Raw genomic sequence first — 55,073 nt, 5'->3', positions numbered from 1 at the left:
AGATATTCCAGAGGCACCCATTCAAATAGTATCTTATGCCAATCTTTAATAGAAGGAACCTTATCACTAATTCACTGTAAAAGGATGTTTTTCCTCGCTGCGAAGGTAAGGATGTTGTAAAGCCTCCTTTTACCCACAGAAGTAACATGCCTACTAGGGAGACCTAACAGTAAAGAAACTGGGTCCAATTCTAGATCAACCCCTAGGATCTTTTCAATTTCTTGCAGAACACCAGACCAGTATCTTTGTATTTTGGTACAGGACCATAAACAATGTGTTAGGGTGCCTGTATCAGTTTTGCATTTAAGACACTGAGGGGAAGAGGAAGTGGGGCTAAAAGCATGTCTGCGATTTGGGGATATATGCAATCTGTGTATTATTCTTAATTGGATTGCTCTAGTACGGTTACATATAGATATTGTTTTTGCATATCTCCAAATGTCCTCCCACATCTCTTCGTCAATAGTAACAGACAATTCTTTCTCCCACACTTGTTTCACCCTCTGTGTGTTGACAGCAGAAAAGGACCTTAAAGTATCATAAAACAGACTTACAGACATTTTCCTTTGTGGGAAAAAAGCATTCTTTCAATGACAGACACATCTAGGTTACCAATTAAGGTGGTGCTCTTCAGAATATAATGTCTTACTTGTAGGAAGCGGAAAAAGTCCTGCTTTGGGAGTCAATATTTCTCGACCATCTGCTCAAATGAAAACAAAATCTTATCAGCAAATAAGTCATTTAGCCTGCGTATGCCCTTATTAAGCCATAAGTTAAAGCCAGCATCCAGCAATCCTGGACTGAAATCTGGGTTGTTAAGAATTGGGGTAAGAGCAGAGGTTAGTTTGGACCTTCCCAGGAAGCGTTGAACTGACCTCCATACTTTGAGTGTGTTAAGTGTAACGGGATTATTGCAGTGATCTTCTACAGACTTGAAACTTCTGAAAAATAAAAGATCCTGTAAGGGGTATTTTGAAAGAGAAGTCTCAATGTCTAACCAAATAGAGGAGTCATCATTTGTGATCCAGTCAGAAATATAACAAAGGTGGGCACACCATTGATAGAACCTGATATTGGGCAGGTCCAAGCGGCCCATAGAACTTGGCAGCTGCAATATTTCCATCTTAAGTCTTGGCTTGCGTTTACTCCATATAAAGGAACTTAGCCATCCATTTACATCCTTTATTACCTTATTGGAGAGTAATACTGGGATCATTTGGATTGGGTAAAGTAGTCTAGGTAAAATGTTCATTTTCAAGAGGGATATTCTACCCAACCAAGAAATTGGGAGTTCCAGCGCTCCAGATCCTGTCTTATTGTATCAAACAAGGGAACAAAATTGGCTTTGTACATTAGCTGGAATTTAGGAGTTACAAATATACCCAGATACATGAAACCTGAGGGAGACCATTTAAAAGGGAAGGGGGGAGAAGTATTAGGTACAGAGTGTAGGCTACCAAGCATAGCCTCTGACTTAGTAAGGTTAATCTTGTAGCCTGAGAATTCGCTGAATAATTCAATAATATTAATAAGAGATGTAATTGAAGTCTCGGGACTAGAGATGAATATCAGGACATCATCAGCATACAAGCTTATTTTATGGTGAACATCACCAATGAGCAGCCCCTGTATAGCAGGCGTTATAACCCCTGATGGCCTCAGCCAGTAGTTCCATAACGAGTGCAAAGAGGAGGGGGGATAAAGGACAGCCCTGTCTGGTACCTCTGTGTATAGAGAAGCTATTTGACCTTAGCCCATTAGTAAGGACAGCAGCCTGAGGATCATCATATAAAACTTTCACCCATTTTATAAAGTTGTCCCCCAAACCAAACTGATTTAGAGCAAATAATAGGTAAGACCACTCCACACGATCAAATGCTTTCTCAGCATCTAGAGAGAGCACAACACCATCCACAGCACTTTGTTGGTAGGCTTGAATTACATTAAGAAGCCGCCTGACATTGTTGCATGACTTACGGCCCCTAATGAAGCCAGTTTGGTCTCCTTTCACAATTAGTGGCAGTGAGTCCTCTAATCTTGTGGCTAGAATTTTAGAAAGCAATTTTCTATCCACATTCAGAAGGGAAATTGGTCTGTACGAGGAACAAGACTCTGGACATTTTCCCTTTTTGAGAATAAGTGAAATGTTGGCTTCTCTCAGCGTTTGAGGGAGTTGGTCATTTGAAAATGAGTGGTTAAACATATCACGCAATGGCTCAAGGATCAGGCCATGGAACTCTTTATAGAACTCACTACAAAACCCGTCTGGTCCTGGGGCCTTACCATTTTGCAGATTCTTAATTGTGAACATTATCTCTTCCTTGGTAATAGGGGCATTAAGGAGGGACCTCTGCTCTTCGGAGATAGTAGGGAGCTCAATCTTACAAAAGAAGTTCTCCATTAATTTGGGTGCATCCTTTGGCAGTTCTGAGGCATAAAGGTTTGTATAAAATTTCTTAAATAAGTCACTTATCAATTTATTTTCATATAAATGATTACCATCAGAATCAGTAATAGTAGCAATTGACTGAGAGTCAGCCCTCTTTTTAGCTAGGTATGCCAAGTACTTTCCTGGCTTATCTCCATGTTCATATAGCTTTTGCCTGACAAATCTCATTTTCTTTTCAGCGTCCTGTGTTAGGAGAGAGTCTAACGTTGATCTAATGACTGATATTTCCTTTAATAGTGCAGGAGTGGGCGTTTTAATGTAGTCCTTCTCTTTAGTTCCTAATTCACCCTCTAACATTTTTTGCTTTTCCCGCTTTTTCCGTCTCTTAGTAGCTGTGTATGACATAATCAGACCCCTGGCATACGCTTTACAGGTCTCCCCAAGGAGCCAGGGGTTATCTGTTGATTGAGAGTTAATAGAGAAAAATGCTATAAACTCTGTAATAAAATATGATGTGAATGTATGGTCTTTAAGAATGGTTGTGTTCAACCTCCAATGTCTTGACTGATTGAATGCCCCGTTGAGTTTTATGTCCAGGATCACCTCAGCATGATCAGATATGACTATGCTTCCTATCCTAGTGGATAAAACAGACTGTAAAGACGTCCTGGGCATAAAAAAAAGAATCTATTCTAGTCTGACATCCATGAGGTGCAGAGAAAAAAGTGAACTCTCTGTTGGAGGGATGAAAAGCTCTCCAGACATCTGCATACCCCAGATCATCACAAATAGCTTTAAGTGACTTAGCTTGAGGAGAGAGTGAAGCTATACCGCTGGGAAACTTATCAATAAGGGGGTTCAACAAGCAGTTAAAATCTCCTCCAACCACTGCAGTGTCCGAGTTTAATTCTAAAAAGTCTAGAAATACCTTAGTGAGGAAATCAGGGGGGTGAGCAGGGGGGGAAGTAAATATTCATTATGGAAATGTTCTGCCCTTGTAAAGTACCATTAATTATAACAAAGCGACCAAATTTATCTTTCACACAATTCAAGACCTTAAGTGGTAAGTTCTTTTTCACCAGAATAGCTACACCTCTACTTCTGGATGTAAATGATGAGAAAAATACTTGACCAAACCCCCCTTGTTGTAATTTCAGGTGCTCCTTATCATCCAAATGAGTTTCTTGCAACAGGGCAATATCAATATTTTTTTACATTTTTTTTTTCATAGCCCTTTTAATGGGGTTATGGCTCCCTCTAATGTTCCATGTACATACACGCAGTCTGTTACCTGCCATTGTATCTTGACCATTCAATATCCAGACTGGATCCTACTGTAAAAGTGGGGTGGTACCTTTTTCCATGTGTTGAACTCTCCTCTATCTCACTGAGCATAAACAAACGATATGAACCCTGAACTCGAACTATACTAAACCCAAAAATTAAACATGTAAAGATCCAAAAGGGGGTTTTCCCACTAGCTAACATGCAGGGGAGTTCAACTCTCCAATGTAGACTCTTAAGTCCGCATTGCCGCTCAATAGCCTCATCCTTTATATGTATGGAAAATAAAATCAATAGAAGAAGATTGAGGCTCTTCCACCTAAAACCAAGCCTGGGCACCAATATGGATTCACACATATCTCAGCCTGAGCTATAGCGGCTATTACTTTAGCAAGAAAAATAATAAAGATACAAATATTACTAAGCCGGAGTACGTGAGGACTCACACCACTGTTTCATGATCAGATTCAACCAAAAATAAACAAAGTTATCCAATGCTGTGGAGGTGCAGCTTAAAGTTATTTACCCGAGAGAGTCAATAAACGCAGCAGCCTCTTCAGGTGTGTAGAGCTTTTTAGGTGATCCGTTGACCATAATCTTCAATGTGGCCAGGTACAACAGTGCGTAGTCCATCTTCATTCTCCTGAGTCGAGCCTTCGCCTCATCAAATGCTTTGCGTCTTCGTACAACCGCTGTGGAATAATCATTGAAGAATGAGACCTTTGGACCTTTATGTTGACTACCATCAGAGCCGATGTTTCTAGCCGCATCCATGACGCGGACGCGCTGCTTGTCAGTGAAGTTGTGGAACTTTATAACCACCGGCCGTAGGCACTGATTGGGACCGGGTATCGGTGCTTGAGAGCGATGGGCTCTGTCCAGCTTCACACGACCAGCCTTCGTGTCCATTTGTAGGTAGCCAGGGATCCATTCCTCAGAGAATTTTACTGAACGTGTCCCTTCAGAATTTTCCGGGAGTCCCACAACACGAATATTACATCTGCGTCCTCGATTATCCAAGTCGTCAATGTGCTCTGCCATTTCGCGCACCTGTTTCTCAAGTGCTTTTATCTTAGCGTCCATAGATGTAGTTGAAGTTTCCACTGCAGCAATTCTTCCTTCTGCCTCAACAACAAGTTTCACAACCCTCTGTATTTCAGCTGAATGGCCTGCTATTGCTTCCAAGACCGTTCTTATCTTAGCATCGATCACTTTAGTAATGTTATCAGTCATCTTTTGAATCATCAGGTCCATTGTGCCTGGATCCGCAATGGTGATAGCTTCGCTAACGTTAGCTAGCTCCTCATGCACATCCACAGGGGTGGTGGTTTTGGTCGACTTCTTAGTAGTTCTATTGGGCATGTTGTCAGAGATTTTTGCGAAATAGTCATCAAGACTCATTATATGGTAACTTATTTAGCCAATTCTACCACTTTTTCAAGCTAGGAGATTAATGTAAGAATATAAATTTACGAATGCCACGAGAGCTCGCTGAAACACCGTGTTCTCTCTACGGCGCCATTTTGTCCCTCCTCACCACTTCATTTTAAGAATGTGAAATGTAGAGAGAATGATTTATTTCATCTTTTATTTCTTTCATCACATTCCCAGTGGGTCAGAAGTTTACATACACTCAATAAGTATTTGGTACCATTGCCTTTAAATTGTTTAACTTGGGTCAAACGTTTCAGGTAGCCTTCCATGAGCTTCCCACAATAAGTTGGGTGAATTTTGGCCCATTCCTTCTGACAGAGCTGGTGTAACTGAGTCATGTGTGTAGGCCTTCTCGATCGCACACGCTTTTTCAGTTCTGTCAACAAATTGTCTATAGCATTGAGGTCAGGGCTTTTTCCTCCAAACATAACGGTGGTCATTATGGCCAAACAGTTATATTTTTGTTTTATCAGACCAGAGGACATTTCTCCAAAAAGTACAATCTTTGTCCCCATGTGCAGTTGCAAACCGTAGTCTGGCTGTTTTATGGCGGTTTTGGAGCAGTGGCTTCTTCCTTGCGGAGCGGACATTCAGGTTATTTCGATATAGGACTTGTTTTACTGTGGATATACACTGCTCAAAAAAATAAAGGGAACACTTAAACAACACAATGTAACTCCAGGTTAATCACACTTCTGTGAAATCAAACTGTCCACTTAGGAAGCAACACTGATTGACAATACATTTCACATGCTGTTGTGCAAATGGAATAGACAACAGGATGAAATTATAGGCATTTAGCAAGACACCCCCAATAAAGGAGTGGTTCTGCAGGTGGGGACCACAGACCACTTCTCAATTCCTATGCTTCCTGGCTGATGTTTTGGTCACTTTTGAATGCTGGCGGTGCTTTCACTCTAGTGGTAGCATGAGACGGAGTCTACAACCCACACAAGTGGCTCAGGTAGTGCAGCTCATCCAGGATGGAACATCAATGCGAGATGTGGCAAGAAGGTTTGCTGTGTCTGTCAGCGTAGTGTCCAGAGCATGGAGGCACTACCAGGAGACAGGCCAGTACATCAGGAGACGTGGAGGAGGCCGTAGGAGGGCAACAACCCAGCAGAAGGACCGCTACCTCCGCCTTTGTGCAAGGAGGAGCAGGAGGAGCACTGCCAGAGCCCTGCAAAATGACCTCCAGCAGGCCACAAATGTGCATGTGTCTGCTCAAACGGTCAGAAACAGACTCCATGAGGGTGGTATGAGGGCCCGACGTCCACAGGTGGGGGTTGTGCTTACAGCCCAACACCGTGCAGGACGTTTGGCATTTGCCAGAGAACACCAAGATTGGCAAATTCGCCATGGGCGCCCTGTGCTCTTCACAGATGAAAGCAGGTTAACACTGAGCACATGTGACAGACGTGACAGTCTGGAGACGCCGTGGAGAACGTTCTGCTGCCTGCAACATCCTCCAGCATGACCGGTTTGGCGGTGGGTCAGTCATGGTGTGGGGTGGCATTTCTTTGGGGGGCTGCACAGCCCTCCATGTGCTCGCCAGAGGTAGCCTGACTGCCATTAGGTACCGAGATGAGATCCTCAGACCCCTTGTGAGACCATATGTTGGTGTGGTTGGCCCTGGGTTCCTCCTAATGTAAGACAATGCTAGACCTCATGTGGCTGGAGTGTGTCAGCAGTTCCTGCAAGAGGAAGCCATTGATGCTATGGACTGGCCCGCCCGTTCCCCAGACCTGAATCCAATTGAGCACATCTGGGACATCATGTCTCGCTCCATCCACCAACGCCACGTTGCATCACAGACTTCCAGGAGTTGGCGGATTCTTTCGTCCAGGTCTGGGAGGAGATCCCTCAGGAGACCATCCGCCACCTCATCAGGAGCATGACCAGGCGTTGTAGGGAGGTCATACAGGCACGTGGAGACCACACACACTACTGAGTCTAATTTTGACTTGTTTTAAGGACATTACATCAAAGTTGGATCAGCGCCTGTAGTGTGGTTTTCCACTTTAATTTTGAGTGTGACTCCAAATCCAGACCTCCATGGGTTGATAAATTTGATTTCCATTGATAATTTTTGTGTGATTTTGTTGTCAGCACATTCAACTATGTAAAGAAAAAAGTATTTAATAAGAATATTTCATTCATTATTTTAGTGTTCCCTTTATTTTTTTGAGCAGTGTAGATACTTTTGTACCCGTTTCCTCCAGCATCTTCACAAGGTCCTTTGCTGTTGTTCTGGGACTGATTTGCACTTTTCGCACCAAAGTACGTTCATCTCTAGGAGACAGAATGCGTCACCTTCTTGAGCGGTATTGTAATGTCCTGACCGTAGTTCCTTTTTCATGTCACTATTTTGGTTTGGTCAGGGCGTGAGTTGGGGTGGGCATTCTATGTTTTGTTCTGTGTGTTGTATTTCTATGTGTTTAGCCTGGTATGGTTCCCAATCAGAGGCAGCTGTCAATCATAGTCTCTGATTGTGAACCATACTTAGGTAGCCTGTTCCCACCTGTGTTTGTGGGTAGTTGTTTTCTGTTTTTGTATTCTGTACCAGACAGAACCGTTTCATTCATTCTCTTTTGTTGTTTTTTCATTCAGTGTTCAATTCATAAATAAAGATGAACATGTACCACGCTGCACCTTGGTCCTCACCTTCTTCAACCCACGACAGCCATTACAGGTATGACAGCTGCGTGGTCCCATGGTGTTTATACTTGCGTACTGTTGTTTGTACAGATGAACGTGGTACCTTCAGGCGTTTGGAAATTGCTCCCAAGGATGAACCAGTCTTGTGGAGGTCTACAATTTTTTTTCTGAAGTCTTGGCTGATTTCTTTTGATTTTCCCATGATGTCAAGCAAAGACACAGTGAGTTTGAAGGTAGGCCTTGAAATACATCCACAGGTACACCAATGGACTCAAATGATGTCAATTAGCCTATCAGAAGCTTCTAAAGCCATGACTTAATTTTATGGGATTTTCCAAGCTGTTTAAAGGCACAGTCAATTTAGTGTATGTAAACTTCTGACCCACTGGAATTGTGATACAGTGAAATAATCTGTCTGTAAACAATTGTTGGAAAAATGACTTGTGTCATGCACATAGTAGATGTCCTAACCAACTTGCCTAAACTATAGTTTGTTAACAAGAAATCTGTGGAGTGGTTGAAGAACAGGTTTTAATGACTCTAACTGTCACGAATATTACCGAAGGTGACTCCCCTTCTTGTTCGGTTGGCGCTCGGCGGTCGTCGTCGCCGGTCTACTAGCTATCGCTGATCCGTTGTTCTGTGTTCGTTTAGTTCTGTCTAATTGGTATCACCTGTTTCTTGTTTGGTTGTTAGGATAGGGTTATATATAGTCTGTTCAGCCCGCTTCTGTTTCGTGCGGGCTTGTTCTCCTGTTTCTTTGTTTGAGTGTATTTTGTTTGCATTTGGGTTTCACGCTGTCCGTTTATATTTCTGTTCATTTGTGTTTCCACTTTTGTACATGTTATGTTTCCAGGACATTAAAGCGTGTTGTTTTTCCCACATCCTTTGCTCTCTGCGCCTGACTCCACACCTCTTCACTCATTTACACGTCACACTAACCTATGTGTATGTAAACTTCCGACTTCAACTGTACTGTAGCTACATGTAGTTGTTACCAAGCATGAGTTCCCCACATTGTAGCCTATACATGGGATATATTCACTGGTCATGTAGTCTATTCTCTGTGTTACAGAGAATAGACTACCACGTTCATCTGTACAAACAACAGTACGCAATGAGTTTCAGATATCACCTTGCATTTACATGTCATTCTTCGGTGAGAACATATGCTCAATCTATTACCATAATAAGAATCATTTAGATCATATAATACATCTGGTAAAATATTCAGTGCATTACATTTGATCATGTTATACTTTCATTTAATTTTGTTTTTCACCTGTTTTCATTAGAGGAACTTTGCAGGAGAAAGTGGAAGATCCTCAGGGACATGTTCGTCAAGGAAAGAAACAAGGAGAAGGAGTTGAGGATGAGTGGGGCAGGGGCAGTGCAAAACCAGCCATGGCGCTTCATGGCGGTCATGAGTTTCCTCAACTCCTTCCTTGAGTCTTGCCAATCCACTTCCAACATGGCTGAAGGGGGTAGGGGAGCAACGGACAGCCATGGAGTGTCAGGAGGAGGACAAGTATGAGCAGCAGTAGCAGCAGCAGGAGGAGGAGCGGTAGGAGCAGTAGCAGCAGCAGGAGGAGAAGTAAGAGCAGCAGTAGCATGGGCAGGGAGAGGTAGGAGCAGCAGCAGGAAGAGGAGGAGGAGCAGCAGCAGTAGAAAGAGGAGAGAAGATGAACGGAAAGGCTCTGGAGCAACGAACCGCCCTTGCTGTCTCTGCCTGGCCGGTTCCCCTCTTTCCACTGGGATTCTCTGCCTCTAACCCTATTACAGGGGCTGAGTCACTGGCTTACTGGTGTTCTTTCATGCCGTCCCTAGGAGGGGTGTATCACTTGAGTGGGTTGAGTCACTGAGGTGATCTTCCTGTCTGGGTTGGTGCCCCCCTTGGGTTGTGCCGTGGCGGAGATCTTTGTGGGCTATACTCTGCCTTGTCTCAGGATGGTAAGTTGGTGGTTTAAGATATCCCTCTAGTGGTGTGGGGGCTATGCTTTGGCAAAGTGGGTGGGGTTATATTCTTCCTGTTTGGCCCTGTCCGGGGGTATCATTGGATGGGGCCACAGTGTCTCCTGACCCCTCCTGTCTCAGCCGCCTCTTGGCCATGTTCTGTTATAATCTCCACCCGGCACAGCCAGAAGAGGACTGGCCACCCCTCATAACCTGGTGCCTCTCTAGGTTTCTTCCTAGATTTTGGACTTTCTAGGGAGTTTTTCCTAGCCAACGTGCTTCAACACCTGCATTGCTTGCTGTTTGGGGTTTTAGGCTGGGTTTCTGTACAGCACTTTGAGATATCAGCTGATGTACGAAGGGCTATATAAATAAATTTGATTTGAGAGGTAGGAGCATCAGTAGCAGGAGGAGGAGCATCAGTAGCAGGAGGAGGAGCATCAGTAGCAGCAAGAGGATGAGAGGTAGGAGTAGCAGCAGGAGGAGGAGAGGTAGGAGCAGTAGTAGCAGCAGGAGGAGAAGTAGGAGCAGCAGTAGCATGGGCAGGGAGAGATAGGAGCAGCAGTAGCATGGGCAGGGAGAGGTAGCAGTGGCAGGGAGAGGTAGGAGCAGCAGTAGCATGGGCAGGGAGAGTAGGAGCAGCAGTAGCATGGGCAGGGAGAGTAGGAGCAGCAGTAGCATGGGCAGGGAGAGTAGGAGCAGCAGTAGCATGGGCAGGGAGAGTAGGAGCAGCAGTAGCATGGGCAGGGAGAGTAGGAGCAGCAGTAGCATGGGCAGGGAGAGTAGGAGCAGCAGTAGCAGTGGCAGGGAGAGGAGGAGGAGCAGAAGTAGCATGGGCAGGGAGAGGAGGAGTAGCAGTAGCATGGGCAGGGAGAGTAGGAGCAGCAGTAGCATGGGCAGGGAGAGTAGGAGCAGCAGTAGCAGTGGCAGGGAGAGGAGGAGGAGCAGAAGTAGCATGGGCAGGGAGAGGAGGAGTAGCAGTAGCACCACCCGATGTTACAGGAAGGCCATAAAGATCATCAAGGACATCAACCACCCGAACCACTGCCTGTTCACCCCGCTATCATCCAGAAGGCGAGGTCAGTACAGGTGCATCAAAGCTGGGACCGAGAGACTGAAAAACAGCTTCTATCTCAAGGCCATCAGACTGTTAAACAGCCACCACTAACATTGAGTGGCTGCTGCCAACACACTGTCATTGACACTGACCCAACTCCAGCCACTTTAATAATGGGAATTGATGGGAAATTATGTAAATATATCACTAGCCACTTTAAACAATGCTACCTTATATAATGTTACTTACCCTACATTATTCATCTCATATGCATACGTATATACTGTACTCTACATCATCGACTGCATCCTTATGTAATACATGTATCACTAGCCACTTTAACTATGCCACTTTGTTTACTTTGTCTACATACTCATCTCATATGTATATACTGTACTCGATACCATCTACTGTATGCTGCTCTGTACCATCACTCATTCATATATCCTTATGTACATATTCCTTATCCCCTTACACTGTGTATAAGACAGTAGTTTTGGAATTGTTAGTTAGATTACTTGTTGGTTATCACTGCATTGTCAGAACTAGAAGCACAAGCATTTCGCTACACTCGCATTAACATCTGCTAACCATGTGTATGTGACAAATAAAATTTGATTTGATCTCTATCATTGAATCTCTTGATGCTCTCCCTGAGAATACCTTGTTAGTTACTTTTGATGTTGAGTCTTTATACACAAATATTCCACACGAGGGCGGTATTGAAGCTATGGAACATTTTCTTCTGCAACGTGACCCTAAATGAACTATTTCATGTTTCTAAATGAGTTCTTTATTCAGACGAAGGGTACTGCTATGGGATCCCCCATGGGTCCTAACTATGCTAAGTTGTATGTGGGTTACATTGAGAAACAGTCTATTTTCAATCCTCTCAAAAATGTTTTCTTGCCTAACATCATTATTTGGAAACGGTATATTGATGATATTTTTGTTCTATGGAGGGGTGATGCAAAACATCTCCAGGTATTCCATGCTTTTCTTAACTCCTGTTCTGAGCATCTGACATTTACCATGCAATCTTGATACACGTCTAATCAGTTTTCTTGATCTTCTGATCTTGTGTGAAGATAATGTTCTTTTCACTGATCTTTACAGGAAGCCTACTGATCGTAACAGTTTGTTGAGGTCTGATAGTTGTCACCCACTTCCCTTGAAAAATAGTTTGCCCTACAGCCAATTCTGTCGAATCAAAAGAATTTGCAAAAAACAATCAGATTTCGACAGAAATATGGCTGAGACCAAAAGAAAGTTCAAGGAGAGGGGCTACAAAAATGATCAGATTAATATTGCCATTGACAATTTTTTAAAAACGAAACATAACCCTTTTCAAGGTCAGTCTCGCAAAAAGACGCATTCTTGTGTTCTTACTACCCGCTATGCAAAGCGTTCTGAACAAATTAAGGGAATCGTTCACAAACATTGGTACATTCTAAAATCCGATGAAAGTCTCGGTAATGTGTTTTCGGACCTTCCCTTGGTCGTATTCTCGCGGGGCAGAAATCTCAGAGACCAATTGGTAAACTCTGATTTACCACCCCAAGATATTCCTGAACAACGTCTATTTGCGCCCCTACTGGATGGAAATTACAAATGTAATGGCTGTGCTCAATGCAATGGCACTTATAAACGTAGATCCTTCAAACACCCACAAACAGGGAAATCGATCCCAATTAAAGGTGTTATTACGTGCTCCACTAAGGCAGTTATTTATCTTATAACTTGTCCTTGTGGTAAAAAAATGATGTGGGTAAAACAAAGCGCGAATTAAAAGTACGTATCTCAGAGCATCGTAGCACCATTAGGTGTTAACTTTACTTACCCAGTTGCGGCCCACTTCTTGGAGGCAGGCCACTCGATTTCGTCTCTGCGTTATATTGGCATCGAACATGTCACCCTCCCTAAGAGAGGGGGTGACCTTGATCATTTATTGTTAAAACGAGAGGCTGCTTGGATCTAACTTAAAGACCCTTGCTCCTTTCGGTCTCAACGTAGACTTTGATCTGAAGCCATTCTTGTGATTATTGTGACTTTGCCATTGTAATTGTTTGTAAGCTTGTGTAGTCGCAAATTAATTTATGGTCGTATGCTCTCCATTTGTTGTTTGTATGACATTTTAATATACATTAACCAATGATATTAGGCCAGTCTTGGCCATGATTACAGACACCTGTCTTTTGACACTATATAAAACGAGTCATCCCGCAGTGTTTGATTATACCCTGATGAAGACAGCTTGGCTGTCGAAACGTTGGTAATTAAATTTTTGCACCTGAGCTCCTAGAGTGTGCGGCTCTCTTTTATTTTCACATACACATGGTTAGCAGATGTTATTGCGAGTGTAGCGAAATGCTTGTGCGTCTAGTTCTGACAGTGCAGCAATATCTAACATGTAATCTAACGATTCCACAACAACTACCCAATACACACAAATCTAAGTAAAGGAATGGAATAAGAATATATAAATATTTGGATGTGCAATGATAGCGCGGCATAGGCAAGATGCAATAAAATACAGTATATACAAATGAGATCAGTGGTGCAAGATATGTAAACATTAAAGTTACTAGTGATACATTTTATTAAAGTGACCAATGATTTCGAGTCTGTATGTAAGCTGCAGACTCTGTGTTAGTGGTGGCTGTTTAACAGTCTGATGGCCTTGAGATAGAAGCGGTTTTTCCAGTCTCATCAGTCCTAGCTTTGATGCACCTGTACTGACCTCTCCTTCTGGATGGTAACGGAGGGAACAGGGAGTGGCTCAGGTGGTTGTTGTCCTTCAGAACAATCAACTTTATTATTGACTTGGTTTTCAAAGTCAGTCAAATAACCACAATACAACAAACAGATTAAAGTAATCTTCAAGCATGAGAGGTCAATTCTTTAATGAGCAAAAGCAGAACATGTAGAAATGGTAATGAGACAGCTGCAAGTATTGCGTAATATTGTCCCTTTATTGAGCACTAGAATGTATATATTACATAGCAGTAGAGAATGTTTGACCAAAAATGTGTTGCCAGACAAAAAGGAAAACAGAAAACTGAACTACCTTTTAATATTTTTTTCATTTGGACTAATGGAGAGAAAGTAGATTTGTGCTTTTCCCGGTGTTGCTGCAAATGCTGCCATCTAGTGATGAATTTAATGAACATTCATGACTGAACGACAAATTAATGTTTGCAAACAATAACAATGGTCCTTTGAAATAAAATCTTGAGAGAGAGAGAGATGAATGCAGACTTGTTGGCTTTCCCTGATGCTTTATGAGTGCATGGTCAACTGAAGCCACTGCAAAGAAAGCAAAACACAATAAGAGGTGTGGTTATTTAAGTTTAATTTCAATGTCTATATCTATTCATTAATCATACAAATGGTCCCTAAAACACACTGTTTAATTGCAGAGGAAATAGTGAAAACTAATTTACCTCCTGGATGTTGACTTTGATCTTTCCATTATTATCTTTGTCCAGAGTCTTGAAGGCTCCTGCAAATGCACAAAACACTATTACTGAAGTGTAATGAAAAGTAAATTAGTCTGAAAACAAGAACATAATCGGACTGAGCAGGGGAATGTTGATGATTCACTTACGACACATGGCGTCCAGTCTGACCAGGCACCCAATGAAGTTGTCAAAGTCCATGTTGCCCTGTTCGTCACTGTACCTGCGAACGATCAACTGGAAGAGCTGGTCGTTGAGAGGGAAACCTGAACACGGACATAACAGAGAGAGAGAGAGAGACACCAATGAGACCAAACACGTATATGTAGGAAAAAAAGATAGCTTTCATCAGCATTTGTTGTCACTTATGACACTGTTCTAAAGGCCTTATGATGACAACGAAATATGCAATTCCATGTTCCGGTTGTCATGATTTCTAAGCCCACATGCAGATTTGAAGGCAGCGGACAGCTCTCGTGAGGAGATGACCCCTGAGCAGTCTGCGTCATTTGATATGTAGATGCCCTGCAACAGAGGCGGAAGTAAGGTCACACCGAGAGGTCAAAGTTGGCAGAACCTTTTATTAAGAGGGTTTTAACATGACATTATAAAAACAACATTCTTACAGTAGTGGAGTAAGAGGACTATTGGAAGTTGTATGGGGTGTTATATGAACGCCTTGCAAATACATGTAAATCAATTGTAGTTCAAGGTGCAGATTGTCAAAAATAGAACAAGAGAACTGAAACTCACCTGCCATTTCTTGATGTTGTTCCATAAAAACTTGAACTCGTGGAAACCTAGCTTCCCTGTGCTGTCACTCTGGGTGCTCAGGGTTAAGGTAAAAAAAAAAAAATATTCAACTACTCTGATAGTATAGTGTAGTATAGTCCTCCATCCTAATACAAACACAGATGTGGAAGGATACGTCCATGACAGCCACCATGCCCCTGCATGACTCGATGCTAAAGCCATCAGTCTTCAGGTCAGAACCTGATATTAACACAGACAGACCACTGCCTCAATACAACAAAGTAAACCATTCCATGGAACCAGTCTTGTACAAGAGGAATCTAGATATGAGTAAAATGTGTGTGTGTGTGTGTGTGTGTGTACAGAGAGCACATAGATACAAAAAGGCATGCATAGACATGCTGTCGAACAAAAGGTACATGCACACAGAGGTCTAAATACTATAAAGAATGCAATGACAAGTATACAGTAGACACACGCATGGTGTTTGTGTAAGAATAGGACTCACGTTTGCCAATGATCCTGTTGAGGATGTTCATCAGTTCAGTGGGGCTCACCTCCATGTCCTATAATACACAGAGAGATCCACAGGTTAATATGCCTCCATGTATTTGCGTCACAACTCGGCTCACAAAAGGACACTGAAACAAAATGTTTTTATGTAAACTTGATTGAACTAGGCAAGTCAGTTAAGAACAAATTCTTATTTACACTGACGGCCTAGGAACAGTGGGTTAACTGCCTTGTTCAGGGGCAGAAATACAGATTTTTATCATGAAGTAATAAATGATAAGTCATTTCCACAGGTGTTTTATGGGTACAATCATGGACCAAATACATAGTTCTCTGTATTTGTGTGTTTATGTGACATATCAGAACAACCAAAGTGATGGTAACAACTTCAAAACTTTGGCAGATACATTTGCAGCAGGTACAGCATATCTTTAGGTTTCATTCCATATGCAGCTTGTGTTCCCTCCCCTTATGAGTAAGGCCTCAATGAGGTCGGCTAGTCATCAATTTAAAAAGTCAATCGTTACCAGCTGACCGTACCAGTAGAACAGGTATCCACCACCCCACCCACACAAAACTAAACAAACAGGAGAGCCGCCATGTCAGACAATGGTAGGAGGCACATAGAGGAGGAACCAGTCCCACTTCCTGTCCGTGGAATAAACCAGGGTTGGGTTGTCATCAAAACTCCACCACTGCCTGATCCAACAGCAGTGAATCATCGTGAGTATAGCTGTAGAGAAGGGGATTGTCTGTGGAGCCCTGGGCTTAAATCACCATAACCAATGGGGTGGAATCAATGATTTAAGCCAACTGGAGCTCTTTACTGTACTCTTCCAAAAGGCTTCTATTGGTTGGCAGCAGTGCAATGACAGAGAGCACATTTGAATCCTTAAATTCACCATGTCTGAATAGATGGATGAATCACATTCTGAAGACCGGCTCCAGGTGAAGCAGGGTGAACGGGTGGAGGGAAGGGTTTGGAATGCAAACAAGACTTAACTGGGATACAGGGTTTCACTGATTGTGCCAGTGTACCATCAGCCAATAAATGAAATTACCATCCATGCCATGGCTATTTGGCTGCGCCTACTTCAAAAGACAATACACCACACACACACAATACGGTAACTTAATTTCCACTGGTTGTTGTTCTGCACTCCATTACACTAAACCACTAACGGTGGGTTAATAGACATTATTTTAACAACTGTGTGTCGTCCTTGTGGATATCCACATAATGAAATCAGCCTCTTTAAAACATTCAACAAGTTGCCCAATTATACAAATGACACACGTGTAGCACTGTATTTGATGGCCAAAAGCCTAAGATGAATATCTCTCAATGACTCATAGTTAGAATCAAGCATGAGAGGCATTGTTGACTTGACTTATCTGGGCTCGTCTCTGAACAGGATAGGAAAGGTCAGTAGGTTCAGAGGTGAATAGATATGAGAGTAGTAGGAGGGAGTATGTTGAAAAACAATGAGTACTTACATCCCCAGCGAGTTGCTGGAAGACCTTGCGAAACTGTCTCTCCTCGTCATTTTCATTCTGCTCCGCGTAGGCCAGAGGTCTGCGTGGTGGGGGCTAGGACACAAACACAGAACGGGTTCTGTTAGCACGAACACACATCCCTCTTCACTGCAGTCTGGCATGCAAGTCAACACACACACACACACACACACACCTAATTTGTTCAAAAGAGTAGTTTTACTTCTAAAATGTTCATAAGACTATGATGTTCTGAACTTGTGATGAAAGAAAATAGGCACTAAAAGGTTTTACTCACAGGATCTGATGGCACAAATTGACTGGGGTCGATGTTGCTGTTGGAGAATACAAGGACCTATTTCTATTTAATGAAAACTGTGTGCAAAGTCATGAATGAAGTCAGTATGCTGACTGTATGTGTGTGTGTGTGTGTGTGTGTGTCAAAAGGAGTTTTGTTAGTGCAAACAGAACCTGTAGTGCCTACCTCACAACATCCAGGATGCCACCAATGAGTTTTTTAGCCAGAAACATCTTGATGAGGGACAGCGGGGGGAAATCTACAAAAGTCAAGAGAGAAAAAAATCATCAAACATCTAATCGATTAAACAAAAAATGCGACAACAGAGAAAGCAAGCTATAATACGGTATGTCCGGCTGAAGAAAATGTGCTATTGGTTTTGGTGCTCCCTCTGAAAACTTTTCTCACTGGCCTGTATTGGCAAGCAGCACAAACAGACAAAACACAGACAAAACAAACCAACATGAAACAGTCAGATAAACGTATGAAGGAAATCAGATTGCCTTAATTTGAGAAGAACACTTACAGGGATCAAATGCTTCGCTGAAGTCGGCAGAGACTGACGTGATGGCACTCCTATTGGGTACAAAAAAAAAAACTGTTTTGCAAGGAGTTCTTTTTCAATGCATCAGAACTCCACACCCCTGCCCAGTAGAGAAGTGCGCACCATAGGGAGAGACAGGTCGGGAATGGCTCTGGGTCCTATAACCCGTAGGGCGATGTCAAGAATTACTGTCATTTCCCCATTGATGACATTACGGATGAGACTTATTCTGAACATTTTAAGGACACTTTTATTATGTTTGATTCACATAGATGTAACACAATGACGAAATGAGGGTTCATCGGCCTAATGTTCAGTGCATTAACTGATGCTGTTTTACACACATCTTTCATGTAGGATTTCATGCCATATTAAATTTTTAGCTAGAATGGAATTTTTCCATTCGATACATAGACCGATTTGTATAACCTACAAATTGCATGCAATGTAGATGTCTGAAACGAGGGGAAACGTTTGGGGGAAAAATAAGCTACACTGTGTTCTCCCGTTTGGTGTCCACGGAAGACCGCCTACATGGTTATGTCAGAACAAGGACCGATGCAGGAAGGAGGAAGCAGGGGCGAAGTTGTCGTGTGGCTGCTTCCTGGTACAAATGGCGAGCGCCATGAAAACAGGGTTATTGACATGGGACTTGACAAAAGTGCTATTCTTATTCATTTGTATTCACTTTACACGCCCGTTAAATGCAGTGTCAGAGCCGGGGAAATGGACCTTGACCGCCAACAGTGTAGGTTGTCTTGTGCGTATAGTATCATGCTATCAAAGCATTATCGGTAGCCTAGATACCCTATGATATCTTGTTAAGAACATTGTTTAGTTCAGCCAGATGAAACTATTACAACAGTTGATATGCTGTCGCAATCTTCGGAAGGCATTGCCTCAGTTTTACGTTTTATGCACGGTTCTGGCGATTACAACAATATAACATTGTAACCGCTTCCACTGTATTATAAACAATGTAACACTGTATCATTCTCACTTGATTAGGCCGGCCAAATGATCCGTATTATTTGACCTTATCGGTGTTCGTCAACATGGTGATGTTTAGAACTAGTCAATACAAGTATTAATAAGTGATCTGATCCATGGATTCATAGACTACCTGCCCCTGGGCAATGACATATTGGCTCACCATCACGCCTACCTACATATCTTAATAAACTATTCAGCTATTTTGTTCAGATCATTTAAAACCCAACAGCTTTTTAAATCAGAATATTGACTATCTAAATGTTGTCAAAATCTATTGCAGTACTCAGATGTTTGATCATTTTTGTCACCGCTTGTGTTACAGGAAACTACAAAGAAGCAGAGCTTTTTCCTCTTCACCAAGACTATGTTTAACAATACTAGCATTCAGCTGAAATGTAAGTAGGCTATAACCTCTTATGTTCTGCAAGTTAGGATAAAACTCTGATATTTACTGAACCTTTTAGAATATCATATTGCAGGAACATTATTGCCCTTCCTCTGACTAGTATTGTAGGATGGTATTCTGTCAATACAGGATATTTGTATGATAGCATTACTGTATACAAGATGCTACTTTATTGAGTAGACAGTAAGAGCGTGGGAAAACCTGTTGGAGGAGGACGTAGTAGTGGGAGGAAGTAGTAGCCTCTGGCCCTCAGACAGGAACAGATCTGGAGAGAACTCCAAGTTGTTTTCATAACATGCCTACTGTTCCAGGGTTGACGGAACACTGTGACCCTCCGGTTAAACTCAACATCTCCTGGTACCTAAGGAGCTCCCGCTGCTTCGACGAGGTGTTCGGTCTCGACGTGAGTTCCTCTCTCTCTCGTTTGGAAACTAACTGCACTCTGAATGGGCTCGTTCACGCTGGACTAAATGTACCTGTTGTATTCCATAAACTCGGCGGTGTCATTCGCTTTTTATGATTTGTTTTATGACTGCATAGACAGTGTGGTTTGTGCAAATACTTATTCACTTATTAAGTTTATCATACCTGTTTGATTTGCAGCCTCTGAAGGCAGGGAGCTACTTCAGGACGACAGATGTGAAACAGGAAGGAGGAAGTGGGTTCTATGTGTTCCACCAGTACCCTGTCATTGAGTGCAAACAGACCATGACCCACATTGAGGTACAGTATGTGGCAATGGAGGGTCTCATAAGAAAGCATGGTGGCACTTTATTTTACAGTACCTTACAGAAATATCCCGGCATTTACATGGTAAATATCCCGGCATTTACATTTATTTACACAGTAAAGCCAGCAATGCCACAAAATGCAATATTCAGAGCTACATGTCTACATTCTGCAAGATTAATAACACATTAATGACCTATGCATTACTTCTTTGTTTCTAAATAAGAGCACTTCGCTAGTAACTAACTTCCTATTAAATGGCAGGTAGAACCAGTGGAATCAGTACAGGGAAATAAAGTGTTGGAAAAAGCATACTGCAAATACCACAACCTCATTATGTGTTCCACCTCACTCTTTCATGTCGTCTTCCTGATTTTGTTTGTTCACTAAAGTGTGACCTGAATATAGCAGCTTGTAACTGATCATTAGGAAGTGTTTGTAATTCTGAGTAAGTGTGTTCGTATACAATACAGCTCATGGCGAGGCTATATTATGGAGGTGTTCATGGCGTATCACTGTCTAATGGTTGCTACTCTGCTTTGTTTTCTGTAACAGCTCTCTCTCAACAAATTTGACGAGCCGACTAGGCTTACTGAGCCAGTTCACGAACAGGTCAGTGGGCTAAAGCAAGACAGGTTTTGCATACAAGTAGAGCATGCAGGTGCATATAGTAACACAGTAATTCACCAAGGTGTCATTTGAATGACTGTCTCTGTATCCCCCTGTTTTAGCCTGTCACTGACAAGGACCAAGCGATGAGGAAAAGGAGCGATGAGGATCCAAAGGAGGTAAATCCACAATTCAAACACAATCTGATATCATAATCAAATACACTGCTTAAAAAAATAAAGGGAACACTTAAACAACACAATGTAACTCCAAGTCAATCACACTTCTGTGAAATCAAACTGTCCACTAAGGAAGCAACACTGATTGACAATACATTTCACATGCTGTTGTGCAAATGGAATAGACAACAGGTGGAAATTATAGGCAATTAGCAAGACACCCACAATAAAGGAGTGGTTCTGCAGGTGGGGACCACAGACCACTTCTCAGTTCCTATGCTTCCTGGCTGATGTTTTGGTCACTTTTGAATGCTGGCAGTGCTTTCACTCTAGTGGTAGCATGAGACGGAGTCTACAACCCACACAAGTGGCTCAGGTAGTGCAGCTCGTCCAGGATGGCACATCAATGCGAGCTGTGGCAAGAAGGTTTGCTGTGTCTGTCGGCGTAGTGTCCAGAGCATGAAGGCGCTACCAGGAGACAGGCCAGTACATCAGGAGATGTGGAGGAGGCCGTAGGAGGGCAACAACCCAGCAGCAGGACCTCTACCTCCGCCTTTGTGCAAGGAGGAGCAGGAGGAGCACTGCCAGAGCCCTGCAAAATGACCTCCAGCAGGCCACAAATGTGCATGTGTCTGCTCAAACGGTCAGAAACAGACTCCATGAGGGTGGTATGAGGGCCCGACGTCCACAGGTGGGGGTTGTGCTTACAGCCCAACACCGTGCAGGACGTTTGGCATTTGCTAGACAACACAAATATTGGCAAATTCGCCACTGGCGCCCTGTGCTCTTCACAGATGAAAGCAGGTTCACACTGAGCACATGTGACAGAGTCTGGAGATGCCGTGGAGAACGTTCTGCTGCCTGCAACATCCTCCAGCATGACCGGTTTGGCGGTGGGTCAGTCATGGTGTGGGGTGGCATTTCTCTGGGGGGCCGCACAGCCCTCCATGTGCTCGCCAGAGGTAGCCTGACTGCCATTAGGTACCGAGATGAGATTCTCAGACCCCTTGTGAGACCATATGCTGGTGCGGTTGGCCCTGGGTTCCTCCTAATGCAAGACAATGCTAAACCTCATGTGGCTGGAGTGTGTCAGCAGTTCCTGCAAGAGGAAGGCATTGATGCTATGGACTGGCCCGCCCGTTCCCCAGACCTGAATCCAATTGAGCACATCTGGGACATCATGTCTCGCTCCATCCACCAACTTGTTGCACTACAGACTGTCCAGGAGTTGGCGGATGCTTTAGTCCAGGTCTGGGAGGAGATCCCTCAGGATCCGCCACCTCATCAGGAGCATGCCCAGGCGTTGTAGGGAGGTCATACAGGCACATGGAGGCCACACACACTACCGAGCCTCATTTTTACTTGTTTTAATGACATTACATCAAAGTTGGATCAGCCTGTAGTGTGGTTTTCCACTTTAATTTTGAGTGTGACTCCAAATCCAGACCTCCATGGGTTGATAAATTTGATTTCCATTGATAATTTTTGTGTGATTTTGTTGTCAGCACATTCAACTATGTAAAGAAAAAAGTATTTCATAAGAATATTTCATTCATTCAGATCTAGGATGTGTTATTTTAGTGTTCCCTTTATTTTTTTGAGCAGTGTATATACAAAATGTATGAAAATGTAATGTAGATGCATTTGAGTAAGGCAATTGGGTGCTGTGATTTCTCAGCCTAGCAAAAGGCCTCCATATCTGGGAAATCAGGTGTACCACTATATTTGATCTCTTTTAGGCACTTGCTGAGATGAATGACCCCGTCAAAGCAGAGGCAACTGTGGCCACAGGGAAAGCCCCAGCCCCCGCTGCAAAGAAAGAAGTGGTGAGTGTTTCCATGCCAGAATGAAGATATGTATGGCTTACATACCTGTTGGCTAAACAAACAGCGTGCCTGGATATTGATACACTAACACACTTTCTTTCATTGTCTTTCTTCATTTCTTGTACCGCTGGGAAAACATTTGTTCAGCTAGCTATTTCCTAATGTTCTTTGACTCATCTGCCTGTTTCTCCAAGACATAGAGATCCTATAATGTAACTCTATGCTCCTAAACTCCCCAGCACCACTTTCAGGGATGCAAACTAGTCACCTTTCGGCGAAATCCGTAGTTTTAAATCCAAAATATTTGACTTACGTGGTTCGTGTAGATCCGATGAGAAAAGTTTTGTGGGAGTGTTTGATCACTACTAGCTGTAAGCGAACGAGTGATGCGCGTTTGGAGCAATACTGGCTGTATCCAAGGCTCAGCCAATCGTTCACATAACAACAGCATGTAGCACACGACTGAAGAGAGAAGAGACAGGGGTGAGAAGGTGATGAAGCTTACTTCATGAGCTGTAACCGAAAAACAACTGGCATTTGGAAAGTTTGAGGTGAGGGAGAAAGTGTGGTGGAACAAGTAAAGTCAACTCACCCCATTCCGTACAAATGTGCGCAACCGCAACATTCAAACGAGGCTGCAAAGAACTAATGGGACTGTAGCGACTGTGTTGACTTCAAAATCGGGGGTGTGAACAAGGTTTCTATTCAAGCGTTGATCGACATGGTAATGGCTCTATAGTATTGGAGAAAAGTTGAAAAAACGGACCCTCCGTTACATCTTGACGTGTCATGTCGTAACGTACAGCACGCATGAAGCAACTATTTCTGTCTTACAATCTCTCTCCACCAGGTGTATCACTTCTATCATCCTATAAAAACAAGAAATGGATGGGGGTACGGGGATACCTAGTCATTTTTTTCTTCATCATTGCATGCGATCATCATTCTCAAAGCCGCTGTTTACTTCTAAGATCACTTTGGCACCGACTTAAAAACCCGATTCAAATTCGACACAAACTTTCAAATAGGTATGTAATGACACATTATATAAACTCTTTATAGTGTTTTATTTACATTTTAGAGGCGATAAGGTGATAAGTTGGACAGATCGAGTGGAAAAAGCAATTTTCCCACACAACATCTCTCCTTCTCACTATCACGCATTAGTTTCGCTTCCCCACCCGCCTTTTTTTAAAGACCCGACGGGCTCATTGCCTGCTTGAATTATGCAGAAACGGGCAGCGTTTAGGTCATGTAATTGATTCTGTTGGAAAGGGATGAAATTTTGAAAGTGTACAATATGCAGTGTAGCCCAAATATATTGTTTTTGTTGTGTTGAACATGACAGTAACGTGTGTGTGGGGGGGGGGGGGGGGATTATACTTTTTTGTACTCAGTAAATGTTACTTTTGCACACGTGTAGCCTTGTGCACTTGATCGATGTCTATAGTGGCCACTATAATAGAGCAAAAATAGAATGCCTGTTTGTTTCATTCTATTTCTACTTTAAGATATTTTCTCCCCCAAGTGCAATATTTATGTGTGTGGTCACAAGCGTTCTATTATAAAGGCTGTCATGGCTAACTGCAATATTAGTGTATGGTTTTTTCTCAAGACTTGAGTATCATTTGCAGTAAAGTCTAGGCAGCAGATAACATTGGATTGCTTTCTTTACATTTTTTAGCTGTGAGTTAGGTTCACATTAACCATTTTTTTAAAATTTTACACACAGAGACTGATCGTGTAGATCATATTATTTTGTTATTTAATTAGTTAAAACCAGACCCCAGTGCAAAAAAAAAGTCACGTTTTTGGGCCCTCAGCAGTTTGCATCCCAGCACTTTGATGCAGTGGCCCAGACCTGGGATGATGGCCCTTATATGTTCATCGTCCACATCCAAGAGATCAAGAAGAGCAGCGCTGCCACTGACTCTGTCCCAACACAGAACTGCAACATCCAACGTAAGGATCTCCACCACTCACATGAATCCTGAGTCCAATACATTAAAACTACATTAGCTAATAGGCTAATATTACTGTTATGTTCTTCACCCCCTGCAGTGCAAGTCAGTATGAAAGGACCCCATGACTACATCTCAGCTTCGGAATGGCCTCTTATGATCGTAAGTCAATTTTGCCATTACATGTAGTATGATACATACACATAGCATCTAAGCTGTGTGCCTGTAGGACATAACTTATCAGACAATACAGACTTTCTAGTTCCTTGCCAGCTCAACTAACTTGTCCCTTTTGCAGTTCTACATGGTGATGTGTGTCATCTATGTGTTGCTGGGCCTTCTGTGGTTGGGCCTGTCAGCCTGCTACTGGAGAGAGCTGCTCAGGATTCAGTTCTGGATCGGCGGGGTCATCTTCCTGGGCATGCTGGAGAAGGCCGTGTACTACGCCGAGTTCCAGAGCATCCGCTACGACGGCCTCTCAGGTCAGGAGGCGGAGACACACACCCGTACAGAAAAACCCACATGATTTAACATGTGGGAAAAAAGTGTTTTTGGAACACTTCACACGTGATCATGTGAAATGAATGTGTTTTTTCTGTACGGGCAGGGGGGGGGGGGGACATACAGTGCCTTGCGAAAGTATTCGGCCCCCTTGAACTTTGCGACCTTTTGCCACATTTCAGGCTTCAAACATAAAGATATAAAACTGTATTTTTTTGTGAAGAATCAACAACAAGTGGGACACAATCATGAAGTGGAACGACATTTATTGGATATTTCAAACTTTTTTAACAAATCAAAAACTGAAAAATTGGGCGTGCAAAATTATTCAGCCCCCTTAAGTTAATACTTTGTAGCGCCACCTTTTGCTGCGATTACAGCTGTAAGTCGCTTGGGGTATGTCTCTATCAGTTTTGCACATCGAGAGACTGAATTTTTTTCCCATTCCTCCTTGCAAAACAGCTCGAGCTCAGTGAGGTTGGATGGAGAGCATTTGTGAACAGCAGTTTTCAGTTCTTTCCACAGATTCTCGATTGGATTCAGGTCTGGACTTTGACTTGGCCATTCTAACACCTGGATATGTTTCTTTTTGAACCATTCCATTGTAGATTTTGCTTTATGTTTTGGATCATTGTCTTGTTGGAAGACAAATCTCCGTCCCAGTCTCAGGTCTTTTGCAGACTCCATCAGGTTTTCTTCCAAAATGGTCCTGTATTTGGCTCCATCCATCTTCCCATCAATTTTAACCATCTTCCCTGTCCCTGCTGAAGAAAAGCAGGCCCAAACCATGATGCTGCCGCCACCATGTTTGACAGTGGGGATGGTGTGGTCAGGGTGATGAGCTGTGTTGCTTTTACGCCAAACATAACGTTTTGCATTGTTGCCAAAAAGTTCAATTTTGGTTTCATCTGACCAGAGCACCTTCTTCCACATGTTTGGTGTGTCTCCCAGGTGGCTTGTGGCAAACTTTAAACGACACTTTTTATGGATATCTTTAAGAAATGGCTTTCTTCTTGCCACTCTTCCATAAAGGCCAGATTTGTGCAATATACGACTGATTGTTGTCCTATGGACAGAGTCTCCCACCTCAGCTGTAGATCTCTGCAGTTCATCCAGAGTGATCATGGGCCTCTTGGCTGCATCTCTGATCAGTCTTCTCCTTGTATGAGCTGAAAGTTTAGAGGGACGGCCAGGTCTTGGTAGATTTGCAGTGGTCTGATACTCCTTCCATTTCAATATTATTACATTTACATTACATTTAAGTCATTTAGCAGACGCTCTTATCCAGAGCGACTTACAAATTGGTGCTTTCACCTTATGACATCCAGTGGAACAGCCACTTTACAATAGTGCATCTAAATCTTTTAAGGGGGGGTGAGAAGGATTACTTTATCCTATCCTAGGTATTCCTTAAAGAGGTGGGGTTTCAGGTGTCTCCGGAAGGTGGTGATTGACTCCGCTGTCCTGGCGTCGTGAGGGAGTTTGTTCCACCATTGGGGGGCCAGAGCAGCGAACAGTTTTGACTGGGCTGAGCGGGAACTGTACTTCCTCAGTGGTAGGGAGGCGAGCAGGCCAGAGGTGGATGAACGCAGTGCCCTTGTTTGGGTGTAGGGCCTGATCAGAGCCTGGAGGTACTGAGGTGCCGTTCCCCTCACAGCTCCGTAGGCAAGCACCATGGTCTTGTAGCGGATGCGAGCTTCAACTGGAAGCCAGTGGAGAGAGCGGAGGAGCGGGGTGACGTGAGAGAACTTGGGAAGGTTGAACACCAGACGGGCTGCGGCGTTCTGGATGAGTTGTAGGGGTTTAATGGCACAGGCAGGGAGCCCAGCCAACAGCGAGTTGCAGTAATCCAGACGGGAGATGACAAGTGCCTGGATTAGGACCTGCGCCGCTTCCTGTGTGAGGCAGGGTCGTACTCTGCGGATGTTGTAGAGCATGAACCTACAGGAACGGGCCACCGCCTTGATGTTAGTTGAGAACGACAGGGTGTTGTCCAGGATCACGCCAAGGTTCTTAGCGCTCTGGGAGGAGGACACGATGGAGTTGTCAACCGTGATGGCGAGATCATGGAACGGGCAGTCCTTCCCCGGGAGGAAGAGCAGCTCCGTCTTGCCGAGGTTCAGCTTGAGGTGGTGATCCGTCATCCACACTGATATGTCTGCCAGACATGCAGAGATGCGATTCGCCACCTGGTCATCAGAGGGGGGAAAGGAGAAGATTAATTTTTAAATTAATTAATATTATCACTTGCACAGTGCTCCTTGGGATGTTTAAAGCTTGGGAAATCTTTTTGTATCCAAATCCGGCTTTAAACTTCTTCACAACAGTATCTCGGACCTGCCTGGTGTGTTCCTTGTTCTTCATGATGCTCTCTGCGCTTTTAACGGACCTCTGAGACTATCACAGTGCAGGTGCATTTATACGGAGACTTGATTACACACAGGTGGATTGTATTCATCATCATTAGTCATTTAGGTCAACATTGGATCATTCAGAGATCCTCACTGAACTTCTGGAGAGAGTTTGCTGCACTGAAAGTAAAGGGGCTGAATAATTTTGCACGCCCAATTTTTCAGTTTTTGATTTGTTAAAAAAGTTTGAAATATCCAATAAATGTCGTTCCACGTCATGATTGTGTCCCACTTGTTGTTGATTCTTCACAAAAAAATACAGTTTTATATCTTTATGTTTGAAGCCTGAAATGTGGCAAAAGGTCACAAAGTTCAAGGGGGCCGAATACTTTCGCAAGGCACTGTATTTGTGTGTACTGGGCCTTTTAAGGGAGTCTACGTGTGGTTTAAGTGCACAGTTTTCATGGACACACCAAAGCACACATCTATGCTTTTCTAGCTAAATCCTCAAGGTGGGCATGGTTGGAATTGGGTAAGACGCAGTAGATCCTAGTGTGGTTCTAAAAGTGCTGTCGTACTCTGTTAATAAGCATTATTTGTGTTCTGTGTCTTCCCAACAGTCCAGGGGGCAGTAGTGTTTGCGGAGGTCCTATCAGCAGTGAAGAGGACCCTGGCCCGTGTGCTCGTCATCATCGCCAGTCTTGGTTATGGAATTGTCAAGTGAGTCAGTCCCTTCATAACAGGTCAAGAAGACAATGGAGAGTGTTAAACTCTATTGCCAATTCTCTCCCTCTCTCTTTCCCTCTCGCTATGTCTGTCTGTCTCTCTCTCTCTGCCTGCCTGCCTCTCTCTCTCTCTCTCTCTCTCTTTCTCTCTCCCTAGGCCAAGGCTTGGTGCATTGTTACACAGGGTGGTTGGTGTGGGACTGCTCTACCTTATATTCTCTGTTGTCGAGGGAATCCTGAGGGTCAATTCGGTAAGTCTGGTCTCTCTCCTTTCTGATCAATAGGCTATCTCCAGTATTCCCCCAAAATATATAGTCCACCTGCACTATCTGTAACTAGACTCTTCAACCACGTTGGTAAGTTTTCGATATGGAGCTAAACCAAACAATGCCATGATGCCCTTTGTTGAATATCTTCATCTTTGGTCAAAGGATGCCAGGAATCTTGTGTGTGTAGTAGTACCGTCATTCCACTGTCAGTGTTTGCCTGTCTTTCTCACAGGGTCAAGGGGGCAGTAGCAGACTACTGTGTGACATTGTTCTGGCGTTCACTGACTCATGTGTTGTGTGGTGGATATCCTTTTGGAGTGGTCAGCCATTACCGGAGTCTTGCCTGTCTGCCAGTCAGCTAGTTAGTCTAGTAGTCACTGTATGTAGTTAGTCTGTCAGTATTAAGAGCTATTTTTTTCAGGCTCTTTTTTTGTTGTTTCTCTCTCTCTGGGCAAGCTTGTATTGAGTTGTGTTTCTAAAGCTTACTCTGATCTCCTCCCTTTTACCAGTGTCTCTCATAATTGATCAAACCAGTTTTATTCCAACCCTCTTTGAGCGGCAGTTTGGTTCTACACCTTTTGGTGTTTATCTATCTGCATGGCTGCCTGAAGAGTATGTGACGGTGATCCCTCCCTCTGCAACTCCCTCCTTTTCTGCTGCCCCGCTGTGTATTCCTCTCCCTGTCCCTTTCAGGCTGAAGATGATCTGGTGCTGCTGGCTGCTATTCCTTTGGCTGTGCTCGACACTACCCTCTGCTGGTGGATATCCTGTACTGTACCCCTCTGCACAACTCTCTCCATCCCCCTCTGCCTTCCTCTCCCAGCACTCTCACTTCTTGTAATCCCTGTGCGCGCCAGTGCCTTGGTGGTAGTTGGTGTTAACCCTTCTCCTTCTATTTTCATCTGCCTTTGTATCAAAGAAGGGAATAACCCAGAAGGGAATATTTCCACAAAATATGCTCCGCCTCACATAGACTAATTTAGACATCAGAGGGAGCCATAGTCACATGGATTAATTACATTTTTAATTACAGGGCCACTTATATCAAGGCTATCAATAACTTCATTATTTTATTCTCACCGACGATCATTTTCTCCTGCAGTTTGACAGAACAGTATTTTAGTGGATTCAGTTAGTTAGCCAGAAAACCAGTTAGTATAGCAATGACTAAGACCATACCAGCTTTTCCAGCCGTGCTTAACCTGGCTATAGAGGGCAGAGGGGAGCTCAACTCCTGAGTAATGAGATAATGGCTCACTACCCTCAGACACTTACACCCTTACAACCTGATTAGCTTGGGGTTACGTTAGGGTATATCAGCTCAGTTGACAAGGTAGGCAAACTCTTCTGTGTTGGTTATGTTGACAGTCAATGGAAGAAGACTGGTATTATTGGGTAAACTGTTTCTGTTGAGAATTGTATTTCAAAGGTGGGCTGTTTGTTAGTGGGGTGTGTCCTGGGGTTATGTTGGAGTCCTTGACAGCCAATCACATCTTTATCAGCCTGGCTCAGACCATGAAGCTCCTTCGCCTCCGAAGAAACGTGGTCAAGCTCTCCTTGTATCGCCACTTTACCAACACCCTCATATTCGCCGTTATTGGTAAGGAGCTGTCTGCGGCTGTGCTACTGCAACCACTTAACAGAGACATTTCATGCATCATGTACTATACACCCTGGTGTGCCCATGATTACAAACATTCACTAATATATTTGGCCTGTCACTGTTTTACTCTGCAGCCTCAGTCATTTTCATTATCTGGACGACAAAGACCTTCAAGTTTTCAAAGTGCCAGTCGGTGAGTCGTGTTTGTTTACTACATTACTTAATAAGCCACGGGTGTCTGACATCAGGCCCGCATCCAGCCCGTGTGTGGCTTCAGTAAAAATAGTAATCAAACTAAATATACTTAAAAATGTCTAAAACCAAAATCGAAACTGGGTAGAAAGGATAATGGACCTACTTTGTCCAGCTCGCTAACAATCACTGAAATGAAAGCTAGACAGTCAGGAGCATCGAAAATGATATTTTTTCTTGCACATTTTGATGGCGAGGAAATGTAACCAATTTTCTGTGCCCCGTTGGTAGACCAAATCCGGCCCCTTTAGCGAGTTGATGGCAAATCCGAGAGGCTAGCGTACATACACACACACACACAGTTGACCTCTAGTGAACTGGTATTTGGCATTCGGAAGATCGTCTTTCTCTTCCTATCTCTCTCTTATTCACTCTCTCTGCTTATCTCTCTAGGACTGGAAGGAGCTGTGGATAGAAGATGCCTTCTGGCGGTTCCTCTTCTCCACCATCCTTCTGGTCATCATGTTCCTGTGGAGGCCTTCGGCCAACAACCAGAGGTTAGAGGTCACAGCTAAACAGTTTAACAAATCAACACACGGCCAAAACCCTCTCAACCCTGTCACAAACCAAAGTCGTGTTTGATTTCGAATCTAGGGATTGAGGCACTGGCTTAGGATCCTTCAGTGTGTCACCAGAGACATCTGTAGCAAAGTTAGGTTCAATTCAGGACATGAAATTGCAATCGAATGGAGAAATCCGATGTCCAAATCAACTCAAATGAATTGAGATGGAGTTGAGCCATGTTGTCGAACGTTGCCAATAGGAATCCCATGAATAGAGCCGACGTGATTCCTTCTTCTGTATGTCCGAGAAGAATGTTTGTTCTGCATAGAAATATGCTATCTGAACGTTCCTACAACGTTGTGTCCTGTTGAACATGCCCCTGATCTGTGATGTCATGTCCTGTTCCCCTTTAGATATGCCTTCAGCCCCCTAGTGGACGATGAGAGTGACGACGAGGAAAAGGAACAGCTGATGAATGATACATTTGGTAAGGGTCACTGCTGTATTAGGCTGTTTTGGTATTTCACCCACAGGAACACAAGTTGATACTGCATATTGTTAATTGGAGGAGGAAATACAGTATCATACTCTATGGCTTGATACTTAGCTAGAGCTCTTTGGCCTAGTTGTGACACTTCCATAGTGTGTTGATAATCAATGGGATGAATGAATGTACCTTGGTTCTCTCTCCCAGCAGGCATTTTTTGGATAGAACGCAATTTGACTCGGCCAACAGTAATCTGTGATTCTGATCCTGTCCTAATTTTGTGTACTTCCAGAGGGGGTGAAGATGAGGGGTCTGAAGTCCGAGGCAAATGGAACAGCCAAGCCCAACAAAGTGGTAAGGGCCTTCTCTGTACCCCAGGGTACCACCCATGCTAAGAATATAGGATATAAATGACATTTTATGGCTCAGAGAAAGTTGTCTTGGTGATAGGAAATGCTCCCCCCCCCCCCCTCCCTCCCCAGGATGAGGATCTGAAATGGGTCGAAGAGAATATCCCCTCTTCAATGTCAGATGTGTAAGTGCAAGCAAATTGAAGTTGCAGAAATGTTAGTAACATTAACCATTATTGACAGTGATATTATAATCATTTTGACGAGAAATGTATTACATGGTGGTTATTACATGGTAAGAACATTGAAACTCTCAAGCTAGGAAATCAGTTTACATTCTATGACGATGTGTGAAACAAGCACATAAAGGATAGTTGATTTTCTGATGAGAAGACGTTGTAAATGAATGGAACATGTTTTCCTTTCTGTTCCAGTGCACTCCCACCTCTGCTGGACTCTGATGAGGTAAGACGATGTGTTATTCCTGGCGTGAACTGCAGGGGGTGCCAGCTCCATGCTTATTAAAGAGCAGTAGCTCCTCACGTTCACATCAGCCTGTTTATACCTCCACCCTGTTTTCTTTCTGGCTTGAACACTGAGAGGTTGCGGAAAGGGTGGTGTTTTGGTGGAGCTTTTTCTGTCTTGCTTTTTCTTCACCAAATAAAGCTAGTAGGAGTGTCGAATGGAAGGGATATTTTCCGATTATGATTATTTCATATTTTAGAGAAGATAACAAGATAACACTCATGTCCCTTTTTGGAAAGTCATTCCAACTGTGCCGTTATTTCCCCCACAGGAGACCATAACAACCAAATTTGAGATGTCCAAAATGGAATAGACGCAAGGGAGACGATGCCTACTGCAGACAAGAGACAGTGCAGCACGTTGGACAACCTTGCGTCTGTGTATGAAGGATATTGTTATCCCTTTTCCTTATGAGCTTTGTAAGCAGCGGTTGTAAATACGGTGGGATAAACTATGACGTAATGAGCAGACTACTTTTCTTTTTTTTTTTGTGCCTTTTTATTTATATTTTCATGGATATATGTTGGTTTTTTTCATTCGAGATGATTTACTACAAATGGTATCTTGCCTTTCACTGTTTACGTAGCTAAAGTGCAGAATGTGATTTAAATGTGATTTCCGCAATGTTCTTTCTCCAATATGCAGCACAATCATACACACTACAACACTCCCCACACACTCATTCTTTTGATCTCTCTGAATGTCTGTCTGTCTCTCCTCTCTTTCACTGTTACACACACACACACACACTGCACTACAGTCCCCGGTTCACCCTTTTTCTTTCGTTCTTCTACAACAAAAAATGGCCATTAGTGACATCTCACTGTTCTGTTTCCTCATACAGCAGCCTTTTAGAGTGACCCGCTATCTAAGCGGGTGTAATTCTCCAGACATAGTCAACACACAGTGCACTTGCCTGAGGGCAGAGCAGCGTCACTGCAGGACTGTTTTATTGTGTCTGTTCCCACTGATAACAACCAACTATCTGGTCAGCACATCCAATAATGATGGTGTTTTTCTTACAGCTGCCACTTTGTATTAGTTGTTATATTGCCAAAAATACCTTTTTAAGTCATATTGTGAGCTTTTGTTTGTTAATAAATGAACCGCTAACACGCATACAAAAACAACAATATCACCTTTATTTGTCCTGATTGATTGATTTGCCATTTGGCAGAACATGAATGTAATGATCCATGTCATGAACACCTTTTTAGGTGAATGAGGTCTACATTCCTTGGATGGCTGTGGCTTGTGGGTAACATCCCATGTCAATGATGCCACCCTGTATTTGTCCGTCACTGCAGGTTACCATTTTATGCACATTCTGTGTATGTTTAGCTAGCCAATAACGTCACATAACATGTAGCTATTATCTTGGATTAATGTCTGTTTTATAATATGCTCTTGTCTGTCATCTCTCTAATAACTTAATCCCAGAGATTTTGTTTTTTTACAGACAACAGTATGGTGGTGATTTCATGGATAGTTCTGTATTGAGCGCATTTACAGAACGGTAACAGAGATGTCCCTCAACTGCCAGGGCAGTGACAGACTATAGCAGACATGACTTTCTGAAACAAGTCATTTACTCGTGAGTGAGCACATCACTTGACGCTATTCAATGTGAAATTGAAGTACTCCAGCTAATACATCATGTACAAAAACTGCTATTAGGTAAAAGGATGTAGGATTATCATAGAGATGAATGACCAATAGCATTTCCATAATGCCTTCCTAAGTGTGTATATATAAGCAGCCATTTATTGTACATCAACATTCTACGCATAAATAGCCTCCGCAATTAAAGGTTCTTTTAGTTGTGCGACTTTCATCTTTTATTGTTCTAGTTTTTGACAATTTGCTCGCGAACATGTGACATCATTGATCAACAAAACATAACAATACTGCGTTAGTGAGAAGATGTGTTTAGAAAAAAACAAACCCTTTTTGACTTAATATTTTATGGTGGTTTATTCATGTACACAACAGTCTAAAAACAACACAGAAAGAGATTAGAACACATTACTTCATTAATCCACATTGGGGGGCAATCATTTCAAATGTGTTCTCGGGTGCACTTTGAAATATCTATTGACAAAACTACAAATAAAATGGCAATTGATATAAAACTAAGTCTTTTTTTTCTTCTTCTGGAATGAGAGATCATAGAGATGAACATTTGACAAGGATGTAACGTTTTCCTTTTTTTTGACAATATAAAATCTCACTAGTAGAGGACAAGCAAAACATTTACATTGATAATGGAATGGTAAGCAAGAACTGCACTGATTGATGACTGAATTATTGCTTTGGAGTATTTTTTTTCATCTATATGGATTGCATCGCTCTCACCATGGTGAATTGTGGCGTAAACATGTGATTATTCCGGTTTTGGGGGGAGGGAGGGAGGGAGGGGGGGGAAATCAAAGCTCCTCGCTGAACGAATCCCATGCAGATCTAATCCTCTTTGTGTGTCGTCACACGTTTCCCGCCTTTTTTTCTGGTGAATGATAACAGAAAAGATTGGATATATTAAAATATATATTTAAATCATAACATTCAAAGAAAACGTTTTAATTAGTAGCAGACAAGGTGCTGACAGATAATCTTAGGTTTTAAGTGTTAGTATTACTCAAGACTTTTGGACACAGATTCACAGCATATTCTACTTACTCCATAGGGTAAATAACAATATTGTAGACATGGTCGCTGACTGAAAACTGTGAATGAAACATGTGAGGTAAAAACTACTTTCATCGATAAACTGGTACCTCAGGGAGAAAGGTGCTTAATCTTGTTCCTGGACAGCCCAAGTGACACTTAAAAAAAAAAACTTACTAATCCTTTGATTGACAAAACATTGATGTCAGTTGACCCGCTTTCCCTACAATATTGAAGAGACCTTGTTATACACAGTGACCTTTCTATTGTGTGCTGTGACATGGATACCTAAGAGTAATCCTTAAGTTCAGTGGTTCTTTTGCTGACTATTTACATGCTTCATGTTACCTACTGCAGCGTTGAGTGTCCTTAAAGGGATTTCAGCGTGTTGCATCAAAGTAGGTGAATGGATTTCAGTATCACATAACTACACTACGCTTCCACTTAAAGCTTCACCCAGCACCATAACTGGGGGGGAACCCTGCTCAAAGAGTAAAAGCTCAATTACGAAATCTGGGGTAATTCCCATTATTGGCAGAATGAGAACACGTCAGACCATTGTCCAGGAAGTTCTTCTCATTCTCTAACTGTTCAGTGGCAGCTGACATAACTGTCTGTATGATGGATGCAGCAGCCTCATAGAGCATCCTCTTCTGCGCTTCCTCTTGGTCATGTGGCTCAGCATTGGTCTCCCCTGACTCAGAATGGGACCCTCCATTTTGAGAAGGTCCCTCCCCCCCGGCCTCTAACTCAAAAAAGCTAGTCCCTAGTTCTAATTTGCCCTCTGTCATCATGTTAGCTCCATTTAGCTGGAGATCATCACCACAGTCTATTTCTGCTGCAAACTCACCGCTTTGGGCTACTGCATTTCCTGTGCCGAGGTTCAGGATCTTGGTGTCCATCGACGAGTTGGTGTTTTCTTGTTTGGCCTCGTCTGTTGGTCCGTCCTTTTTCAGAGTCGTTTCATGATTGTGTGTGGCTTCTTCTTCGGGCGTGCCGTTCGAGCAACCATTCTCACAGTTGGTTTTCACTTCTGCCGCAGGCTCTGCCGGTGCTGCAGGCTCAGCTGAGTTGGCCTTCTCTGGCTCAGGACCAGACGGTGTGCTCGTTGCGAGCTCCTTTGCCTCTCCATCGGCGACTGTGTGCTCATTGGCCACCTGAGCCTCTCCTTTGTCGTTGCTCTCGCCCTGGGCAGCGTCAACTTCTCCCTGCTGACTGTCAGACGTGCCAGCCGCGTCCTCTGTGTCGTTCGCCTCCCCGTCTGCCGCCTGCTGACTGTCAGACGTGCCAGCTGGGGCAGCCTCGTCCTCTGTGTCTTTCGCCTCCCCATCTGCCGCCTCCTTACCCTCCTTCGGAGCTCCGTCTCCCTGGTCCACGCTGGTGCTCTTCCCCTTTCGCATGATGAAGTTTTTCAGCGAAACGGCGCGGTTAAAGTGTGTTCGCTTGGCCTTGGCCGACTTGGCCTGCTCTTTGCCTGCCTCTTCCATCTGCTCGGCCGGTTCAGATGCGGCAGCACCTTCCTCCTCCCCGCTGGCAGCCACCGTGTCTGCTGACCGCTTGGACTTGTGGATCACGCGTTTCTTGAAGGAGGTCCAAATGTCATCTGCGTGTTGGTTCATTGATTTGTGTGGGGCGGCGGTGGCTCCCTTTTCCTCCTCTCCGTCTGTGTTTGTCTTCTCCTGTGTTTCGCCGTCTACCTGCGCCTTGGCTTCGTCTGTTTCAGGCGCAGCCGCTTCATCGTTCTCTGTGGCATTTTCCTCAACTTCCGCCTTCTCACCCGTAGTGGCTTTGCTGATGCCTACGACTGACGGGTCTCTTTTCAGTCCCTGGAATGTCCATGACCTTTTCAATTTCCACCGTTTCTGGCCACTGGATTCTGAAGTCTTGGAGTCCAGTGTACTTGAGTCACCAGGCGTGCCCCCAGATGCACCCTCGCTACCTTCAGCCTCCTTAGACTCTTCTGTGCTCTTCTTGTGACTCTTCTGGGCCATAAGCTTCTTAAAGGAATGCCAGCGTTTAATGTGTTTGGTCGCTGCACTAGAGGCAGGCTTCTCTGATCCTTCTGCTGCTGGGGCATCTTCCAGTTGGTCCACTGTGGCATTGAGGGCCCCAGGGTCCTCTAACCTGTCCAAGGATTTGGATCGGACCTTCACCTGGTTCTCCGGAGCTTTCTCAATGGCCTGGTCCTCAGCCGCTGCCTCTGTGCCATTGGCTGCCGGCTCCTCTGCTTGGTCAGAGGCCTTTTTCTGCTCTGTGTTGCCCTCTCCATTAGCCTCCACAGCCTCTGTGCTCTGCTCCTTCTTCTTCTTCCCTCCCATGACTTTTCCCAGCCCACTCTTATTCAGAAAGGAAGAGAAAATATTCTCAGAGGCCTGTTTAGCTTTGCCATCGGCCGGCTGCTCTGTGCTCTGTTTGGTCTCCCCGGCTGGATGTGCCTCTTCGGGTGGAGACGTGACAGCCTCCGTGACAGCCTCTGTGACAGTCTCTGAGATTTTGGGCTCCACCTCTGTTTTAGTCTCGGTGGTGGTGCCATCTTCCTGTACAGGCGCTGAACATGCTTCTGTCGCCGCCATATCCGCAAAAAGATGTCTGTGTCGTTATATCCCCACTTTTTCTTCAGTAGTTCAGGTTAGTTCCTTTAGTGATTGAATGGACTGAGTTCATTGATCACGAGCTGACACGTATGGCAGTATTCCCATCCAACTTCCCTTTGGAGAGGAGGGCCTCTGCATCATATTCTGTAGTGAGAATGAGGGCCACGAACCTGGTGGAAATTAAATGAGAAGGGATTAAATGTATAAATCAACAACACAGACAGTCCATTAGTTAGTCTTGGATACTCCAGACAGAGCTGATAGAATACACAGTGCATCTCTACAACAGCAAAGGCCTGCTCAAATGGTTTTAAAGCCAATGCATCCAAGCACAAACCAACATAATGTAACGTGACAAATGCTATGTGAGGGGTGATGGCCATTTTGAAGAATGAGGAAATGACATGAATGGCCCGGAGCAGTCATAGGGGAATAAACACATGGCATAACATGCTCCAGATAATCTCATGTTGCCACAAGGGTCTGACTCCTGTCACCTAGATGCTAGAGAGCATTGCTGTTTAAGAAAATAGGATCTGTGGTTTTGTTTACAATTCAGCACTATTTGAAGAGTTTATTTCTGGGCTTTAGTATCCAGGAAAAACAAGCTGACATCCTAGTAAGGTTGAACAATAACATGCAATGACAGCAGAGGCGAGTGAAAAATAGAACATCTAAAGCAAATCTCCATAAAGGACAATGTCAAAGAATCAGAGCTTGGATTTCTTGTATTTTATTTTACGAAAATCTACACGAGGCATAGCTCATTTTAACATTTATAGACATAATAAGCCACCGTGATAATGTTTATCAGGGAAATTGCTTATCATTGCATCATAACATCAGTAAAGGTTATAGGCAACACATAGGCAACTCTGGCCATGATTTTCTAGACTTGAGTCCCCCCCAGTCCCCCCTCCCCCTTTCAACCACAGACCCCCCCCCCTTTCAACCACAGACAACCCCTTTATCTCCCATCATGTGCTGTGTAGTGCTGACCTTGTTTTCCAGTCGGCAGTGGGTTATTTTGTAACGTAGCTATGTCATCCATGGTTATACTATTTTTATAGCATAGTACAGATTTCTATAAATCATCCAGCTGAGAATTTGAACGAATCTATTTCGTCTCCAATCTAAAACACCAGAGGGGCACCTGCTGATGTAAACCAGTCACATACTTTGGAATATTCGATTAATCAAACGGACCCTATGAATGCATGTGACGTAAAATGAGTAACATACATTGTAATACAACTGTCTTGTATTTTGAGAGGAGCACGATGCCAATAACACATTTTAATCGGATTTCCGAGTTAGGATACTACTGCGTGAAAAGGAACGAGCGTCTGTGGGGGGAGTGGAGACCACGCTTACATGTCCTGCCACAAGGACAATCGCGCGCTTTAGCCTTTTTGTCCCGTTTTCATCTGAGCACTCTTCTCCCTTTGTTACGTTAAACCAGCAGTGAGCGCGAGGGGGTTTAGACGCTGCGATTGAGTTTAGCTGTGAGCTCCAATCATGCGCTGCCGAAATAGAAGATCATTCTAATGAGAGAGGGGGTGGGGTGCCACCAGTGTGTCGTGAACAACAATAACGTGAGCAACAATAGTGGCACCGGAGGTTCCCATTCAAAATAAAAGTCCCCCATTATAAAATGAAGCAAACGGATTTTATTAAATGTGGAATCATTCCACAGTTGGAACTAGATAATGTTTTTATTTTTAGGAATGTTGTTATATGTTGTTATATAAAGTAAACAAAAATGCAATTATTAATTTGCCCCCCCCCAAAAAAATAAATAAATAATAATAATATATATATATATTGAAATTGCACTGCATAGCCTACTTATAACAGTGGTGTATTTATACTTTACTTTACTATTTTACGTGTTGTCATCCATACTGCCGCCGATCTGGCGGACTCACTAAATACAAATACTGTGATTGTAAATTATGTCTGGGTGTTGGAGTAAGCCCTTGTCTGTCCGTTAATAAAAAAAAAACATTTGGTTTCCTTAATATAAGAAATTTTACTCAAGTTTGACAACTGAGTACTTTTTCCACCATTGCTACTTCAGTGGAGGCTCCTTAGAGGAGGAAGGGGAGGACCATCCTCCTCAGTAAATTTCATAAAAATAAAAATAGTGAAAAAAGTTAGGATTTTTAGATAAAACTATACTACATATATTCACGTCACCAAATAATTGATTAAAACACAATTTTACAATGAAATTCTACAGTAACAAAGCAGCACTCTATAGGATAGTGCCATTGTGTAGCCGGAGGACAGCTAGCTTCTGTCCTCCTCCTGGTACATTGACTTCAATACAAAACCTAGGAGGCTGACGGTTCTCACCCCATTCCATAGACTTACCCAGTAATTATGACAACTTCCGGAGGACGTCCTCCAACCTATCTGAGCTGTTGCAGCATGAACTGACATGTTGTCCACCTAATCAAAGGATCAGAGAATGAATCTAGTATTGAAAGCATAAGCTACAGCTAGCTAGCACTGCAGTGCATAAAATGTGGTGTGTAGTTGACTCAAAGGGAGAGAAAGACAATAATTGAATAGTTTTGAACAAATTAAATGATTCCAAAATTAAGGAGAAGCCAGTGAGAGAGAGCAAGAGAGAGGGAGCTAGCTAGCTACATTCGGTTGTATTTTCAAACGTTCACTTAGCTAGGGAATACAGCTAGCTAGTTTAACCTACTCAAAACCTGGCTCAAACAGAGAGGGATGCTATGTTAGCTAGCTGGCCATGGCTATCCAACAATGAAACTCTTCCAAGTCAAGGTAAGCTTTTGGTTTAATTCATTTATTGTCACCGGGCCCGCCGGTGTAACTGCTAAACTGCTTAATGATTGTTTACTGTACTGCATGATTGTAGCAGGTTTACAAACACGTTAGTCCTCGTAGCTATGTAGACTACATGTTAGCTAATATGGTGACCACGATGTAGACTGTGTCTAGCGGTTAGCAGTCATGATATGAAGGTTTGGCTTGGAAAGGTTTTCTCGCCTGGTCAAAGACAGCTGCAACTGTATTAAAAACAAAAAACGGAAATATCACATTTACATTAGTATTTTAGACCCTTTACTCAGTACTTTGTTGAAGCACCTTTGGCAGCAATTACAGCCTTGAGTCTTCTTGGGTATGACGCCACAAGCTTGGCACACCTGTATTTGGGGAGTTTCTCCCATTCCTCTCTGCAGATCCTCTCAAGCGCTGTCAGGTTGGATGGGGAGCATTGCTGCACAGCTATTTTCAGGTATCTCCAGAGATGTTCGATCGGGTTCAAGTCCGGGCCCCTCAAGGACATTCAGACCTGTCCCGAAGCCACTCCTGCTTTGTCTTGGCTATGTGCTTAGGTTTGTTGTCCTGTTGGAAGGTGAACCTTCGCCCCAGTCTGAAGTCCTGAGTGCTCTGGAGCAGGTTTTCATCAAGGATCTCTCTGTTGGGTTCTTTGTCACCTCCCTGACCAAGGCCCTTCTCCCCCGATTGCTGAGTTTGATTGGGTGGCCCGCTCCAGGAAGAGACTTGGTAGTTCCAAGCTTCTTCCATTTAAGAATGATGGTGGCCACTGCATTCTTGGGGACCTTCAATGATGCAGACATTTGTTGGTACCCTTCCCCAGATCTGTGTCTCGACACAATCCTGTCTTGGAGCTCTACGGACAATCCCTTAGACCTCATGGCTTGGTTTTTGCTCTGACATGCACTGTCAACTGTGGGACCTTATATAGACAGGTGTGTGCCTTTCCAAATCATGTCCAATCAATTGAATTTACCACGGGTGGACTCCAAAGAAGTTGTAGAAACATCTCAAGGATGATCAATGGAAACAGGATGCACCTGAGCTCAATTTCGAGTCTCATAGCAAAGGGTCAGAATACTTGTGTAAATAAGGTATTTCTGTGTTTTTATTTTTTAATACATTTTCTAAAAAATCTAAAAACTGAGAATTGTTTTTTTAAAACCATATGTAACAAACTGTGGGAAAAGTCAAGGGGTTTAAATACTTTCCGTAGGAACCGTATTCAGCGAGCAAAGTAATCACGACGTTTTGATGTCCCTTCTATAAAAGTGATCTGTGTTTGCGTGTGATCAAGGGTGTATTCATTCTGCCGATTCCGTTGAAAAACGCTTCTTCAACAGAAGCAAATGGAAGGAAACCGGGACATAGCTAAATTTGTCCAACGGAAACTCATTTGCAACTGTTGGACTATTGATTACACCCTAGATCAGCTAGATGTGCACCTACATTGTAAACTTTCATTCATAGACTAGGTTGTAGCAACCTCATGATGGGTACAGGGAAAAGTTGAGTATCATGTAGTAGGCTAAACCTATCAATGTTACATTGAGCTGGGTGAATGGAATATTAATGACAGTCATCCAATATGCTGTAATATAAATAAGGACATGCTACAAAAAAAGCATCCTCCCTCATCTTAAATGGCACCGACCGCCATATACACTGTACTGTACAACCTATTGATTGTGCATCCATGAAACGGGGTATCTGCCTGACACCCGCAGAACATAACTCTGTAGAGTTTACATACATATTAGCATCTTAGCTCTTATTGCGGGACTTTGACTGTGGAAAATCACCTACTATTTTTTTTTAAAACCATTATTTAACTAGTTTATTATGAGTATTGAATATTCATAATGCACCCTACAGCCTAACCTATGGATTGTGTACCCATGAAATGGGGTATCAGCCTACTCAGTGACACCCATGTAGAGTTCACACAAATATTAGCTAGTATTGCGCATAACAAACTAACTTGGGAGATGACTTTCCAAGTCCACTTCCCACGGCTGTGTATGTAGTCGAACTTGAATACGTTTCAATTGGGGGACTTTTATTTTGAAGGCGAACCACCGATTCCACTACTGTTGCTCACGCTAATGTTGTCCACGGACCACTGGTGAAAAAGCCAATGCAAATGCTCGAGACAGCAGGTGCCCGTCCTTTTCAAACGCTCATTTGCATTGCTAACGTGATTCACAAATCCCCCCCCATTTTGTGTAGGCTAGTCTAAAAATAAGCGCCTATCGAAATGTTTTTACTGATAGTTTCCTCTCGAAATGTTTGAGCTATATACTCTATGTAAGGGAATTCAACAACCACAACTACAGAAATGGTTTCCAAGTTGCTGCCAAGACGCATTCAGAACAATAGATGGGCTTGCCTATTGAGAAAGCTGGGCCGCGTTATAACGCGTAAATGCATCATCATAGACAAAAGTCATGTCGGGAAAAAAAAAAGATTTATAGCCATCTTTTCGATGAATGAAGCGATATTACATTCAGAGAATTCTTGAAGCAACACAGACGTGATTAATATAATATGAAATCCTCAGAGGAAAACAACTCAAGCGCCAAATTCCCAGCAAATGCAGCGCTTGTCTGTTGTGGTGAAACTGATAGACTAGACTACACATTCTCGAAACCTCCATCCCAAGCGCCAGTTTTCCCTCTCCTGAGAGATTACATTTGTATGTTGGAATTGAGGTCCTACTTAGCCCCGTTTAAATTCACACTTGAATGCGTTTAATTATAATGTGTGAGGGGGCAGTCTAGCGAATGGCGTGGAAGTTGAATGAATGAGGAGCCTCAGGGACTCAGGCACCAAATTACATTGTTTTTGAGCGCACAATTGTCTTCCCAAACAAATGGTTATCGAAACAAAGCAATGGCAGAAAAAAAACGTTTAATTTATGTAGGCTATCTTATGTACCCAGAGTTGATATGCGTAGAGCGAGCATGTATCAGCCATCAACAGCCTGTTCAGTCCCTTAACGTTGAGATCCTCCAACAAAAACCAAGATGAGCTCCCCATCCAAGAGTTTCATCAACAATAGCCATATTGTATGACTATAAAGGTTAATTAAACGGTAAATGGAAATCACAGGAGTTAATCATTATATGCATTTAATACCGCGTTTAACAAACACTATAATAGACTACAAGAAAAAAACGAATAATATATACAAACCTTGTTTCGTGTGTCTAAATCCGTTTCTGTGTGCGGGAGAAAGGTAATAATCTGCTCCAGACGGTAAAAGACACTGAAACTAAATCCCCGCTTGCATCCTCATGCCTTGAAGCAGCCAACCCAGTGTTAAGAATTGCGCGGGGACGTGAGGGTCGCGTTGGTATTAACAGACGCGCAGCTGCGGCTCCGCAAATGCACACCATCTATCTCACCCCGTTGCCCTTAGCAACCATGGATATCACCCCACCCCCACTGCTAAGAGGGTTAGAGTACGGTTCGGAAATTGTTTCCCGCAGTAATTTGCCCAGTCAGAGGCTCGGAGCCACTTGCATTTGATTTGTGTAAATCTGTGCGATTTAATAAAGCCCATTGTTTTGAATCTTTGTCTTGAACTCATGTGACTTGGCAACAATGACCTTTCAAGCACACGAAGAAGAATTGACACCAGGACTGTCCACCAATTGACTGTCCATTGAAATGCCAATGCATTTCATCTATAACACAATGTCCGCCACCAATGAAATACACAGAGGAAAATCCCTTTTTATACACAGAGGAAAATCCCTTTTTATACACAGAGGAAAATCCCTTTTTATACACAGAGGAAAATCCCTTTTTATACACAGAGGAAAATCCCTTTTTATACACAGAGGAAAATCCCTTTTTATTACAGCATCTTTTTTCTCTTCTGGAAACCACCTCTTGATTCCACACTATGTGACAGCCTTCATCTCACCAAGCAGCGTTATTCAGTGAGTCGGCCATGTTGGAGAGCCGAGTGGCCATGTGCTTGCCATACAGTGAGACTGCAAAACAGAAGACAAATGAAGGTGTATGGAGAGAAATAGCCTATCACAAATATTCCATCAGTGGGCCTGGGGCGCCAGAGCAGAGGGAGGATGCAGCGGAACATTATGCTGTGTGCTCAGGCAGTCTGTATTTGTCTGTATTATGGATCCCCATCAGCTACTCTTCCTGGGGTCCGGCAAAATTAAGGCAGTTATACAATTTAAAAAACATTACAATACATCCATTACAGAATTCACAACACACTAAGTGTGTGCCCTCAGGCCCATACTCCACTATGACATGTCTACAATGCAAAATCCATATGTACGTGTGTGTATAGTGTGTATGTTATCATGTGTGTGTATACATGTGTCTGTACCTATGTTTTTGTTAATTCACAGTCCCCGCTGTTCCATAAGGTGTATTTTTACCTGCTTTTTGAATCTGATTCTACTGCTTGCATCAGTTACCTGATGTGGAATAGAGTTCCATGCAGTCATGGCTCTATGTAGTACTTTGCGCCTCCCGTAGTCTGTTCTGGACTTGGGGACTGTGAAGAGACCTCTGGTGGCATGTCTTGTGGGGTATGCATGGGTGTCCGAGCTGTGTGCTAGTGTTTCAAACAGACCTTTCAGCTTATCAACACCTCTTACAAGAACAAGTGGTGAGGAAGTCAGTCTCTCTTCCACTTTGAGCCAGGAGAGATTGACATGCATGTCATTAATGTTAGCTCTCCGTGTACTTTTAAGGGCCAGCTGTGCTGCCCTGTTCTGAGCCAACTGCAATTTTCCCAAGTCCCTCTTTGTGGCACCTGACCACACGACTGAACACTGGACCAGGTGCGACAAAACCAGGGCCTGTAGGACCTGCCTTGTTGATAGTGTTAAAGAAGGCAGAATTATGGACAGACTTCTCCCCATCTTAGCTACTACTGTTGTATCAATATGTTTTGACCATGACAGTTTACAATCCAGAATTACTCCAAGCAGTTTAGTCACATCAACTTGCTCAATTTCCACATTACGAGATGTAGTTTAGGTTTAGGGTTTAGTGAATGATTTGTCCCAAATACAATGCTTTTCATTTAGGAAATATTTAGGACTAACTTATTCCTTGCTACCCATTCCGAAACAAACTGCAGCTCTTTGTTAAGTGTTGCAGTCATTTCAGTCGCTGACATGTATATTGTTGAGTCATCCGCATACATATGTAACGGAAGTGAAATAGCTAGCTAGTTAGCGGTGGAGCGCGCTAAATAGCGTTTCAATCGGTGGCGTCACTTGCTCTGAGTCCTTGAAGTAGTTGTTCACCTTGCTCTGCAAGGGCCGTGGATTTTGTGGAGCGATGGGTAACGATGCTTCGTGAGTGACTGTTGTTGATGTGTGCAGAGGGTCCCTGGTTCGCGCCCGGGTATGGGCGAGGGGATGGACTAAAGTTATACTGTTACATTGATGCTGTTGACCCGGATCACTGGTTGCTGCGGAAAAGGAGGAGGTCAAAAGGGGGGTGAGTGTAACGGATGTGAAATGGCTAGCTAGTTAGCGGTGGTGCGCGCTAAATAGCGTTTCAATTGGTGACGTCACTTGCTCTGAGACCTTGAAGTAGTGGTTCCCCTTGCTCTGCAAGGGCCGCGGCTTATGTGGAGCGATGGGTAACGATGCTTCGTGGGTGACTGTTGTTGATGTGTGCAGAGGGTCCCTGGTTCACGCGAGGGGACGGTGTAAAGTTATACTGTTACACATAGGCACACTGGCCTTATTCAAAGCCAGTGACATGTCGTTCGTAAAGATTGTTAAACGCAAAGGGCCTAAACAGCTACCCTGGGGAATTCATACTTCTATCTGGATTATGTTTGAGAGGCTTCCATTAAAGAACACCCTCTGTGTTCTGTTAGACAAGTAACTCTTTATCCACGTTAAAGCAGTGGGTGTAAAGCCATAACACATACGTTTTTTCCAGCTGCAGACTATGATCGATAATGTCAAAAGCTGCACTGAATTCTAACAAAACAGGCCCCACAATCATATCATCAATTTCTCTCAGCCAATCATTGGTCATTTGTGTAAGTGCCGTGCTTGTTGAGTATCCTTCCCTACATGCGTGCTGAAAGTCTGTTGTCAATTTGTTTACTGTGAAATAGCATTGTATCTGGTCAAACACAATTTTTTCCAGAAGTTTACTAAGGGTTGGTAACAGGCTGATTGGTCAGCTATTTGAGCCAGTAAAGGGGGCTTTACTATTCTTGGGAAGCGGAATGACTTCAGCTTCCCTCCATGCATGAGGGAACACACTTTCCAGTAGGCTTAAATTGAAGATGTGGCAAATAGCAGTGACAATATCATCCGATATTATCCTCGGTAATTTTCCATCCAGATTGTCAGACCCTGGTGGCTTGTCATTGTTGATAGACAACAATCATTTTTTCACCTCTTCCACACAGACTTCACAGAATTCAAAAGTACAATTCTTGTCTTTCATAATTTGGTCAGATATACTTGGATGTGTAGTGTCAGCGTTTGTTGCTGGCATGTTATCTTGCCAATGAAAAGTAATTAAAGTAGTTGGCAATATCAGTGGGTTTTGTGATAAATGAACCATCTGATTCAAAGAATGATGGAGCCGAGTTGGCTTTTTTCCCAAACATTTCATTTAAGGTGCTCCAAACCTTTTTTACTATCATTCTTTATATCGTTCATCTTTGTTTCATAGTATAGTACATTTTTATTTTTATTTATCTTAGTCACATGATTTCTTAATTTGCAGTATGTTTGCCAATCAGTTGGGCTGCCAGACTTAATTGTCATACCTTTTGCCTCATCCCTCTCAACCATACAATTTTTCAATTCCTCATCAATCCAAGGGGATTTAACTGTTTTTACAGTCATTTTCTTAATGGTTGTGTACTTATTAGTAAATGGAATAAGCAATTTCATAAATGTGTCAAGTGCAGTGTCTGGTTGCTCCTCATTACACACCACAGACCAGCAAATATTCTTTACATCATCAACATATGGATGCCAACATCATATTTGTCTGTGCCTCTCAGTTTTAATATTGGACTAAATGTGTCCCCTGGATAGAGTAAATGGTGTGCTGCACTGGAAAAGCATTGCTGTGTGATTAATATTTCATAAGACAGTGCATCTGCTAGGACTTGGTCTCTTTCGCTCCCTGAGCCTTAATTTCCTTGTGGAGGATGCCAGCGTGTCTGTCTGAGCAGGTTAGGCTACACCGCTGGCTTTGAGTCAGCTAGGCATCCGTTTTATGATTAAGGGCACAGGAGGCCACAGTGCAGCTGTGTCATGCATGAATCCATGGGAAATCATCTCCTTATATGGAGGGGGAGGGTGTTGCATGGTGCATCAAGGGGTTTAAGAAAGGTGCATACATTAACTGAAGCAGGAATTCAGAATGTCACCTAAATTCTGCTCAATAAATCATTTGGTGGGCTTAGCTTGGGAGGGTGGATGGATGGCTCCTCTGTTACACTCGGTGGAGTTTCTACACTCTAGTTTACCCAGACCATCCATGCTTCCTCAACAACAACAACAACACAGTGGGCTCTCCCCAGTAACCCTAAGTTAGCTGTTCTTTTGGGCGTGGCCAATTAGCCCCAGAGTGGGGTGTTTGTCTTTTGTGTGGGATCACCAGCTAGAACGGCTGGCTTTGCCATGCCTCTGACCAGCTTAGGCAGGCTGAAGCCAACGTGCCTGAAATATTTCATCATTCCTTCCCCTCCACCACTGGCTGATCCAATCAGAGAATACATTATTTTCACCTGCTATCTGAGTGAGTGAAACCCAATGTCATTTGTATGTCACAGACAGGTAGAGGGAAAGCTGTCTGTGCCTGGAGAGGCTTTCGCCGCCTCTTATGAAGTGTGTGTAGGGTAATGATATATTTGCCATTCAAGGGCTTGATCATAAATAACACCCATTCAGATACACCATTACATTTCAGTCATTTAGCAGACACTCTTATCCAGAATGACTTAAAGGAGCAATTAGGATTAAGTGCCTTGCTCAAGGGTGACCGACAGATTTTTCATCTAGTCGGCTCAGGGATTCGAACCATTGACCTTTCGGTTACCGGCCCACCGCTATTAACCACTAGGCTACCTGCCACCATCACAGACAGTATGAATTAAGTGCCAACCTACAAGGGATGGGAGCTTTGAACAGTGTCATATTAATGGCTTTAGTTTTTGGCATTCTGCATTGGATGTCTCTCAGCTCTCAGACCCAGACATCCCACAGCCAGCAGAGTCCCTCTACAGGGACTGAAACATAAAATCGAATGTACCCCAAGCAGTGGAGGGATTTCAGTGTCAACACATTTAAGTGAAGCTGCGAGGGCGTTGTGAATGGCATAGGCAGAGCTCACAAGGTGTTTGTCTCTGCCTCCCTAACGCCTGGCAACAGCGTGTGCGTGTTTGTATTTGAGCATACACGCCTGCTGTGCGCGTCAGGAAGCAAGTGTGTGTGTGGGGGTGTTGGGTGCCTCAGCTCTGGCAGGCTCAGCTGAAGGCCGTGTCTGGCTCACGACACTACCTGTCAACTCCAGTTCCCGCTTTCTTGTCCAGGGCGACAAGGTCTTATTTTAAGAAGCCGGTTCCTGCAGCCTGATGAGCAGCACGTGCTCTGACACGCAGCCGTAAACACGGGCGCTGGCAACCAATCGAATTGCATCTGCAGCCACTCCATTTACTGCACATAGATTTACAATAGGCCGACACCACTGTCTATAAATGTGTGGGGTTACAGAAGGATTAAGCCTTCCATTTAATCAATGTGGACTGCAGAAACAATGACGAAGAATAGGAAGACCATGGAGGAGGAGTCAGGGTTAAAGAGAGAGGGGGGGAGAGGGGGAACTTTTCAATGCCTGTGCTTTGATGCATGCCTCAAATCAAATCAAATTTTATTTGTCACATACACATGGTTAGCAGATGTTAATGCGAGTGTAGCGAAATGCTTGTGCTTCTAGTTCCGAAAATGCAGTAATAACCAACGAGTAATCTAACCAAACAATTCACAACAACTACCTTATACACACAAGTGTAAAGGGAGGAAGAATATGTACATAAAGATATATGAATGAGTGATGGTACAGAACGGCATAGGCAAGATGCAGTAGATGGTATCGAGTACAGTATATACATATGAGATGAGTAATGTAGGGTATGTAAACATATAAAAGTGGCATTGTTTAAAGTGGCTAGTGATACATGTATTACATAAAGATGGCAAGATGCAGTAGATGGTATAGAGTACAGTATATACATATGAGAAGGGTAATGTAGGCAATGTAAACATTATATCAAGTGGCCTCAGCCAGCCCCCAAATATTTCTCAATACGAATTAAAACAGAGTGGAGGCTATAGGGAGGGGGACGTCATCTGGGCTTATAGTCATTGTCAACTGAGGTAGCCTGTGCACTGGAATTAAAGAGTGCTCGAAAATCTTATCTGACTCAGGAGAGAGCAAGGCACCGCGAAGATATATCTGTGTATTTTAATCTGGCTGATTTGAGACATCCATTAGCATTTAGACTGAAAATGTTGGGGTTTTGATGTGCGCAGTCTCACTCTCTTTTTCTGGGTCCATTTAGGTAATGTCACTTTCCACGGGACATTAATCTGTGTAATTAGGTTTGAGCCACACTCTCCTCTGAAGCAGATCGTGACTGGCTAGAGTACCTTGCTTTTTTTTGTTGCACTTTCTGCCCTGGAGGAAAACAGGTGTAATGCATTATTTTCTCCTGTCTACTTTCTTTCTTATCTTCTGAATTCAGTGCTCATCGAGAGCAGGGAGGAAGCAATGGAGTACATGAACGTTTGACAATGGTGACTCGCTGATGTACTGTGATTCACTGAGGCAAATATGGAACACGCCTCTGGTTAGCTATGAAAATGAGGGAGGTTGTTTGCTTGCTCTGTGTTGTCAGACCATCCCAAACTACCTTCCTATAACCAAACAAACCAACGATTGGGTAAACCATAGACTGTCATCCCATACCTAAACCAACTGCCAGTTCAAAGTCCATCCGCCCCAAAATGGATGCCATGACTGTGTCTTCACATGTCCATCCATCCCCACCTGTAGGTGATTTATGGGCACTTTCCCCAAATCTGTGTTCACAATGCATTTAGATACTTCCACACACATCACAGCACGTTGACCTTTCTAGATGTGCTGATTAGTTCATGTGTTGCTCACGGCAGAGTCCACGTCGACGCCAACGCCTCTGCTCATGCATGGGAGACCTATGAGTTGCAGCTGTCGTAGCCACCCAACAGTGCAACACTCCTGTCCTGAAGTGATGCTTTACCAGGGATTTCTCTATAATCTGGTTATGTGTGCCCAACCTGTCAATCTCAATCACGTTTGTTGCTGTGCCAGCCTCCCGCTGGGCCAATGGTGATCCATTCTGTCGATTAGCTGTATGCTATCTCATTATCATCTCCCCCCTACCAGTGCTATGCAGAGGGCACAGATAGAATAGGGACCGGTCATGGGTTTCTCCATTTTGACACAGGGGAGGGGACCTGTCACAGAATATCTATGGAACAACAGAGCTACACAACTGTGAAACACACCATTTTGTTTGTCAGTCCCTCTGCCAACCCTAGTGGATGTGAAAAACCTCTTTCCACAGATGGGGAAAATGTCAACCCTGCGCTCTAAATCTCAGGAGGTAAACAAGCGCATATTCCTCCAACGCTGGGCATTTTCATTAGCTTAGCTGTAACCCACTTGGTGTAGTACAGAAAGCAGGCTTAAGGAGTTACTCTCACTAAGTATCACAACGACTAGCCAAGTGAGCCAGCATGACAACACTCACTCACTACCTTCCATATCAGGTCACAGTCCTGATATATTAGGGAGATTATCTGGATTCATACTATAAAAAAATGTACACGTAGATGTATAAATATTTTCTGTGATGAATACACAAATGTTCAATATGTGATATTAGAAAGTTAATGTGCTACTTTTATTGCTGATTATTCATCAGCCATAAAATTCAAGGCAAAGGATGCAGTAAAGTAAAGGATTACAATCAGAAAGCCCAAAGGCTTCTGTGCTTTGGTTTGTGTTGTAATTCAATGAACTTGTTTTTCTTATTTACAGCTCTAACAAGGCCTCCTTGTAAGAGCTTTGTTGGCTACCTAGGGCAGTAAGAGATCATCTTCACAATAACTTACACATTTTTTTTTGCTTCTCTTAAAGTTGAGGTAGGATTTACCTTCTGATAAAAAACACTCAAATTATTTGGTGATGCTGTGCGTGATTTCTAGTGGGAAAACTTCAAGCAAGGCCCCTATTGAGCGCTGAGATATGTGGTACGGTCGGTATCAATGCACTCGCTCCTTCTGCAAAGACTATTGCTCCTTCTGGAGTCCAAACCTCGATAGCCAGCCTGATCATAGCAGTCCTCCTGAACTCAGTTAGCGATGGTAACTAATGTGAGTCAGGCTAGTTTTATACATTGTTTTGGCTCCAAGCCTGTGAAATAAACTGCGGGTGCTTTAGCAGGAATATAGCAAAACAAATCACTTTGCTTCAGAGAAACATATCCACACCGAAACACAAAAACAGGCCCCTTTCATCTCAGGCTTGACTAGATTGGTCTAAAAACATTGGCCAGTACTGTACAGTTAGAGAAGGATTCTGGCTTAAATCCAGAATACAGGGGAAGGGAGCAGACATTCTTCACACTGGTTCTTACAGTATGCACACTTGCTGTGCAAGAGGTACATCAGCGTGTCAGTGCCTCAGCTGGAAAGGTCTGTTTACTCAGAATGTCTCGGGGGACAAGTCTCATTTACTCAGCCGTCTGAGCAGACACCCGTTTCTCCCCTGGGCCCGCAATGCTTGTCCTTCAAGGGAAAATGGCAGCATTTATTTGTTCTGTTTGAAAAAAAGTGTATTTTTATTTTTAAACAGTAATTTGGCTGGTGGCACCAGATACGCAGCAGTATATCACTGTCCAGAGTCTAATCTAGTGCTCCATGCCCTTCAGTCTCTACGCAGGTCCTAAAATGTATTAGCAGTTGTGCCAAACGCACACAAACAGGCAATTCGCGCTCTATAAATCGACTCCCCCTCTGCGAGTCATTGGAAAAACAGGACAAACAACAGATTAAATACACCGCAATGCGCCTTATTAGCATGGGTGAACTGAGTGGCCCTGTTAGTCAAGACCTATCAGACTATGGTCTCTTCTTTAGCCATACAACCCTGAATCTCTGGCCCTATGCATCAGGATCCACTTCCACTGGCAAGCCATGGTGTTGAAAGGCCATCCCCAAATTCTTCCAACATTAACTTATTTGCGTACCAATTGAATTTGAAACATTCTTGGGTGCGTTTTTGTTGTTGTTGTTGCATGCGCCAGTACAAAACCCCCTTTCAGTTAACCCACTAGCCCAGATTCTAGCAAGCCATCGCGAAATCAGAATCACATGACATACCATTCCACACACATTCCAGAGAAGGAGAAGATCTATACCCCTCTGTTCTCACACTGTCCCTTTATTTCATGATGCATGTACAGGTCTGGAACTCCACATTTAAAAAAAAAAACATACATACTCTCTTCTGTATAAAGCGGAAGATTAAAAATCCTCCATTAATGCAAGAAGCTGAGGCATCTGACTTGTTACATTTCGACAACATTTCCACGCTGATACACACTGGACGGACAAGAATCAAAAGTCTGTGCAATCACTCCCCCACAAACACACACACCCAAGCACAAGGCAGACATACTCCAACATTTCCAGATGAGGTGCATTGCACCTCATAATATTATGGAGTAGAAATGTATTTGACTTCTTCTTTTTTTTTTTTCACTTCTCAGACTTTGACATTACATTTGTGACCGTTGTATAGATGAGACCCAGGATTGCATCCACTGTGTCGAAATAGAAGCACGGACCATAAACCATTACATAACACATACATTATGTTTAGAGGCTTACACTGTCTTCACTGGCCTTCACTTGTTTCCCAGCTGGACCCCATTTACATTTATTGAGTATATATTAACAACCCTCACACATGCAAACAAGATCACACACATGCAGCAGTACAAAATGACTGCTAATTTATCCTACTGTAAGTGCATTAGCCAGGTCACCTATCCCATTGACCTACAAATTACTTACACATGGGGTATTTCCGCACGTCTCCCTAGTAACTCCGAACTCGGGCATTCAGTATCATTCATTTGCAGAAATCCCATGAGAAATGGAGAGCTTGGGACTATAACGATCTATTTGTGAAAAATATCATTCTGAGATAATTGGCTTTAAAAGTTTCGAACCTGCATTGGTTTGAATGGCGTTAGCAATGTTATCTTGCACTCTTTTGAACTTAACATAAATTGGGGTATTTAAAGTACTGTATAGGTAGAGAACATTGAACAGAACAAGGCTATGTCAATAACTCAATTTGGACAAAAATGCAGATAGAACCGGATAAATCGAAAGCTCTCTTTAGGTTTGACATAATAAGTATTGATATGCAGATAAATGTGTACTTTGTCTCATCAAATGCCCAAAGAGAAATGCTCAAAGCATTTGCCGTTATTAAGTCTTCCATATAGATTCTAAATCACCCACATAAATAAGTTACAAAACCATCATGACAGACCAATCAACAAAAGTGCTACTCTGGCATAGTAAGACACATTATGAATGCCATTAGAGATCGTTACAAATCAGGCCCATTAAGTCATGGGCCACTTCTGCCAGCAGGTTGGTGGAGGGATTCAGATAAATACCAAGCCCACATTTTGATTGGGCCAAACAGTTCTTAATTTCTCGTTTTTCTCATACGGCCTCCTTGTTAATGCATTACGCAAGGCTCTGAAATGCAAAGGCATTCTGGGACTGTCCGACCCCTGAATCAGGTGTGTTCCAGGCTCACCAGGGGTGTGTTGTGCCCCCTCTGTGACACTTTTGTCCCTCGGATTGGCGGGGGCCCGTTGACGTAGCTCAGGGCCAGTTGGAAGGAGAGAGCCAGGGAGTTGGAGCGGTGGCACTCTGGGTCCATGAGGAATGCTATAGGCAAGACCAGCAGGGCTAGGAACACAGCCAGCAGGACGACCAGTAACACTGGGCTCCTCAGAGTCTTTAGTACCCACACGGCCCCCAGGGGCCAAAAGCGGAACTGTGTTTGTCTGTTAGGGCAATCATCTGGCCTACAGGAGAAGCGTGGATAGAAGGAGCGTGATTATAATTCTAAGTCTCAGCATCGTTTAAGACCGGAGTTGTTATTGACCTTGGGGACTGGGAGTGTGTGCTGTTTTTAATGTCAATAAATCACATGGAGGAGTGAGATTTGCTATCACTGTCTAATTGGTATTGATTGGAATATCAAATGTGAAATGTCACGACAGGTATTTGCAGTGTTGTCATTATGTAAGTTATTATATATAGATACACTCAAATACACTTATAAGTAAAAACTATGATAGTACAGTAATATAAATTGAACCAAAGCATTGAATATTAAAACATATAGGCTGCGTTTACGCAGGCAGACTAATTCTGATTTTTTTGCCCAATTATTGGCAAAAGATCTGATTGGTCAAAATATAAATAATTGGGCAAATGATCAGAATTGGTTTGCCTGTTTAAAGGCGGCCATAGTTTCCACGTGAATAAGACTTTACTCACCGTTGCTCACTATGGACCACCTCCCATGAGGCATTGCAGTGTGTATCTTCCTCTGGAGACTGGCAGAGAAAGAGGAATCAACAGAGAGGGGGATTGTGTACACACACACACACAGCTAACCCGACAGGGGATGCATTCATTGTGGCCTCTGCACTGTAGGCCTAGCTATACAACTTTTTACAAGGCAGCTGGCAAAGATACTATTATTATTTTTTATTTTT

The 55,073-nt window shown here is 43.3% G+C and overlaps 2 protein-coding genes and 1 pseudogene across 4 annotated transcripts; 1 reads left to right on the top strand and 2 right to left on the bottom strand.

The window, feature by feature from the left end:
* Window positions 1-13,642: 13,642 nt before the first annotated feature.
* Window positions 13,643-17,943, bottom strand: LOC115141565 (calpain small subunit 1-like). 2 transcript variants are annotated; one of them, XM_029680550.2, is made up of 11 exons: window positions 17,818-17,943; window positions 17,478-17,550; window positions 17,292-17,328; window positions 16,997-17,089; window positions 15,495-15,552; window positions 15,162-15,226; window positions 14,987-15,055; window positions 14,680-14,758; window positions 14,383-14,499; window positions 14,219-14,277; window positions 13,643-14,081 (listed from the first exon to the last, which is right to left on the bottom strand). In XM_029680550.2, exons 2-11 carry the CDS (start codon window positions 17,522-17,524, stop codon window positions 14,055-14,057), a joined length of 651 nt encoding a protein of 216 aa, XP_029536410.1. In that variant the 5' UTR covers window positions 17,525-17,550; window positions 17,818-17,943; the 3' UTR covers window positions 13,643-14,054. The 2 variants fall into 2 exon arrangements, with proteins under 2 accessions (XP_029536410.1, XP_029536411.1); XM_029680551.2 differs by lacking the exon at window positions 17,818-17,943 and having other exon boundaries at window positions 17,292-17,348; window positions 17,478-17,502.
* Window positions 17,944-18,369: 426 nt separating this feature from the next.
* On the top strand, window positions 18,370-33,930 carry LOC115141563 (transmembrane protein 87A-like; annotated as a pseudogene).
* Window positions 33,931-34,060: 130 nt separating this feature from the next.
* LOC115141564 (A-kinase anchor protein 12-like) lies at window positions 34,061-43,638 on the bottom strand. Of its 2 annotated transcripts, XM_065000210.1 has the most exons (4): window positions 43,376-43,638; window positions 39,740-39,817; window positions 35,620-37,533; window positions 34,061-34,608 (listed from the first exon to the last, which is right to left on the bottom strand). In XM_065000210.1, exons 3-4 carry the CDS (start codon window positions 37,340-37,342, stop codon window positions 34,586-34,588), a joined length of 1,746 nt encoding a protein of 581 aa, XP_064856282.1. In that variant the 5' UTR covers window positions 37,343-37,533; window positions 39,740-39,817; window positions 43,376-43,638; the 3' UTR covers window positions 34,061-34,585. The 2 variants fall into 2 exon arrangements, with proteins under 2 accessions (XP_064856282.1, XP_029536409.1); XM_029680549.2 differs by lacking the exon at window positions 39,740-39,817.
* Window positions 43,639-55,073: the final 11,435 nt, after the last annotated feature.

The sequence above is a fragment of the Oncorhynchus nerka genome, linkage group LG14 (assembly GCF_034236695.1).
Source record: "Oncorhynchus nerka isolate Pitt River linkage group LG14, Oner_Uvic_2.0, whole genome shotgun sequence".
NCBI lineage: Eukaryota > Metazoa > Chordata > Actinopteri > Salmoniformes > Salmonidae > Oncorhynchus > Oncorhynchus nerka.
This window is presented reverse-complemented; position numbering and strand designations above follow the sequence as displayed.

What these genes read in the sequence shown, in the direction of transcription:
- LOC115141564 (XM_065000210.1), bottom strand. Translation starts at nt 37,342, where the DNA reads ATGGCGGCGACAGAAGCATGTTCAGCGCCTGTACAGGAAGATGGCACC. An exon ending in AAATGCAGTAGCCCAAAGCG is followed by an intron (nt 34,609 to 35,619) that starts GTGAGTTTGCAG and finishes ATCATTCACCAG; the next exon opens with AAAAAAAGGCGGGAAACGTG.
- LOC115141565 (XM_029680550.2), bottom strand. Translation starts at nt 17,524, where the DNA reads ATGTTTCTGGCTAAAAAACTCATTGGTGGCATCCTGGATGTTGTGAG. An exon ending in TCCAGCAACTCGCTGGGGAT is followed by an intron (nt 15,553 to 16,996) that starts GTAAGTACTCAT and finishes TGTGTATTATAG; the next exon opens with GACATGGAGGTGAGCCCCAC. An exon ending in GCATGGTGGCTGTCATGGAC is followed by an intron (nt 15,056 to 15,161) that starts GTATCCTTCCAC and finishes CTGAGCACCCAG; the next exon opens with AGTGACAGCACAGGGAAGCT.